The sequence below is a fragment of the Netta rufina genome (assembly GCF_964035555.1).
Source record: "Netta rufina genome assembly, chromosome: 2".
NCBI classification, from domain to species: Eukaryota; Metazoa; Chordata; class Aves; order Anseriformes; family Anatidae; genus Netta; species Netta rufina.
In genome coordinates this window covers 70,300,072-70,372,160 of record NC_140124.1, presented here as the reverse complement: position 1 = coordinate 70,372,160, position 72,089 = coordinate 70,300,072, and the positions used below count along the sequence as shown (strand labels likewise).

Below are 72,089 nucleotides of genomic sequence, written 5' to 3'. Positions count from 1 at the left end.
GCAGCAGCATTGACTCCGTCTCCCACTGGGGTTGTGTGGATGTGGTGCAGTCGGCAGGGATTTGAGTGCAGCTGGGTGTTACCTGAGCATAGTTTCAGTAGCCATTAGTGTCTTAGAAAGCCATGCATATATATATGTATATATATCTTATATATATAAGCGTATGTATATGTGTGTGTGTGTGTGTGTATGAGAGTTTTATGCACATATTTTTATTACTGGCTGTATATAGTTTGTTGGAACAAAGATTCAAGCATAAACATCTTAATGAGGGACTAATACTAGGCTGTGTGAAAAATTGCAGTTTCAAGCTACATGAAAGAGTAATTTCAACAACCTTTCAACGGGCACAATACCAGTAAGATAAACCAGGATTTCAGTCAGTAAGCTAAAATGGGAAAGAAGGGGAAAACTTGGAAAAGCTTATGGATGTGGCATATCCAGCCTAAAGCCAACAGCATGGTGTGGAACACGATTGATCAGCAGAAAACAGCAGAGCAGTGACTACTGAGATATAACTGCACTAGAGAGGAACCGAAGGGTGAGAAGTAATGTGTAAATAAGACACAGCTTTTAAGTATTTTGGTTTCTGAGAGTGGAGGAGTCCTCAGTGGAGTATGAAAACGTCTTTGAGGATTATTCCAGCAGAAATAAACCAATATGCAGGTTTTATGACATGCAAAGAGGAGGCTTTACACTTCTTACTGGATCTGAGTAACTGGCAGTAACTGGGCAACTGGGCAGATGTCACCCAAACATTGGTTAAACAAATAGGAAATCATCACAGTTTTGGTATTTGGTATTTCCCAAATTCCAGCCTAACTATGTGCATGTGCAGAATGTGGTATTTGCAAGCCAGGGCAAGGTCCCTCAAGCAGCACCGGGGCAGGCAGGCAGTTTTCAGCCTCCTGCTGGGTGCTCGCAGGAGGGTGGCCTCCACGCTTGCTCTGCAAATGTGCAGCAGCACACTTTGTGGGACTGCCTGCTGGTGCAGCCTCATGATATGAGGCACATACGTTAGTTAGCTCAGGAACAAGCTCAGGCCAAGCGTGAGCTTGACCTACAAGAGTGTGACAGAGCAGAGAGAGGATGTGGGCTGCCTAGGGAGCTGGGGCTCAGGTAATCTGGGGGCAGCTTGTGTGGGTTTACTTCAGAGATGCAAGTTCACGTTTCAGTGCGCGGATACGCTCGTCAGCAAAATCATTGCCAGACTTCTCGATGATTTGCACATTCTGAACAAAAAGGCCAAAGACAAAATACAGGGGCAGAGAGCTGAGCTTTAACCTCAGCTTGGATCACGTACACAAGCAGAAGGGCATGTTTTCTGCTGCTTGTGCAAGTTAACTCTATGGTTAAAGAGGGATCTTACATCTCAATATGCCATAACCAAGGTGTTCACGCTCAGTCAGTAGAACAAAAAGACTGTGGTGTATTTTTAGGTGCTTTTTTGTCTTTGCAACCACGAGGGGAAAATTTTCCTTGGCATTACCAAACCTTGTCACTGCTCATATCAACTTGTTAGTTTTAGCTCATCATTTTTTTTCTCTCATTCCTAGTTCAGCATCTTCGGACTTTTCCTTATTTCCTTCTGAAGGCTCCTGCTAGGTTTATTTTGTCTATTGGCGTTTTGAGAAGAAAATTGTAATCTTCATGCTGAATGTCAAGTAATGCAGTGATTAAAAAGTAGCTTAAAACAAAACTTTGTTGATGAACTGTTTTTATTTTTCATTTGCTAAGCTGAAAAGGAGAGTCAAGAAACAGAAGGAATTGGGGGGTGGTCTTTATTTAAAATCAAGAATTAACAGAATTAATTCAAGTTCACTACTTAACTTGGGCCACTTTTCGTCCTTCTAATGATTTCATAGCACCAGGATCCCAACTCTTACAGCAAAACTAGCACTGCAGCCTGCGATAGTTTGAAGCAATGACAAGTGTAAGACAATGTATTTCAAACCTAAAAATATAGCCTGATGCGTTGGAGAGACCAATTAACAGAGACACTCTATTAAGTTTAAAATTCAGCTGGACTTGAGCAACCTGATCTGATGTCTAAAATGACCCTGCCTTGGGGTTAGATAGAAGCTAGTAAGGTCCCTTCATCTTAAGGGACTTGAGACTTTTCTTTTTTTTTTTTTTTTTTTTTAGGGTTTCGGTTCAGGGCTGAGAAACTGTGCCCACCAGGGCTCTACAATGCAGATAGCTAAGCCAAAATCTGAGCTTCACAGATTCTTCTGCAGATGACAAAACCTTCATATTGTAGAGCCAACTTTAAAGTACCCTCCTACCCTTTGGGAGCCCACAGTGAGGGCAGAGCAAAAATAAGCTATTGTATATGCAGACAAAATATTTGAGTACTGCACTGCACTTTTACAATTAACTCTCTAAATACAAAAGTCTGAAACCAGCAAGCAGCTGCATACATCACGTTTCCTCCTATCCCTCTTTTCATGTGCATCATTCAGCACAATAAAAAAGCTATCCCTTCTGATAACTCCCCTTTGCAATCAAGGTAATGCAGAGTAAATACATAAATTTATGTAATAAAACAGCTTGGCCTATCTACAAATGAGAGCACATAAATCCCCTCTTAAGAAAGGATGTATTTTAAAATTGAAGCAACAGCTTTATTCATAATTCAGCAAGAACACAAGAGAAAAACAAAACAAAAATTGAAAAAAAAAAAAAAAGGAAAAAAAAAAAAAAAGCGCATTAGCTTTTAAAGAGTATACTGCCTGGGTGGAAAGCAGAGTATGTGTATGCATACAGAAAACAGAGCATGAACTTTTTAGTTTGCTCTCCAAGACAGCACTAATGTAACTCTGCTTTTATGCGCTATTACAATAAATGAAGAGTCCTTTGTAAGTTGTAATGAAACAATTAGTATGCTAGAGGCAATAAATTTACTGATTACTTAGATTAGCTGATTTTATTCACAGATCTTGCAAATGCCTCAAAATCGCAAAAGCTCCAAAAAGCTGAAGGTGCATATGCATTTTTGTAGGTGACATGAACAAGCTTTTCTAAATAAACCTAATCACTATTAAAATAACACAGTTCGAAGCACGCTTCACCTACTTTAGGTTTAATAAAAATCTACGTGCACAACTCTGTATACTATTACAAAGCAAACGCACAAGGGGGGGACTCAGCCTGTGCTTTTAAACCGAACAGCATCTCCCACCGCCACCATAAAGACGGTCAAGCTTAGACCGTGTCAAGGTTTGGTCATTCAGAGCATTGGCCTCACTGCTCTAATATTTTAGATCAGGTTTTGGTGTTGCTGCCTCTGCCTTTTTTCTTGAAGCCAAGAGCCTACAGCGGGTTTTTGGTAGGAGGCACAGGCATGGCTGGAGGACCTCAGAGCTTGCCTGCCAAGTGGGAGGGTGACGTGAGGCAGGAGGCACAAAGCTCCTTTAGAAAGATGCTGTCGGATGGGTTGTCATTCCACCAGTACCAGTGAGCTGGCAGCAGCGATCCTCCCTAGAGCTGGCTCTTCCAAGGGGGAAAAAATAGACCTTGCCTGTTGCTGACGGACATGGAGCTGGGACTGAAGCCAGTGTCTGATCCCCCAGTGCTGCTTTTATTTGTGCTGTGACGCTGGCAGCGCATCTTAACACCATGAGCAGCAGAAATCCACACTGGGGACCAAGGGCTTTATTCGGTTTGGTGGGATAGATGGAAATGCATTTTAACAGTGCTTGGGCAGCACAGCCTAGCAGCCTCCCAAGCTTTGAGAAACTCTTGTTTCGGAATCTATATTGGACAAGAAGTTTCTGGAAGTGCCCAAGGAGGAGCATGAGTGAGTGAGTGAGTATGGAGGAATGAGTGACAGAGCCTGTGTAAGTGGGGAGAGATGGCTGCTAACAAATGACTGAGATGTCTTTTTGAGGCACCACACACTTGGCATTATCCTGCAAGGACCATACGAATGGGCAGCCAGAACCGTGACTCCTTCATTCGTCATCTTCAGTGAAAAGTTCACTCACCTTTAAAGTTCCCAGGCAGCATTGCTGGCACTAGATAGAACTGAACTTCGTAGTGCTAGGAACACAAAAGACTTTGTCACACCTTTTGCAGTGTAGGAAGAAGAAAGCTTCATGCATCCTACTCTCCTCATTGTCACATATTTGAGCAGGGCCAGCCACAAGGTCACTCCAGAAAGAAACTCTAAAGCTGAGCAAAACTTACAGGGCAGAGCAGAAGATGAGAACTATTTTGTCTTCACAGCAGGGAATCATCTTGGAGGAGAGCCAGATTGAATACAAGTACCCCCTAGAAAGTATCTCAAAGGAGATGCCGTTTCAGAACAGAGGCTCAAGATGGCTTTGACCACATCGTGTGAGGTTGAAGACTGCATCAGTTGTAAAGTAATAATAACAAGGATAGCAGGTTCTCTGATCTCCAAGAGATGCTCTAAGGATAGGATTTATTGATGCTTGTGAAAAATGCTTGGATACTGCAGGGAACAGAGCCACATAAATGCCTATTAAACTGATACTTGCATGTTCTAATTGTGCCTTTGGGTTCTCTAAAATTGACTTGTTTTTGGTTTCATGGAAATACTTCAGAAATTGGGAGTGGGGAGCAGTGTCTTGAAGCAGCATCCTAAAAAAGGGCAGCACAACATCTGAAGATCTTTGCTCGGGAAAGAAGGGGAGAATGTTTGGGGGCCTCGTGTTTTCCCCACCAGACCCTAGACCCCTATTCTGTAGGACAAAGTTTTGTTCTGTTCTTGGCAGGTTTGCAACGTAGAAAGAGGCAAGAGCACTAGCTGGCCACCTTTTAGGGAATGCTGTGTTTGCACTGGGATTAAGGCCAACTTTGCATAAAGCAAAACCTTTTCCTTTTCCTTTTTTTTTTTTTTTTTTCTTTTTCATTTCCTTTTTTTTCTCATCTTCTTTTTCTTTTTTCTTTTTCATTTCATTTTTTCTCATCTTCTTTTTATTTTTTCTCTTTTTATTTTTTTCTTTCTCCTTCTCTTTCTTGTCTCTCTCTCTTTTTTTTCTTTTTCAGTTTGTTTTTATAATTTGAAGGTATATCTGAGAACTAGGCAGATGGATATTCCACCTTAGAGGTATCGCTTGCTTTTCATTTCTTTCTGAATATCTTTCTCTATCAGATTCAGATTCTTTCAGTGTCTTTCAGGATAAAGCAGTCTTTATACAAAGCAGCGTTCCTCATAGCAATCCTTGACTATTTAAACAAGTCAATTTTCCAAGGACTGTATGTGTCAAGTCAGAGCACTACTTGGAACTATAGTACAGGGATCCTAGATTTTAAAAGAAATGTTACCTCATGCATCATTTTCTGTCATGCTTACAGAATTCCAACTGATTTCTTTCAAAATAAGCATTGTTTTCTGTAAGTTGTACACCTACTAAAGCTACCAGTTTGTTTTTTTAACGGACATTTTGCTTTGCTTTAAACATGTGGGTTTTCTGTAAACTCTAAAGAAACCAATGAAGGCAAAAACTTTGTACATTTTTAAATGACTGCTATGGTCAACGGTATAAAAATACGTGTTGCATTAAAAATGAGTGCTGTTTATGTATTTAACAGAGATGTATGTTTTTGCATTGTTAAAAAGAATGTCCTATGCTTTCTTTTTGGAGGGGGGGCGGAGAGATCTGTGCTCCAATACTGTCCAATAGCTTTCATATTCTAATTACTTTAAGTAAAGTTCTAACAGTTTGCATATGATTCTGATTGCTTCTGTGTTATTAATTCTTGCAATCTAACATGGTCTAAAATACTCTTCTCATGTGGAACAAGCAAAATACACCTCCTGGTGAGAAATTAATTCAACACACAAGATGTTTTTGAATCATGAGTGTGATGCTGCCAACTGTAAGGCTTTAACTTGAAGTTAATGAAATCCAAGGGTATCCATAAAACAACGCGGGACAAGCTCTTTATTTCTACGAAGCCTCCATGACTTGCTAATATGGAATTTTCACGGTCAGGCATGGTGGTGGGGCTTTGCTCACACCTGTGGCTGAGCACCAAGGACTCTGCTGCCTCTGTTGTCCTCATGCTGGGCCACAAAACGCCCAAGTTATGTTTTATTTTCAACTTTAGGCTGCTCCGGGCAGCAGCTCTCTGTGGGGTGTGCACTGTCTCATCCACGGTGCGGTTGGGAGCGGCAGCTGTGTTTCACCAGGTCTTCGGTGTGGGGTGGTCCAGGGAGCCCTCAGAGGCCCCTGCATGGGCTGGGGACAATGTGGCTGTCCCTTCCTGCTCTCCTGCAGCTGGCTGGTGACACCCTGGCTGAAGGAAGGATCTGCTCGTATCTGTTCACATTCCTGCCCACAGCCAAGAACACTAAGCAGGGCCAAGAATATAATTAGGGCATCTAAATCAACAAAAGATAACTCCCCGAGGCACTCATTAGCTGCTGGCACCCACCACTGCCTTCTCATGGCCACTTGCAGAGGGCATGGCCTGACCTTGCCCAGCTCTCCCTGCAGAGAGGGCTGGCCTGGCAGGAGGCCATGCTAGAAATTAATTAATTAAGTAATTAATTAAAGAGGGGAGCAAAACGTTAAAATTAAGGAGAGGAGAAAGAAGGCGGAGGACCCTCAGGCAGAGCCACAGCACTTCCAGGCCCTGGTGCACCACTGGCACCAGCCTGCCCTCCTGGACAGGGCAGCACCCCACGGCTTGCAGGGACAGGGCTTAGCTGCAAAACAGGTACAGGGTCGCTGCCACCCTGCTTGCTCTAGAGATTCAGATTTCAGCAAAAAGTGAAGCAACAGGCAGTCACATGCCGCGAGTCTGACTTTTTCCAACTAAGCTTTCTGTTTTCGAGACAATTAGGCTTTATTTCTCTCCCTCTAAGCAAGAAAGGGTCAGGCTGTAAGCATGTGAAAAGCAAAATGTACAGTATGGTGTCAAACAGCGTAACTAAGTCACCTTCGTTGCTTGCTGTCTTGGAAATCTCCTCTCCTATCAGTAGATCGTCCTGTCTGCCTTCTGAGAGCTGCTCTCTGCCCTCACTGCTCCCTGACTGTTTCTGCACTGATAATGAGGACAATTTGCTGTTCCCTCAGTGTGGTAATTGTACCCAGGGTTAACCCAGGTTATTTCCCCAAAGGGCACAAACAGACCTCAGACAAGGGTCCTCAACCATGGGCAGGTGCAATATGGACCCAGAACATTTTCCACCTTCTTGCTGCATCCCTTTAGCTTCCTCACGCCTTGCTGCACCCCCCTGCAACACCACCAACCCCCTGGCAGTGCAGTGGTAGCGTGCTGGGGGCTGGCGAAGCATTCATCTCTCCAAAACCCTTCCATGTCACGGTCCGTACCATACAGCATTTGCTTCTGTGTCTCATACTCAATAATAAAAGGAGGGCAGACAGGTCAGGAGAAGGCTTCTCTGCAGAAGGTCTGTAATGTAAGTGCTGCTGAAAGAGGATCTGCTGTGCATGGAGGAATGGGAAAGGGCTCATTATCACAGACAAAAAAGTCCCAGAAATGAACAGAGGTTTGACACAAAGAGAACAACTGCAGTCATCTTTTGGCTGGGTTTGTATGAAACAGAACTGCTGAGTGATGTACTACACAACCAAGGCAAACACTCTCCTGGTCCCTGTGACATGGCAGAGGTACCAGCAGGAAGGGAATGCAAAGCCTAGAAATGGCTACAGAGGAAGGTAGTACCTTGGAGATCGTCAGGCAGTCATTAACTCCAAATAGGCTGTACTGCAGCTGAGAAAAAGTGAACCTTCTTCCTCTGTCATTTAAAAGAGGTGACATCTTACCATGTCTTATCACAGAAGAACATTTTCCCAGCAGCTGGAACCAGTGATCACAAGCCTACAATCAAAACAGATGCTTCTGTGCCAAGCCCACCTACCACTATTATTCACACATCAACCACAGTAGCATTTCTTTGGAGAACCATGAATTTCAGTGCCAAGCTTCGCCAATAGCAATGCAGTCCCTACTGTACAAGAAAACCACCTTCACAGCAACTGCTCTTAATGCCTTTTATCCTGGCTCCTCACAGAAAATTTCCTTTTGAATGTCCCATGAACATAGACTGCTGTTGCCATTCTCCATCTTCCCCTTGCAAAGGCAGATGCACTGGAATAAAGCACGTATGGGATGGGGAGATGTAGCAACACCTGGACCTTTCATTTGGATGTCTTATCATCAGATGATTTCAGAAGCCATCAGAGTTTTGCTTAAAACAGCCTTAAGCAATGCTCCAACTTAACCGTCCTTTCCTTTCCAAAATTAGGTTTCCAGCTACCTAGTACCTTTAAAAAAGCACTCAGTCATTTGGGTTAATTAAAAGAGGATTTTTGATTTCAGCATGATTTGATGAAACAAAACTCAGCATGCCTGACTGAGGGAGTAAATCAAGCAAACACCATGGAAGCACTTGACAGTCTAAAAGAAATGAGCCAGCTACTAAAAGCAAATATGCAAACACCATGTGCCAACGTCCTGCGGCAATACCTTGGGATATGCAGGAGGCCAAGTGATGTTCCACCTGGGTGTTTTCTGGGCTGGATGGAAAATGTGAATCTGAGACACACAGCAAGAGACAGTATGAGTACAGCCTGCCACTGTGCAAGGGAAGTTAACTGTTAAATCCCCCAGATATCTTTTTCCTTGTTGTTTTGGTTATTTCTTTTCCACTTTCTTACCAGCCCTGTTAGTTTAAGCAGGTCAGCAATGGCTTTAGATGAGCAATGTTTTTATTGTGCCTTCTGCCCCCCTTTTCCCTCAGCAATTTAAATTCAAAAGACATGCTCAGGTGGGAGAGCAGAAATTGCTGTTAACTCCCGCTTGCCAGCTTACTGAAAGGAACATGCTCCTCCAAAATACAAGTGCTCTCCTGATACCGTTAATTACACCCCAACACAACTTTGAACACAACTCAACTTTGACAAGAAGCAGAAAAGCTTGTGAAGTGAGCATGCTGCAGAAGTGGCAAGAAGCAGGCTCTCACCCAAAGGCTTTCTTTAAGCTCTGTACACTGCTCTTTGAACAAAACAACCAGACCTTTTGCAGTAAAACAACAGCCAAAATGTTACTCAAACTTTATTTAAAAATAACAACAACAACAACAAAAATCCACCCAAAGAAGGGGCTTTTAGCAAGAGCTTGAGTGAAACAACCACAGTTCTCTCATGGCCCATAAGTCTGCAGATTGTACACCCTCCTTGCTGTATGTAATCTGTAATTTCTTGTAACCTTTCATACTAAAATAAATAAATAAATCTTACGATGGCAAGTGCTCCACCTCTGAAGGTATAGCCAGGTATAGTTACAACCCTAAGTCTAAAGCAGTGTTCTATATTTACCACAGTCAGCTAGATTTTTTTTAATTTTTTTTTTTGTATCTGCAATTCAGGAATTAGGAACGACACAGGTAATAATAGAAGAGTGTTATCATATTTCTTTCTGCCTGGCACATATATACAGAGAAATAAGTCCCAAGTGTCAGCTGTAGGCCAGAAAGTGAGTATTTTTGGTGACTGGTCTGTGAAACAAAGACTGTGGAAATTGAGAGAGATGATGCTAGTTTTGTTACTATTAGAGCAGCTTTTCCTTTTTTATTTTTTATTTTTTAAGTAAAAGGTAGGTTGGCTCACAACATATCTAGCAAAGAAAATGCCTGAATTCTGTCCCATCCCAGAAAGTCACAAAATCTTACAGAACCATCAAATTCTAGAAAGGTGAGATCATAAAAGCACATAATAGTACCTACCACGCGCAGCCTGTGTGAAAGCATCGTCTGTGTGAAATGAGGTGTCATATTTTCATCCGAGCCTTGGGCAGACTGGTCTAGGGTGTCAGAATAAAAGCTTGGTGCTGAAGAGACTGTGCAGGGGCTACCTGACATAGCCTGATAGAGGCAGCCACTGCAGCTGTTGCCCGCTACAACAGCCTGAATGAAATACATCACTTCAGAGACCTCCTTGGCAGGTGTGTGAAAACAGAAGGAAAAAAAAAAAAAAAAGTATTTCCAAAAAGGCTGCAAAGCTGGGGAAACAATCCTCTGGAGGAGATGACTGGCAGTGACATTTGATGTTCCACTCCTCGTCAGTACGCCGCAACACTCTCTCAACTGCACTGATAAAACAGTTTTTAGGCAGTACTGCCTAGATCCTCAGTGGCTCAAAGCATTATGTGGTTCGTTGCTTTTTTAGCATCCTGTTGGCTTGAACAGAAGTCAGGAACAGAAATAAGGGTAAGCCTTCAGCACTGATGTGGACATGGGGAAAAGAGGCTAGACAATCACCTTCCTCCAAGAGGCCTCTACCATGCTAAACATTCCCCATGTCACTTTTAGCTCTGTGGTTAAAAACATTTTCTTTTCACTTATCTTGATTCTCCTCCTCAACAAATTTATAAATGGAAATGCTCTTTGCATCTGTCTGACTTAAAGCCTGTTATTCGATGTCATGGCACAATTATTCATCGAGGGGCAAGCTTCCAACACATGTTCCCTGTGGACTTCCACCACTACCAAAAAAGGGAGCATTCATAAAGCACATTTGGTCATCTTAAAACATTTTCAGTCCCGTCCTGCCAACTGGCATACTGGGGGAACAAATGTCAATCGCAGACAGGAGACAACAAAATGCAGAGCGCGCACAACTGACACAACTATTAGGGACATCGGAGCACGAACAGAGCTATGCACTTGATACACGGTGCAAGAGCTCCCTCTCCCTGCTTGCTTTAACACTTACAAAGGGTTATTTAATCACATTTGCCACTCCGGTAAGAGACAAGCGACCCCTTCCTCTCCCTCTCCTTCACTAGCACCTGGCGGTAGGGCTGTTGCTGTCCTGCAGAAACAAATCTGGCCAGGATTTTGTCAGTTCTGACTCAACAACCTGCACGAAGCTACAGTCCTGAACCGAGCACGCCTGCACCTCCCCAGGCAGCCAGCTTCTGGGGTGAGCTCCTGCAGGGCACCATCAGGCTGGTTTCAGCAGCAGCTCCTCAGAGCTGCACCAAGCCTCCGCTGTGCTGTCCTGCACACTGCAGCTCCATTTCGGTACAGCTCTGTCCACAGCCAGTGGTCCCCACGGTAAAACACAAAGCAGAGCAAACCTCAAGATCATCTGGACTGCTTCCTGCGGCACACTGACAGCACTGTATTATTTATTCCTAAAATATGCATGGAAAATATAAAGCAACTGCTTTTCTAGTGTTTGTTATCTAATTTCCTCAGGAGCAGCATAAGATGTGTAACGGCGTACACATACCTTGTGCTCGCTCCTGCAGTTCTTGGGTCAATGTTCAGGCCAACTATGTGAATTATTTACGTACATAACACCTGCAAATCCAGCTCTTAAAAAGCCTTGCGCATCATACTGCTCCAGCTGTATGACAAGGATGTGTTTGCAGAGAATGGTGCAGTTGATTAATTTTGATGTTAAAAACGTGACAATTAAAAGACACCAAGATTTAGATTATTTCAGTAATTTAAATCAGAAGTGTAACTATCTTACCAGTTTATTAAGTTAGAAAAGCTACTTTCGTTTCCCCCTTCAGTGTTACTTGGATAACAGGTTGTGGGTTTTTTTTCCTCCTCTATCCATAAGCAAGCAGCAAGCCAATAATTACTTGTAATTACATGTATCACTACGTTCTGCAGCTTTCAAAATGTAAATAATCAGAAAGAGGACTTCAAAATTAAAAATAAAGATAAAAAAGATAAAAAGCTAAGGACAAAAAAACAGGGCATGAAAGAAACAAACAAGATACTGCCAGATAAATTTATTTTGCTTTTCTTGTAGCTCCCAGAAACTTTTCTGGAACAGACCAGGCTAGTTGCTTTGCAATGCGAAGTACAACCAACACCAAATACATGACAGACCACATTAAGATGCACCTAAATAACATTTTAGAATGCAGTGGATACACATTCTCATTATCTTTCACGATAAATAAAAATTAATACATCAATTTTCAGTAGAACCAGAAGATTTTGAAGTTTTGCATATCGGTTCCTCCAGAATAGTTGAATAAAAAGCAGCTTTTGTAATCTTATCCCTTTTATATAAGACCTTCCAAAAGAAGCCAGGTGATCTGTGTACAACTGGCATTTCATCAACCTCACACTTCTAGTACGAGAATCATCTGTAGGGCATATTTCCACTTTAAGGCTAAGGTTGTATTTATTTACTTTTAGGTATGGCAGCACATGACACATTCTGTATTCTTTCAGCTGAAAGAATTTTGAACAGAAAGCAGAAACACAGAACCTCCTACCTGCTCCTCCAGCAAGCGGAGAAGTCACACCATAAGTTTACTTCCACATACAGCACTGCCTTTGTGAATTAAAACCCTTATGTCCTCCACACCAGTAAAGCTTAACATTACAGAAACAGTAACATTAACAGACACGGAAGTTAGTGGGCATGTGGTGGTCACCTCCTGTCAGCTATTGTAACTAAGGACAGAATTCTGTGTCAGTTTTGAATTCATCACCTGTTAACAAAGACGGTCTATACTGCTTTATCATCAAGTCCCACTGCCACAATCCTCTCTAGGGGCTAAAACGGAAGAGCTCTTCATTTTCAGTGCAACAAACGTCTGGCTTCTAAATGCAATATTCATGTCTGGAAAAAACTCCAAAGCATTAGGAAACTTTAAATAAGCATCTCTTTTATGGCGTGAAAACCATGGTAGATGTAAAATTCCAACTGCAAAAGAATTATACTGCTTCCTGAGACCCAAGTTTTACACAAATTGCTTCTGTGCAGCACCACAAAAATCAGTCAGGACACTGTCAGCTTATTGATGAATTTAAGCGTCTAGAAAAGTTCCTCATTACTTCAGAGAGTGGAAGTCAGCTCATCTCCTACTACAAAGCCTCACGCATCTTCTTAAAAGAAAGAAGTCTATAGCTTTTGCATTTCTATTCAGAGTACGCCCTTCAAAATGAAATAAAAATATAATAAAAAAAAAAAAACAGGTTGCAGACGTTTCCATATTTTTACCTTTTTTTTTTTTTTGGTAGCAAGCCATGCTTCCAAAATTTTTACTCATTTATTCTTAGAATGGAATCTGTTTGATATTTTAGTTCAGATGTAAACTTCTAAAACAAGGGTTTCAAGTTGTTGCAGATTTAACAACACAGATTTCATCATCATCCTGTTTCAAAACAGCACTAGAAACCTCAATAAGCACAGGTGTGTCTGCTAAAAATCTCTTCCTTATAACTTAGTTTCTTGGCACATTCTGACTGGAATATTATAGTGTCTGTCATCTTCAGTTATGAGAGTCACCACAGGCCAGTCCTCCTCTGGGTCATTGGGATAAAGTGTGATGAACTCATCTGTACTATACTTATACAGCCGATACACTTGGATGGTGTACTGCAGAGCATAGGCGAGGAGAAACATTTCCACCTACATTGGAAAAAAGCAGAAATACAGCGTGTCAAACCAAACATGGATTTACAAGATATTGCTTATAAAAAAAATACTAATACTGATTGGATATCATTTTAAAATATGAGAAATGTGAATGCCTGTATGTGAGCACCTCGAGTTCAGTATCTTGATCGTTAAAGCCATTCGTAACTTGTTGCATACATAGCTCTATGACAGTGCCTTTAACATAGAGCTCTTCAGGTGCAAAATTGTCACAGTAAGATACAAGTCCTTAGGAAACACTGGTTTATACAGAGAATCCCATTTCCCTGCTGCCGTGAGCAGGAAGGAAAGACAGTCTCTCATAGACATACACATCCCATTAAGTCACTAAAGCAGACAAGGACTGGCTTCAGGCAACAACCCTTTCCCTCTCTGTGGGTACTCTGAATTTCTAGCCAATAAACAGCAGATGGAAAGCTCTTACAAAGCCCGTAGATATCAACAGGAATTCAGAAGACTTTTCCAGCTTCTTCCTCTATCTTCTCTACTACAGTGACAAGCATACCCTGTCCTACATAACAATTTACAACAACAAATATTACAGAAATATCTAAGCTTAGTCAGCATGGAATTCCGCAACAGTACTTACAGACCAAACTGGACAGCAAAAACATCACTGCTGAAAAAGTCACCACAGTTTCATCTTTGCAAGTCATCAGCTAATTCAACAGTAGTAGCAACCTGTCTCATCTATGACAGGGTTACCAGAGTTTTAAGCCAATAAACATAAACCAAACATAATGCTCCCATGCTCTTAGTGTTTTTAAGCTACTGAATTTAATTGCTGTATCACGTGGATTTTTAAAATGGATGTTTCTACAGTCTTTAAGACTATTCATCTCATTAACTGCTAGGTTTTGTTCTGGGGTGCTTTCATGATATGCATATCACTTCTGCAACATACGAGGCATTAGTGCCATTAGTTAATCAGAACCAGCATGTCTATGTACTGCACACGGTCTTCATCACTTGAGCATTAGCTTTTATCATATTTTTAAAAAGCTAAATTAACAATTAAGAGACTAAGACAATTGCTACTATGAATAGAATATCATACTTCCAAAGAATGATGTTACCCAAGCGTCATTGTGCACAAAAGAATCAGCATTTAAAAGACTTTTACAGACTTTTTGTATGAGCAAAAAGTTCTATTATATTTTTTGTCTAATGAAAGATCAGACTAACAAAAGCTGGACAATTTCTTAAACCACTGAAAATTCCAAGCAGAAAAATAACATTGTAAAAACAATCTCTCCTTACTTGTTCGAGGCCTCCGCTGTGACCTATTTGGTTCAAGTGATTATGCATTAACTGACAAGGGTTGCTGGATGTATCCCGTGCAAACAGTAACCATGAGAAAACAGGAACTCTCCTTCCATTTTTATCATCATTGTATAACTCAATGGCTGTGTTAAGCATCAAAAACTTCAGAGCTTCATACAGACTGTACTCCTCCTCTTCATTTTTAAACAATTTATCACATGCTTCTTGTTTCTCAATAGGACCCTTGATTTCACTTATATACTTCCACTGTTAAAACAAACAAACACACAAACACAACACGTATCAATAGCCATCACTGTGCAGGAGCTGCAAAAAGCCACTTGTGAATCACATACGCTCAGTATCTGACGATTGTTACAAGGTGGCAAAATACATTGTCAAAAGAGAAAGGCAACAGGCTCTTTGTTTCCTGTCATAGATCCTGCATTTTTTCATACTCTTTACATTTCAGTTATTCAGAATGCATATTTTCGTGTTGGGTTTATGTGGCAAGGTTTTGGCCGTGGGGAGCTACAGGGGTGGCCTCTGTGGGCAGAGCCCAGCAGCTGCCCCATGTCAAATCAGAGCCAGCTCCAAAAGGGACCTGCTGCTTGCCAGAGCTGAGCCACTGAGCGACGTTGGGTGGGCCTCTGGGAGCGCAGGTTGAAAAAAGGGAAAATCCTGCTGGGCAACAGCAGCTAGGAGAGAGTGAGAAAAAGCCCTGCAGACCTCTAGGTCTATGCAGGGACACCCTGTGGTATGGAGCCGTGTGGGAGCAGTGCTTGAAGAGCTGCTGCCTGTGGGCAGCCCCCACAGGCTCAGTTGTGGAAGGATGGCATCCATGGGAGGGACCCCATGGGGAGCAGGGGCAGGGAGGGACCGTGGAGGTGACAAAGCATCAGGGACTGACCACAGCCCCCATCCCCCCTGTACCACTCAGGTTGGAAGGTTGAAGAGGTGGATAGGAATAAGGTGGTTTTAGTTCTCATTGCTCTAGTCCATTTTTAATTGTTAATTGCAATAAGTTAGTTTTCCCCATGCTGAGTCTGTTTTGCCCATGACAGCAGCTGACAAGAGATCTCCTTGTTCTTATCTCAATCCACAAGGTTTATCATGTTTTCCTCCCTGTTCTGAGAGAGGCTGTGTATTTCTTGGCTACATGTGCTTGTTAATCCAAAACTGCATTTAATTCCAACCTGCTTGGATGTAGCCTACAAAATATTCTTTAAAAGTCTCTGAAAATGAGAATATGCATAAACACTCAAATATGAATAACTGAAGAGTTTTACATAGATTCCAGAGTTTCAGAAGGCCAGGGAAAGGGGCAAAATGTGGCTAAGTAATGCACTACTATCAACACAATTATTTTTCTTATTTGCAAGTGACCACGAACAAATACTTTTCCAACCTTTTTCCTTAGTAGCATTAAATATTCTTTTATTTCATCACTTATTTCTCCCATCTTCCTGCCTAGTTTCTGTTTTAGCTGCCACTGCTTGATCCAGTCATATTTGCTCAACAAGTTCTCGGGAAGCTGGAAGTAGACAAAAGAAAAAGCAGTTTAAGTCAAAAAATCTTGAGAGAAATACCACCTTACACATGAATATATAGGTATAGATATGATACAATATATTTTTCAGCTTAAAATGATTGGTTTTATGTTTTCCTGAATAGATGTGATGCTATTACCACAACTGAACACAACTGGCTGGATAATGGTCACAATACTGGTCAACTGCTTACTGTTCCCTCATCTAACCAATACATAAGCAACAGAAAAAAAAATCACCTGAAGTTATTCAAGGTTTGTTGGTTTTTAAACTCCAACTGCAGAAAACAGTGACTGTGTCTGAAAGTTTCCCTGAACCAAGAGCAGAAGAGGTTAAAGAGATGGTAACATCCACCAGACAAACCAGAATTCTTTGTGAAGTGTGAACTACGTAGTCCAGAACATGAGAACTGTGTTTTGTTTTTTTCAGGGAACATAATTGGAACACAAAGTTTCTTGTAAGGAAGAGAACAACCTGAAGATGGCTCCCCGGGGACGTGGTCACAGCACTGAGCCTGTCAGAGTTCAAGAAGCTTTTGGACAACGCTCTTGAACACATGGTCTGATTTTTATTTATTTATTTATTTTTGGTGGTCCTTCGGGGACCCAGGAGTTGGACTTAAGGATCCTTGTAGGTCCCTTCCAACTCAGATATTCTATGATTAGTTGATGCATAAAATCATACTTTAGCCTCAGAACAACCTTTTGTACTGCTCACATGCTACACCGGCTCACCTAAGAGCTTTTACGCTCCTCTTGAAGGATACACTGGCCGTGGAAAACTTTTTACGATGTACTGCTGCAGTATGAAACATTTCACAGAAATATTTTTATCAGTAATTAAACAGATGTTTTTGTAACGATAATGATCAGAGTAAGAAATTTTAAAATGGCACAGAGTTATACAGAAAGGTGATAAGAATATTACCATTTGATCTTGAACACTGGCCTACAACCGAGTGTCAGAGGTTCATCATTTATATTTCTAGCAGCAACCTGGTAACTGGAAACTTACTCCCCTGAAGCAGGCCACTTTCATATAGGCAGCTTCTTACATATTTCTTCCGTATTCAATTAGCACCAACAGACTTTGTTGACACAAGACAATTTTTAGAATATTTTTCTTCTAGTCTTAACAAAACAAACTGGGTTTATCCATCAGTGCTCCAGAAGGACTATTCTTCATGTCAGATTGGAGTTGCTCACATACGTAAGTTAACTAACATTTAAGACACAGGTTGCACGCATTCTGAAAAGCCTGCAGCATCCTATTTGTTAACCCAATTTCTAAAGAAAACATCTATGGCACACAAAAATAGACGGCAATTTTAAAAAGATATTTTTCCAGATGTGCTTAGAATAAGTTCTCTGTAATTTTTTTTACTGCCAGGTGTTTTAGGGAAAACCTTTCACTGCCATATTATATGCACTAAGAAGAAATCAAAATAAAGACAGGCAAGTTACATTACAGTCAGCATAATAACATTCATTCATTATACCTTGGAAACTATGTTGACCTGGACTCAATTCCAGGTTGAAGCTATTGCTATAAATCTACAACACAACTGAACACTACCACTTTTTAGTTTAAGCAATATTAAGGAGTGAGCATGTAACAGGGAAATAAAACGTTAAATTTATCCAACAGGCTAGAACCAACAACCCCTACTGTCTGATCTGTTTGACACATACCTTAGTAAAATCCTCACTCTGCAGCCAGGTTGGTAGCTGAGTAGATTGACTTAGTGCCTGGAACAGAGTTGCTCTGAGAGCACAATAGTTATCACCACGTACTCTCCTTATTGATGCAAATTTCTGAGCAACTGCTTCATATCCCTAGGAAAACACAAAATCCAAATAACATGAAAGCATCAATAAAACATTTCAAGGTACCAAGATATTTCAAGGCACTGGTATCATAAAATGTATTAGAGTAGGAACATCCAAATGAAAATGATATGCTTTGAAAGTTCATATGCTTGTATATCAAACTATGCTTTGAAAAAATACTTTCATAGTTCTGCTGAATAACAAACAAGAAACCAATGAAACTGAAGTAGATAATTGGTTGTGGCATTTCTTTGACTACACTGCAGAAGCATCTTTGAGATGTGGGCAGCTAGGCTACTTAGGTTTCAAATAAAATCCAAACACACACATGAGAATGTAAACCTAAAAACACAGCATGCTTACAAGACGTTTCAGCAGTAGTTTACGCCGTTTTACCCAATGCATGTCACATGTAGCTTGCTTTTGCCTTAGGGAAAATGTGTGTTTATACTGAAATAGCTTGACATGTCTCAGCACATTTTTCCCCTCCCTGCTGTTCCCAGACATATATGTGTAACAGGGCGCAACACTGAAATGCAAATTCTGAAGTTTAATGTGTCTCTACAGCTCATTTAAGATCCAGAGCTCTACATCTCTATTCTTACTAACCTCTTGAAGATGACACATGGATATTTTGATTTACACAAAGTATTTCAGGTTAATTCATACATACCACTAAGTTCCTCGCCCAACTCCCTTTCAAACAAAGAAAAGAACACTGAAACCAGTCTTCTTTATTTTATAACATCCTAGCTCAAAATTAAAAGTGTCCAAAACTTATGGAAAAAAAAGATTAAGGAAAAATTAAAAGAAAAAGCCTGATCCTCATCAGCTCCCCATCTTAAAAACGAAGTCATTCACCTACTTCAGTTACTTTCCTTCTGCAAAAAAATTTGGCCAGCTGCTCTGCCATCTCAATAGTCCTTGTGATTACCATTTCATGTCAATAAACCAAATTTAAGTTGAAAACAGTAACGAAGAACAGTCTAGGGTTTTTATTTTAATATGAGTATCCTTGCCAAAAATACACTTTGAACAAGTATGAACCATCTTCCAGTTGTTAGCCACTTCTATGACTAGACATTGAAAAATATTGCTATTGCATTTTCTGTTTTAAATGTCTTTCGGAGAGGAAACAATCTATGGAACACAGAAATACAAACAATAAGCCCAATAAAAATAAGAAAGTATAACTTATACTTTTCTCATCCTTTTCGCTACTGGTGTATTTCCTCTCCATTCTTTTCTGCAATACTCCATGATATCCATTTCGGGTGCAACACTTGGTTTATATTCTGTCAATATAGAATATGCAAGATTACACTGAGGAGATCTGTGAAACAGAACAAGATAGAAAAAGCAATATGACTTGTACTTCTAAATACATGCTATCCCTTTAAAGTCACCTTGGTGCACAAAGAGACTGGCAGCATAACATATAACTACTACGTAGCTATTAGTATTGTAGCCAGAAAAAAAAGCCGTTTGCTCCGAGAATGACAAGTGAACAAAAATACGGACTTAGTTCAACAAAACAGAGAACACTCTGCTCCTGTCTTCCAAAAATATTAACTGACAAAGAGAGAAATTAATAAGGTACTCTTCGTTATCTTAGCAGAGAAATCAGAGAAAAAATGTTCAGCCAAAGTTTCTCCTCTTCTTTCAGAAGCTATAAGGCAGAAAGACAACAGGTCTTTCTGAACATACTGGGAAGAAAAAAATATGGTTTTCTTGGAATCCCAACAGCCTTTGCTCCAAAACAAATAGGAGTAAGGTTATCAGGGGTGCCCAGCAACAGATGCTTCTATAATATCTATAATTCAGTAATTCTTAAACACAACAGTCATAACATAGGCTGTATCAGCACTTTCCAATGGATTCACATTCTCTCGTAAAGTAACAATAGAAACAAAGAAAAAATATGCAAAGAACAACTAGATTTCCGTAAAAGTGATCTTTTTGTGAATTAAAAGTGTACAATGTAATCAGTCACAATAAGTAACTTCTATTGCACAGACATTCGTGCACAAAAATCATTGGAAATGAAGGTCTTGAATCGTTACAAATTAGTGCTAGTTAATTGTAATGCTGTAATTGAAACACCACACAAAGTTCAAACATACCTGAAGAACTTGTCTTGCAACCAAGTAGCATTTTCTCTCTCTCTATTTCTTCTGCATCGCGATACATGTCCTCCTCACTACAATAAAATTGACACGTACATCACATAACAGCACAAATCTTGCTGTAACTCACCCCTCTTTATCACCACAGGCAAACACTTACGTCTTTCTCCAAGTACTATATCAATTTCATTTGATTTCCTTCTTACACATTTGCATAAGACTCTTATTTATGACACCAACAGTAGTAACGAAACTATTGGAATTCCTCTTCTGCTGGTTCTATGGAGATGACAAGAGTGCTAAAGCCCCTTTATAATTGTACTTTTTACAAGTTAGCAAACAATAAAAGCCAAAATGCCTTATTAATCTGTATACACAAATACTGCAACCTGTGCATGCAACTAAAAACATATTATCCACAAGAGCTTTATATCTCTATTCCACAGGGGCTTGCATATTCTGCTCGTTATTAGGCATCAGAACATCACGATAAACAGCAGCCAGGTATTTTCAGCTGGTTTGAATGGTACCAACTTGAAATAAAATTCACAACCAGACAAACGTTTCTGCCATAATATAAGCTTTTGCTTTTTGGTCAAAGCATGCTGCCTTAAGAGTTAAGAGTCTCCATGTGAAACTATATGCACATATTCAGAACTCAAGTTACAACCACAAAGGAGGAAAAGATGGCCTGAAAGCACATCGTTTCTGTGCACAATCCAGTATTATCAAGAAGAGATCTCAAATCTGAGGTGTGACCATGACTGTAAGGAATAGAGGCTCATGCAGCATTCAAGAAAAAAAGACACTAAGTCACACACTCCTCTAAACTTGATTGGACAATAATAACACCTAATAAACTTTTGAAAGTAAGTTTCTTCACAGCTAAAATACTTGGAAAAAAGTATATCACCAAACATATCACTAATTCATTTAGACTTACCACTAACAGGAGAAGGTTATATTGAAAGCTTGTATTTTGGAGAAAGTACATGTGCAAAAAAAGTGTAAGATTATTATTCGATGCCCACTACTACTGGTGATTTCTAACATGTTACTCAAAACCCCAGTTTGCCTGCAAAAGACAAAAAAGAAATAAAGGCAGTGACCCTGCCTCATCTTACACAATGGAAGGAGGACAAGCAGTTAGGAAAACCACAAGGACAGGCTGTGTGTAGCCAGGTGGTAAGTTACTCTCATTAAATTTTAAATAATACATTGGTAAATCATGGCTCTGCATTTCTTTATTTCCAAATTAGCTTTCTTATGAAGGGAAAAAAAAAAGTAACATTCCTATCCCATTTGCATATATTTCCCTTGAGAACAAGACAAATGGTCAACATAAAGACAAATACAGGTTGATACCAGGAAACTGTCACCTACAGTGCAGTCCTGTGAAGGTGCAGTTTAGTTTTTATTCAAATTTCCAACCTTCAACTTTCAAACTGGGTCTCCTGGACGCTCAAATAGCTGCTTGAAATCTGATGTGTAACAATACTAAAAAACTATAACTTAAAAACAGAAACAATAGATTTAGTCCCTCATTAGAGACCATTATCTGCTGAGAAGTCTCAGAGATACATATCCAAAGTCCTTATCCTTGTAACAGTGTGGTATTGGACAAACCTTAATTTCTACACCAGATCTCATTTCTAACCAGAAATTCAGGGCCAACAATGCTTGTGAAGAGTTTCAAGAATACTTGATTACCTTGTAAATACAAATTAAAAAATAAGAACTTGTTACCCAGCAACAAGAGTGATCCCTAGCATAGCTTATATACAGGCTAAATGCAGTATGAAATATTTAAACTATAACACAGCAGCCTCATCCTCTGAGCACAAGCCTGCTTCTAGAAGGGATCCAGTGGGACTGGGGGGAGCATTGCTTTGGGATACAGCCTTGAATAGAATTTATTGAATAGAAATTTAGATTACTAAGAGAAAATAGTGGTCATCTTGGTCAACTGAGGTCAAAGAAGTTTGATGTAAAATTAGCAGTGTGATATTTCCTCCTGCAGATGTTACTGTTTTCTTTCTGGGAGTTGATAACATAACATTAGCAGTTTACTTGACAGCTAACACCCAGCATAAACAAAGCACTGCAATTTATCTGAGCTGTTGTGAAATCAAGGTAGCTAAGAGGTGCAATCCATCTGCACAGACACTTTCATTTCAGAGAAGGGCGCACATCTCCGCATCGTTCTAGCCTAGTGATTATTCAGGTAAGCAAACCTGTGGAACCAAGAACACAGGAACTAAACCCTTTCCCATTAATCATCACAATATTTGACAATAGTGAAAATAACAGATGGAAAAGAACAATTGAATGAAAAAATGAAAAAATTAGAATGAAATAAGTTTGGGATAAACATACATCTTTGACTTCAGCCTTATTTCTTGTAAGGCACCAACTCACTGGAATCTGTGAAAGTGCATTTCTTAGCAAAATTTCATAATTCCTTTTTTTTTTTTTTTAATGGCAAAAAGATTCCATATTAAAAAAATCCTCACCTGTCCAGAGATATCTCCATCGCTGAAGGATTACAATACGCAGGTAAATACATTTCACAATTTCTTGAAGCATCCTCCTCTGCTGCAAGCGATGTAGTCCTACTCATCTCCTCAGGTCCCCCAGTGCTTCTGCGTACGCATTCTCTCCTCCTTTCCCCTGCAGATCGCCCTTTCTGCTCGGCAGCTGCGTTTGCTGGGCCGGGCTCACCAGGAGGCACCGCAGCTCCCCCGCCGCGCCTCGCCACCTGCGGCTGCTCCGCCCCGGCTGCACGGCTGCGAGGCTCTGCCATCCACCCCTGGAAGCTACCCTGGCTTTGGAGAATGCGGACACACGTCAATTTCTCATCGCGGAACAAAAGCACACGTTTTAAGAAAGTTGCGATATTTGAATAGTTAACTTATGCTCTGAGCATTCAGAGATTACTTGTATTATCTCAAAGGGGCGAACAAAATCCAGAATAACGTGGTAACAGCACCCGAGCTACTTCCAAATTCCCCCTCTTCACTTAAAAGTCCTTTATCCTTCAACAAAAGACTTTATTTTAAGACTTTATTCCGCGCCCAGCTCGCAGCCCCCACACAGCCTCCCCTTCCCCGCGCCCTCACGCCCCCCCCTCACCTTCCCGGCGCCCCGGAGCCCCGCGGAGGGCAGGAGGCGGCCGCCCGCCCGCCGCTCATGGCCGCGGGGCCGGCCGCGACCCCACCGCCCGCCTACAGCGGCCGCCGCCGCCCGCCCGAGCCCCGGCCCCGCTCCGCCACCGCTCCCGCCCCGGCCGCCGCCATCTTCGGGGCGGGCGCCGCTGGAGCGGCGTCATGCGGAGCGCCCGGCCGCCAAGATGGCCGCGGCCCCGTGAGGGAGGAGGGGGCCATGCTGGGAATCCGTCCCTCACGGGCTGAGTGGGGCTTCGTCCCCTCCCAAAAAAGTGCCAAGTAAAGGCTTGCCGTCACGCGAAGTGAAAGGATTTGCGTGAACCTTCCCTTACAGCTTTTAAATACACTGGGGGAGCTGCGTTCCAGTTGTCAGATGCCCCCTGTAAAATGCCAGCACTGTGAAGGTGGTGCACAGATAACAGCCGTCATATGGAGTCTGTCAGAGGCAGGAAGCACCTCCTCCAGAACATAAATAAATAAATAAACATTGATTCAAGCCTAGACCTTGATGTCAGGGTGTGTTTTTAATGACCCTCTCTCAATACAAAGCCGTACGGTATCAGAAATCCTTGGCCTTAGCACCCTGTGGGGCAATCAAAGTTACAATACCTGTTACTCGGTTAAGTATACCCAATACTATTAAAAACAAGAAATATTCAGAACAGTAAAAAGGTAGAAAAATCATAGATTCATAGAATATCCCAAGTTGGAAAGAAACTGAAAGGATCATCAAGTCCAACTCCTGGGTCCCAAAAGGACCACCTTTGGTGGAAAAAAAGTCCATTTAAGTGAGCATTTTGGAGGGACTCCACCTTGAAATCAGGACCGGAAATGCCAAGAGAAAAAAATATTTATTTATTTATTTATTCATTCATACATTTATTTTCTTTCAGCAATTCATTTTTCCTTGCATGTATATGCATTCTCTGTGTAATGCTAAGCTATGCTAAGACTGGGGAAAAATAACCACAAGCATTCTGACAGGAGGTTAGGTAGTAAGTAAGACCTATAGAAAGACAAAATGACAATAAGCAATTTGCAATGTTAAGCATTTTTAAGTCACATAAAACTGATGGACATTTCTGTAAAAAAAAAAAATAATAATAATCCTGTTTCTTTTACTATTGAGACACAAAGAACTATCATGAATGTTTGAGAGGAGAAAAAAAAACAAACGTTACATTTTACTGCTCTTCTTTTCCCAGATTAAATCTGTGCTGGATTGCTCTTGACAATGATATCTCCTTTGAAAAATGTTTTTCTTTGAACACCTGTTTGACCTACTGCTTTGACTCATAATGCATTCTTGTTTCACATTGGGCATTTGAGAATTACTCCTCTTCCAACAGCTAGTCCACTTGAAATGTACCCATTTCCTGTGTTCCTTTAATTAAAATAATCTATATTGAGTAGCATTTAAGAGTCATTACAGTTGGCTGTCTTATAAGTCTTGAATTTATTTTGCATTTAGTATTTATCTGCTTACAGATGTGGTTTATGTCAATCACATAACTTTTTCTTTTCTTTTCATCACAAAAAGACAAAAATTAAATCCCCAGAGTAGTCATGTTCCTGATAGAACTTTGTGTTTGCATTAAGTGAAAAAAAAAATCCAAATGTAATCACTGGCTGAATAAATAAATTCAATAGAAAAGTCCACTCTCTCCACCTAATGGAAAACACAAAAACAACTGGAAAAAGTTAATAATCTTCAAACTAGGTACGTTCTGTAGTTGAATTGATAAAGGTAATTCAAGAGAATATTTGTCAATTCAGTCTTTATGTAAAATACTAAGCATAAGGTTTCTGCCTCTTGTCAACTACATATGACAAGCATAAGTAAAATTTGTTATCTTAGCAAAGGTATTTTTAGGTTTATCATAGGTAGACAGTATCTGGAAATAACTGGAATTTCCATGACATTTCACAAACATGTGGCAAAAGAGCTGTGTATTAGTCATTGCTTTCCAAGATCTAGAGATTCAAAGAATAACTTTGCCTTGCATAAAGCCCCCCCTTCTCAGGGGCTGAATACATTAGCAGTTGAAGAGGGTGGAACAATACAAAATAATTTAAAGTTGAAGGAAATAAAAACAGGTATAATGAACCTGCAGTACGAATTTGTATAGCATATGCCTAGAATACAGTATATTAAACACAGCAACACATTTTTATTTATTTATTTATTTTTTAACAAGTACCACCAAGTTCAACACCAAAAGGGCTTGAGTGCAAAGTCCTGAAGTTTTCTTCCATGCGAGACCCTTTTTGTGTGTGTGTGTGTGGTGTTTTTTGTTGTTGTTTTTTTCAGGATGCAGAGCCTCTACATTGCAGGCACAATCATTTCTGTCAGCCTGTCCAAGCAGGCATCCTCTAAACACTTTCTAACATGTATATTTATTTTTTAACTTGGTGAAAACTCAGTATCTATTATTGTTAGTGAGACCGATGCCAAGAAAAGATTCCAGTCTGCCTTAATTCATGAGTTCATTTATCCATTTAGATACCCTGTTTGTTTTCTTCACTCTAGCTCTCATTTTGTGCAGAAAGAATGCACTTTGATCTTCTTAACTTTGGACTGTTTGTTTTACTGTATTATTTTTAACCTTCTCTCTCTCCCCCCCCCCCCCCTTTTTTTTTTTGGCTTGTTATTTTCAGAATTTCAGAATTTACAGTTGCACAGAATCCTTACAGCTGCTTTTGTTTGAATTTCTGCATTATGAAACTTGTTTTTGCTCAAGGACAATTTATGTAAATAACTAGTTCCAACAGGTTATCCTAGATGATGTTCTTTCTTTGAGGCTACTTGTTTCCATTCAGTTTGGTTTGTATTCTTGGCTTTCTTTTGTTGCCAAGTCTTGCTGATCCCTTTAGCTTTGCATATTCACTTTTTATTTGAAACTCTACAAACATGCACAGTAGTTTATCTGTCCAGGCAAATACGCTCCCTGCTTCCCACGTACTTGGTACTGTCAAAATCCACTTTCCTTGTTTATTGGTTCCTAATTTTATTTTAAAATCCATATTTTTAACACTGTTAAAATGTACAACTCTGACAGTAATCAATACAGTGAAATTTACCCAGTTCTATCAGCCCAGAGTGAAATGTTACCAGATGACAGAGCTCAGAGGACATTTTATAAAGCCATCTTTTCATGGTGTACTGATATATTCCCTCTGATGAAAGTCAGAGAATAGCATATGAGAGCCTGAGAGTACTATAAATTAATTCTGTAAGTGGAACGTGTCTGGAGCACATAAACACAGTTTTGTCCAAATAAACTCTGTATCTAATAATTTGTTTCTTGATGAAACAGAACAGTGTAATTCATACACCTGAACAAAGTAACAGTGCTTCATTCAGTACATAAAATGTTGTTCCTTATCAGTGCTCTCTTTTCAGAGGTTTGCTACATCCCCTGTCATTAAGATAGTTATGACCCAACCACAAAGTCTGAAGACTTAGAACGTGTAGGATTTGAATTAATGTGCATGGCAGACAATTTGCATTTTATTGGTGTTGCTCATTACCCAGACTGAAATAACATCAAATAACTAAATACCTTACTCCAGTACAGACAACATAATTCATAAAATCTACATTTTACTCCTATATGTGGCACACACTTCTGAAGGTACCATTCCTTTTCTGCATATTCCTGCATTAGAATATATGTTCCGCACTTCCAAAGAGTTGTTGTATCTTGGTACCTCCTACACACACGTTTTCAAGTAGTTAGGAGAGAAGTCTGCATTGTTCTGCAATCAATGATTAAACATTTAGTTTATCTCCACATTTAATTTATTTCATGTTGTTACTTTGTTAGAAAAACAAACCCTATATTTAAAATTAGAATATTTATTTCATACTCCATTGTGCTCATTCTGAAGACTTGTAGTTTTGATCATTACTGAATAATTATGTTACACAGAAGCTTAATTGGTCCAAATACGTAATGCAAGAAGAAAAACATAACAAATACAGCTCTTGGTGGAAGGTATCAGTTACAACTAAAATATTTATTATATGGGAAAAAATAAATCAGTTGTGGGATTCACTATTTTTGCTCAGGCATATTATTTATATATTTATGAGTGTGTCTCTGTAGAATTTTTTTTCCTTGAAGATGATTTGTTTGTTCCAAGAGATTTATTTATTTTTTTACAGAATATTCTTTTGCGTTACTACAAATAAGTTGCACAGTTAAGACTAGAAATAATTTGCGTAGATTGTACAGTGGTCCCTGAGAAATGCTGCAAGAGCACCATGTAAATTCTATGCTGCATTAAATCTGCAGATAGAATTATAAAAAAGAAACTGAAGAGTTTTCTTCATGTGAAAAACATCATGAAATAGCTTGGAAAAAAGTAGTGTATAAGGTTCATATAATATAAGATAAAACATTTTATATATAAAGGTACATATAAAATATTTTATGTATAAATAAGATATTATATATATATATATATATATATATATATATATATATTTAGTATTCTAAACAAAAAAATTAAGAAGATGCCCATAATACCTACCAGGTAAACAGTTCATGACACAGCCTCTCAAGTGAATACTTCTTTGTAAGAGTATTATATTAATACACTTTCAGGAGTTACTTTTCTTCTCACTGAGGATGTTTAACAGAAGTAGTAATGACCAGCACAACACTAATTAAATACTTATATTTATTTTTCAGTAATACAGTATTTTCTTCTCCATAGAGGAATAAAAAGAATTGCTCATTCGAAATCACTGAAAAGCTGTCAACATATGCTGCTGTTGAATTTGTTGCTTCTTTTCAAAGACAATCTGCTTTAATATCATTCAGAAACATCTCTGCTGCCTATAGATTAACCTTTTTTCCCAAACCTAAAACATAACAGATCCAAGGCACATAAAGCTGTATTAATTTCATTAAACAGTTTTAATCCAGTACTCAGTACAGAATATACCACACCAAAAGGTATAAGAATTACTATTTGTAGAGAAAGTTTATTAAGGATAAAGGCAGATAAGGCTATTGCCAGAAGGTGAACTGCTCTGCTGGTGAAGATTATAGTTTTGATTTCCTCTGAAAGAAGCTGACAATAGCATTTAGACATTCATCAGATAACCATCTCTCCTTGAGTACTTCACACTCTTTACTGTTAACTGCATGGAGCTTCTCCTTTTCCATACTTCTTAACAGTTGCTTTGACACTGCCAAGGACTGAAGGAGAAAGAGGAAAATAATATTTGAATGCAGTGAGGAACATCAGGAAGTTATGTTCTCTATATATTCAGATTTCATAAAAAAATAGCACAATAAACACATTAGATATCAAACTGAGCTGTATTAACGTTGCACCGTCTAGCTGTTAGCCAATCTTTAAGCTGAAAGTAGACTACTACATTTAATTACTAAGAGTAATAATAAGGTGGAGGTTCATGGGGAGCAAAACAGCAGCCTACTTAGTAGGGCTCATAATCAGAGTAGGTGAGCTTAAGAAGTGAAACCTGTTCAGCTATCTGCAGTGTCAAATGTAATTGACATTATCAGGAGTTGGCATAAGTATCTCCTCTTGTCCCACGTAACGTAATACAATTGTGACTCAAGTAGTCTTGCAAAGCCTAAACTAGTGAGCAGGATGACTGAATTCAGCAAAAAGTAAAGTCAACCAGCTTCAGCTTGAGCATCCACAGCGCACAGAGTTAGTACAATAAATACTGTAGAATCAGTGGTAAACTGATTAAACATAAACTAATGCTAAAATAAAAAGCTAAGATAAGGAATCCAAACTGTACCTAGCCTGCAAATGGATTAAATTGCAAATTTTTAAAGGCTTTTCAGCCATTGAGTCTCTGTGTAAAGTGCATCGTATTAAATTCAGGCAGAGTAGAAGAGAAGTATCTGTCTCCTGGCAGCAGAGGGACAGATCCGTGCTTGAAGCAAAATACATTCAGCTTTGTTATTTCAGTTAAGGGTGACAGGATAAATTTGACAGGAGGGCTGGGAATGCTAGAAGCTTACAAGATAGAGAAAAATTTAAAGTACTAACATTTTTGGGGAGGCTCGCATAAGCTTTTAACCTTTCCCAAACTTCCTTCTGGAAGGTCCCATCGGGGAAAACTTCAGTCACAAGTCCCCAAGCACAGGCTTGAGCAGCAGTCAGCTTTTTATTGAAAAGCAACATCTCGTTTGCCTAAATAAAGAAAACAGAATGTGAGTCAACAGGACAAGACTTGAGGAATGTGACGGGAAAGATACAAGCTTCCAAGTCACATTTGTTTTAGTCTCTTGCTTATTACAGTCTGCCCTCTGAAAAGGGCAGAGAATCACAGATGAGGATCGAAGGGATCTCTAGTGGAAACCTCCTGCTCAAACAGGACACAGTCCTGGGAAGCCTATTAAGTTTTGAGCAATTCCAAGGATTAAGGCTTCACATCTCACTGAACAGACTATCCTTAATGCCTGCACATTTATGAAGCACTTGCTCTACTCCTTACAGATTAAGATCCTACTCAACAGAAACACGTTATATTAACATAAGCAAGGATATCAGGTACGTTTAAACCATCTGGATTTTAGTCTGTGGGAACAAGAAGGCCTTATTTCTATAGCAGACAGAGAAAATAAGCCTATGAAAGAAAATAAGAAGGCCCGCATATGTTACAACAGAATAGATGACATCAAAGATCTGCAAGTAAATGAATAAATCGATTGCATCACACTGATGTCTGAAGGAATGGCTGAATACACTAACTTCCCACAAGGCCATTTTGGCAGGTGCTCCCTTGCCTCATAAAGACAGCCTACCAAGATATTTCTTGTGTGCACTCCATTTTCTTTCTTTCTTTTCTTTTATTTTTTTTTTTAAGAAAAAAAAAAAAACACACATTCTTTACTTCATTTCCTCCTATAGCTGGAAGAAAGATACACCCTTTCACTGTATAGAAACAATCTCAGAAAGGTGAAGGACGCCATAAGAAAGAAAACTTCCATCGACACCACAGGAAGATTTTAGAAGTGTCTAATGTGTTAAGGTGCTTGTGCTGATACTGTCATTATATTTTTTTAATCTTTGGTTCAAAAGATGTGAACTGGAGTTCTCCTTGAGGACTCCTGCTGTGACTCCATTTGCTCTAACATTTGGAAGATACCAACACACAGAGGTCAGAAGGTCCCATGTATATTGCAGATGTCCTTACCTTGGCTAAGCCCATGATTTTTGGAAACAGGTAAGAAGAACATCCTTCTGGACTCTGTCCAAGTTGACTAAATGGAGTATGAAATGTAGCCTGGAAAAATTAAAAAAAAGAAAAAAAAAAAACAAAGCAAGGCTTATAACTTGAGCATGAGACTGAAGTGCTAGGATTTAGTTTTCATTTGAAAGCTTCTACTGTAAAAGAATTCACCAGAAATACATTTTAACCATTACCACAGTAGGTTTTAAATATCATCTGATAACACAGCTTCATCCTCTCAATGCACACAACAACTGACTTTGTCTGTATAACTCAATTCCCTTATCATTCCCATTGATGAAATTACATTATTTGAATGGAGTGCTTGGTAAAATTAGTCTGCACATGCAAAATCTTTACAGAAAGGATGCTCATACACATCTGCCCTAAAAGTTATTAAATGCGTAGCCCAAATAGCTTAAGATGTACAAAGAGTTTTGCTTTCTGAAGGCATACTAAATTTATTCTACTGCTGAAAAACTCAGGTCACTGAATCCTCTGTTAAATTTTATGGAATTTTGAAAAAAAAAAATCTGTGGCAGAAATGTGTCAATACCCTAACTGAAAGTTAAAACTTAACTACAAAAGTTCATGTTTTGACAATTCACATCAATTTTAAGCAAGGAAGACAAAAGGCGTGCCATTTTAAAATATGAACTGATACATGAAGAGCACACACTACTAATACAACTTTCACTGTAATAGAAAGTAACTATCTTGTACTGTAACGTGGATGGCTATCCTGTAGGGCAGATCAATAGGTTTCCTAACAAAAATGGGACATTGAATCATTGAATGTCTGTAAGAAAGTGTTAGACAGCCTTTGCAGGGATACAGGCTAGTGTAACTGGTCCTGCTTTGGCATGGGGTAATAAAATGGTGCTCCAGGAACTGGAGCCAAATCCAGTGCAAAAGACATTCATACCACTCCACCCCCCAGGATGTCAGGCTGGGCCATGCACTGCCCTATAAATGTGTCTGCTTTGTGAATACCTGGCTGGGAATAAAACCAGAGCCTGGACACAACAAACTTGGGCACTTCTGAAGTAGGCCATTAATGCCTAAACCAAACGAGTGGAGAATGTGAAAGTAAAATATACTTTGGACAAAGCTGACCTTACTGTATGAAGTTCACAATCCTGCAAAGGGAAGAAGATTGAACAGTCATCTTTGAGAAGACCTCAATAAAACTGTACATAGGAAAGCTTTGTGAGACCCTATGGAAATCCTCAAGCAAGAGCTGTCCCTGTGCAGATAGGAAGGTACTAACTAACAGATTTGTCCCAGCTAAGTCACAAGCTCTTCACTGACTTTAAATACAAGTACACAGGAAGTGAAGACTATGTCAAATGACCAAGGATGAGACTAATATAGGCATACAGAGATTAAACAAATAGAAATACACGGTAAAAATAAAATGCATTTATCAATGATTATGCACATGAGTAGTAAAAGGAAGTTCAAGTATGAATCTCAAACTATTCAAGATAGAATGATACTACCAAGAGGACAAAATATTTAATGATTATTTGGATTAAATTTTAATGAAATCTATGCTAATTTATGGATGCAGGAGATACTATGCTGAGTGGGAAGCGATTAAAATCAAAAATAGCCTCAATAAATCGGACAGGTAGGAAAAAGGCATTATTTACTATGGACAAGTTTGGCAAGAGTATCTCTGTATACAATATGTGATAGGAACAACTCTTTAACTGGCAACTCTACAGTAAAGAATCCAGGGGTTACAGTAGATGACAAGTACATAAATCCAGTGACATTCTGGGATGTAAGAACAGAAATGTGCAAAATGTGGAGAAGTTTTTCTGCTCTACTTTGCATCGGTAGGACACAAGCTGAAGTAATGTGTCCAGTTTCTACTATTATCATCACAGAATGGTTCGAGTTTGAAGGGACCTCAAAGCATGTGCAGTTCCAACCCACGGCCATGGGCAGGGACACCTCCCACCACACCAGGTTGCCCAAAGCCCCATCCAGCCTGGCCTTGAACACTCCAGGGATGGGGCATCCACTGCTTCTCTTGGCAACCTGCTCCAGTGCCTCAAAATACCCTCAAAGTTAAATTTCTTCCTTGTATCTGATCTAAACCTACCCTCTTCTATTTTAGAGTCATTACCTCTTGTCCTATCACTACCTGCCTGTGTAAGAAGTCACTCTTCATCTTTTTTGTTAGCTCCCTTTATGTACCGAATTTATTATGCTTAAAGAGAGACATGGAACAACTGGAAAGAGTACAGAGGAATACAATTGCAGGCCTGAGAAAGCACATGAGGAAAAACCTAAATGAACTGGGGCTGTTCGACTGAAAAAACAACAACAAAGAGATCAAGAGATATACATGTATCTAACAGCCTAAGTATACACTGAAGGTTATTGCAAAGGAGGATGAAAATAGTCTGTCAGACCCAAGAACAAGAATCAATATGTTCACCCTGCAGCAAGAAAAGATCGGATTGGAAAGGAGGAAGAGGGAGAATCCAACAACCTCCTGGTAAAAGAAGAGATCTATGGACTGGAATAGATTGAATACATTACGTACATTATGCTCGTGCATATGTCAGGAGTGACACAGCCATAGCTGTGTCCCTCTGTGCCCCTCTTTTGGGGCAAGTGGGACCTTGCAGCTCAATTTTCCTAAGTCTCATAGTGACAAAGCCAATCCAGCAGAAACTCTGAGGAAAAATCTGACTCCTGCTTCAGCACTGCGTCAAAGTACTATTCATCACAGACACTTATGCAAGCAATAGCTCACCTAAAATTAATTAACACCTTGGGTTAAGTTCTGTTTAATAACCTTACACAGACAAACAGCAGAGAGCATAAAAAATAAGCTATATAATGTAATTCTGTGCTATGCTTTAATTTATCTTTTGGTTGTATATTTGGCAAATTATCTTAGAAGGAATCTTGAGCTGGATAAACAAAGCTTTTGAATTTATTTTATAACACAGATTAGATGAAATACCAGATACTGCTCTTCCATTCCATAACAATCTTTTGTCTCTCCCTCCCACACCTGAGAAGGGCCCTACAATTACCATTTCACATCAACTACCCTTTGCTGTACCCACTGATACCATAAAGAACGCAGTAAAGACTTTCTAAACTGGAGTCAGTACCTTGATAATCATAGCAACAGCACAGAAATTCCATGCATGTTAAGCACTCGTTGATGTACGATGATGTACGATGCTATGCTGGTAATAAAGGAAGGGGGATGGGGCTGAGGCTAGGATTGTTGGAGCTGTGCCAGGGGGAACAATGGCAAGGCCGAAGGATAAGGCAATGGCCCAGCTGAAGTGCATCTACACCAATGCACGCAGCATGGGTAACAAACAGGAGGAGCTGGAAGCCATCGTGCAGCAGGCAGGCTACGACTTGGTTGCCATCACGGAGACGTGGTGGGACCAGTCTCATGACTGGAGTGCTGCAATGCCTGGCTATAAGCTCTTCAGAAGGGACAGGCAGCACAGAAGGGGTGGTGGTGTGGCTCTCTATATTAGAGAGTCTTTCGAGGTTGTAGAACTCGAGGCTGGGAACGACAAGGTCGAGTCCCTTTGGGTTAGGATCGGCAGGGACAACAAGGCTAGTGTCCTGGTCGGGGTCTGCTATAGACCGCCGAACCAGGATGAGGAGACGGATGAGGAGTTCTACAGGCAGCTGACAGAAGTTGCGAAATCTTCAGAGCTTGTTCTTGTGGGGGACTTCAACTTCCCTGACATATCCTGGAAGCACAACACAGCCCTGAGAAAGCAGTCTAGGAGGTTTCTGGAGAGCGTGGAAGATAGCTTCCTGACGCAGCTGGTTAGTGAACCTACCAGGGGTGGTGCCCCGCTAGACCTTCTCTTCACAAACAGAGAAGGACTGGTGGAGGACGTGATCGTCGGGAGCTGTCTTGGGCAGAGTGACCACGCAATGGTGGAGTTCACTATTCTTGGCGAGGCCAGGAAGGGGACCAGTAAAACCGCTGTATTGGACTTTCGAAGGGCTGACTTTGAGCTGCTCAGGACACTGGTTGGTGGAGTCCCTTGGGAGGTGGTTCTGAAGGGCAGAGGGGTCCAGGAAGGCTGGGCGCTCTTCAAGAGGGAAGTCTTAATGGCGCAGGAACGGTCTGTCCCCACGTGCCCAAAGACGAGCTGGCGGGGAAGAAGACCGGCCTGGCTCAACAGAGAATTGTGGCTTGATCTTAGGAGGAAAAAGAGGGTTTATAAGCTTTGGAAAAGTGGGCAGGCCACTGAGGAGGACTTTAAAGAAGTAGCGAGGCTGTGCAGGGACAAAATTAGGAAGGCCAAAGCTCATCTGGAGCTCAATCTGGCTACTGCCGTTAAAGATAACAAAAAACGTTTCTATAAATACATCAACACAAAAAGGAGGACTAAGGAGAATCTCCATCCTTTACTGGATGCGGGGGGAAACTTAGTTACAAGAGATGAGGAAAAGGCGGAGGTGCTCAATGTCTTCTTTGCCTCAGTCTTTAGTGGCAATACCGGTTGTTCTCTGGATACTCAGTACCCTGAGCTGGTGGAAGGGGATGGGGAGCAGGATGTGGCCCTCATTATCCATGAAGAACTGGTTGGTGACCTGCTACGGCACTTAGATGTGCACAAGTCGATGGGGCCGGATGGGATCCACCCAAGGGTACTGAGGGAACTGGCAGAGGAGCTGGCCAAGCCACTGTCCACCATTTATCAGCAGTCCTGGCTATCGGGGGAGGTCCCAATCGACTGGCGGCTAGCAAATGTGATGCCCATCTACAAGAAGGGCCGGAGGGCAGACCCGGGAAACTACAGGCCTGTCAGTTTGACCTCAGTGCCAGGAAAGCTCATGGAGCAGATCCTCCTGAGAGTCATCACGCAGCACTTGCAGGGGAAGCAGGCGATCAGGCCCAGTCAGCATGGGTTTATGAAAGGCAGGTCATGCCTGACGAACCTGATCTCCTTCTATGACAAAGTGACGCGCTGGGTGGACGAGGGAAAGGCTGTGGATGTGGTCTACCTTGACTTCAGCAAGGCTTTTGACACCGTCTCCCACAGCATTCTCCTCAAGAAACTGGCTGCTCTTGGCTTGGACTGGCGCACGCTTCGTTGGGTTAGAAACTGGCTGGATAGCCGGGCCCAAAGAGTCGTGGTGAATGGAGTCAAGTCCAGTTGGAGGCCGGTCACTAGTGGTGTCCCCCAGGGCTCGGTGCTGGGGCCGGTCCTCTTTAATATCTTCATCGATGATCTGGACGAGGGCATTGAGTGCACCCTCAGTAAGTTCGCAGATGACACCAAGTTAGGTGCGTGTGTCGATCTGCTTGAGGGTAGGAAAGCTCTGCAGGAGGATCTGGATAGGCTGCACCGATGGGCTGAGGTCAACTGCATGAAGTTCAACAAGGCCAAGTGCCGGGTCCTGCACCTGGGGCGCAATAACCCCAAGCAGAGCTACAGGCTGGGAGAGGAATGGTTGGAGAGCTGCCAGGCAGAGAAGGACCTGGGAGTGATGGTGGATAGTCGGCTGAATATGAGCCAGCAGTGTGCTCAGGTGGCCAAGAAGGCCAACGGCATCCTGGCTTGTATCAGGAACAGTGTGACCAGCAGGGCTAGGGAGGTGATCGTCCCCCTGTACTCGGCTCTGGTGAGGCCGCACCTCGAGTACTGTGTTCAGTTTTGGGCCCCTCGCTACAAGAAGGACATGGAGGTGCTTGAGCGGGTGCAGAGAAGGGCGACGAAGCTGGTGAGGGGCCTGGAGAACAAGTCCTACGAGGAGCGGCTGAGGGAGCTGGGCTTGTTCAGCCTGGAGAAGAGGAGGCTCAGGGGCGACCTTATCGCTCTCTATGGGTACCTCAAGGGAGGCTGTAGCGAGGTGGGGGTTGGTCTGTTCTCCCACGTGCCTGGTGACAGGACGAGGGGGAATGGGCTTAAGTTGAGCCAGGGGAGTTTTAGGTTAGATGTTAGGAAGAACTTCTTCACTGAAAGGGTTGTGAGGCACTGGAACAGGCTGCCCAGGGAAGTGGTGGAGTCACCATCCCTGGAAGTCTTCAAAAGACGTTTAGATGTAGAGCTTAGGGATATGGTTTAGTGGGGACTGTTAGCGTTAGGTCAGAGGTTGGACTCGATGACCTTGAGGTCTCTTCCAACCTAGAAAATTCTGTGATTCTGTAATTAATAAAGGTGTCCCTCAATGTGATAGAAAAAGCATTTACACCTGTGTGCTCTTTTCTGTCAGACTACCCTGCAACAAATAACATTTGCTACAGAAGGAGCCCTAAATACTTTTCTTGGGATCAGGACTGTAAAGTACTCACCCTGTCAGAAGCGTAGACAATGTCACACAATCCAAGGAGCGTTACAGAGATACCAATAGCTGGGCCATTCACCACAGCAATCAGTGGTTTAGGAAAATCAATAAAAGAACTCACGAACTCCCTATGAAGAAGAAGAATCAGAATGTAACAGTAAGATACATCCTAGTCTCTTTCATAAACCAGAAACTAAGACTGTTTTGAAACAGTCTTAGATACTGCAAAAAAAAAAAAACAAAAACAACATAAGCTACAAAAAATACTACATAACACATATAAAGAATACTACAAAAACCATAAGCTCTATCCTATGCAGCACGTTGTATACCCTGTCCCAAATGAATACTAAGAAGGAAAATAAGAACTATTTCAAATACCCGTGTCTCGTTTCCAATAGAGAATCAAACACATACATGTACAGTAACTTCTCAGTTACTGCAGTCAAGTTCTTAAAATGCCATTTTCTTTAGTGTTACTGAATGCAGCTCACAAACTAAGCAGTCTTTGGCTTGATCTATCCACCTGCCTACATATTCATTCCAATTCTACTCTTGCAATAGCCTTTACTTCACAGATTCTATTCTACACTGAAGCTCCAGCAGGTACAAAAGTTGTGATGCTAATATAACAAAGAATTCCCCAGTGCTGTTCTGAAGAGGTTTGAGAAACATTGCTTTGTTTCTTCTGACAGCTACTACTTCTTCCAAGAAGTGCAAAATATATTCTCAAAAATATAATCTTTTGATAAAGTGAACATTGTTGTAAAGACTTCGCTTCTCTGGCATCTCTGTGCATCCGTTGTGCTTGTGTAATATTAACAGCTTAAAATATACAGTCTTCTCACAAAATCTAGATGAAAGATCATGAAATGCACGCAAGACTATGCATCATATTAAATACCCTACAGATCACTGCACACTGGAACACTTGCCAGATCCTGCTAACTACTGTTTTTGCAATAGATTCGGAATCCATCATTATCACTTTGTAACAGGCAACTGTGATCCACAGCCAGCTTGCCTAAGAAAAGCCACAAAACTGAGTACTTCACTTGCAGTTCATATTTGAATTATAAATCTTAAATATTATTTGCCTTTCTGTGTATTTCAGATTTTACATCAATTGCAAGTGCTTGAGAAAGCAATCCAACCTGTAAATATTCAGATGTAATAATCACATACAGAAGTAAAAAAGATGAAATCTACTTAAATAGAAAAGGAAAAAGTTATGAAATACACAGTCAAAAGCATGTCTTTGTCAATGTATCTGCATGTACTTTGGGAGTTAAAATCTAGTCTATAGCATCACTGTACTTAAAAAGATTACTTTACAAGATTTCTAAAACACATCACATTTCTTCATTTATTTCAGGTGAAGAATGCTACTTTTCCCACTCTTTTTTGTTTATATACGTGGTGAGCTTTTAGACACAGTCATCTAATTGGACATATCGTAGCGTAAGTGGGGCCCCGCTGTCATGTTTTCTAACAATGCCTGCAAATTATATTTTACCCATCACAGTAATTTATGTGTGTATGAAACCAAGAGATTCTCGAGTAATTCTGCTCCAATTACTTGAGTAATTCTGCTCCATCTTTTGCCATCTTCTCCATTTCATTAGGTTTGACATTAGCAAAATTATTCAGGTCATTTCCACTAGTATAGTACTCTCCATTTCCTGCAGAGAACAGATGTAAATAAATGCACCAATGGTTTCTGAGTAGGTAACAGAAGAAAATCTTTCATTTTCTACATTTACAGAAGAATTTAATTCAATGCATCTAATGCTATTAAGTAATTAGAGAGAGTGTCTCAAAGTATAAACAGTACCTTAAAGGACATATACAGTATAAAATGTGTTGACTAATGTTTCATTGAAAAACAAAGGGTTAAAAAATGTTAAATTAAAAAGATTTTAGAGGAAAAAAATCTATTTTCTGTAACATTGTCAGTTGAGAAATACACATCTTTTCTTTCCCTGCATACCTGCTCAGTGTTGTTTTTTTTTTTTCTGAGCAATCAATTCACAATCATTCACATAGTAACAAATTAGAAACTTCTCTTTTTAAACATGAAAATGGAAATGTAAGTTTGCACATCTTCCTTCATTCCCCTTCAAACTGGGAAAGGACTCAATATAACCCTTTTAGTATGTTGTGCAAGTTTCACTTTCATTATGACACTAAGAAAACGGCGAAGCATTCTAAGGATAAGAATGACATCACTGCATTGAAATCACGGCACTGAAAGATGTGTTTTTTAATAAGAAACAGATATCCTACTAGGGAAAGTATAAGAGAGTTTGAGGCACCATGAAAACGCAAAGAGTATTTAAAAGCTAGACTACATGATTTAATTGTCCAAATAATCCTAGGTTCCGTAAGGACATTCATAAGATGGGACTTCTCATTGTTTAGCACATCCACTACTTTATGCTGCAGTGCTCTTAACGATTACTTGAAATGGGATAGAAATGTTGGGCGTAGGGGCGTGTGCAGTTTACTCCTAGCTACATACTTGCTAGATAGGTAGTTCACACAACTAGAATTTTTCATTCTGTAATGGCTGTTGTGCCTAGCCATCACTACTGAAGGAAATTCAGCATCCTGGAAATACAAGGGTATTGGTAAAGACAACAGCGGATAAGAATACAGATGCTGTTACCTCAAAAGTAATTGAAGTAAGAGGTCTTAAGCCAAAATTCAGCTCTTGTCTCAACTACTTAGGTAGAACTTCCTAAATACACACCTATCTGCAATGAGGATGGGCCAGACAGGCAGCGCTTGCCTCCACCATTCTGTCCCTCCTGCCTTCCCACCATGTCATGCAGTCAGCATCAGACAGACAGACTAAAGGGTTCTCTACAGAATTCAAAGGCTATGTTCCCAGAGCTGCTACACTTCACAGCTGACATGAATTTGGGCTTCCCTTTCACATTATAGCAGCAGTCATCTGGCTGTACACATCACACATCTGGTGACTGGAATACGTGTATCAGCTGGGCCAGGTTGCAGCTTCTGTGGTAAATCCATTCCTATGGCTGTCACAGAAGAATCAAAGTGAAGCATCAGTTTTTCTGATAAATATGTAAATAGGTAAATATGCAGCGTAAGCTTTCTCTTGGGCTTGCCAGAGCAGGATTTGAGGGTCTTCCTTTTAATATGTTCCAATGTATCACAGAAGTAGAGAAAATTGACTAAACCCATAGGAATGAGCTCCAAAAGCAGTAGCGAAGATGCTGCGGAGCAGATGTATTGGCTACTCAAAAGTAATAAAGTCCTCATGAGCATCCCATGTCTATCTTCTGATCTCAGAAAGATGTTTTGATGCAACAGCAAGCTTGCTAAAGTATCTTAAAACACCATCTTGAAAGAATTTTGCCAAAACACTTTCAAAAAAAATCTTTTGTCTACACTAGAGGAAAGAATTTCCCCCCTTAAGTAATTCCGTCTTAGTCTAAACATAAGATAAATAGTTCGTGTCAGTAATGTACTTTTGCATACAACAAATCTAAGAAAGGCATATTAAGTACTGTACCCGTAATAACTGCTATGGTAGAATCATCTTTGCCAGCTTCGTGAAGCGCTTTGATAATTTCTCTGTACATCTGCATAAAAGGTAAATCAACAAATTAAAACTGTGATGCTGTAAAAGACCATAAAAAGAAGATTCACACTGACAACAAGGAACCTGAGTGACAGTTTAACTATGGTCCATTTAAGTATGAAGAAAATTTCCATACACAGAAAGTTAAGTATTGCATTTGAGGTATTATTTCTGACCATAAAGACATGCACTTACTATTCTCAGACTTCAAATGCAAATCTCAAGGTCAAAATAAGGTCCCTTGGAAAATACACATTCACATTAAACAGTTAATTTTAAGACCTGAGAAGTAGTCTAAATGGGTAAAATAATCAATTAAAGAATTAGCTGCAGTGGGGTGAAATCCCTTTTCTGGTATCTTTGCGGTTCTGAAATAGGATGATCGTGTTATTTCCAACAGGATAAATTTCCTCATGGAGATAGCCATGAGAACAGGACTATTATCTAGACCTACATACGACACTGCTTAGGCAAAGTAGGCTGCATATATGCTGTGTTATAAGCAAGGCTGCAGTCAAATGTTGTCTCCATGAAAGAAGCTAGCCTTCTTGTAGTTTGCCATTTTAATTTAGCACAGACCATAATGTGCACTAATTTGGGAAGGGGGGAAGGAAAGATTTAAAAAAGACACAGAAAAGCCCAATTTGTAAAATATTAGCAGAGTAGTTTGATTTTGTACTGGATCTTCATTCATAGGAGTCACAGGAGTTAACACACTAAGCTCTCATAAAATTCAGACCATCAGCCTTCAGTCAGTTCTGCTAAACCTGTAGCAATGGCTCTTGAAAAACTTAAGTAACTTAACCAGGAAAGAGAAAACAAAAAAAATCAATAAGTCTCCCAAATTCATTTCTTTACCTGATGATTGATAGCGTTTTTCCTTTCAGGTCGGTTAAACATTATCTTTGTGATATTGTTTTCAGTGCTAACAATTATGGTTTCATAGCCACCATGTCTGCTCTCTTTCGGAGAAGCATCTTTTGTCTGGCCAGCAGATTCTGCAGAGATCAGACTTGAGACAAGTTCAGTATATTTCTGTCTAGCATTATCCTGTAATAAAACAAAACAAATAAAATAACAATACACAGTTATCAAATGCTGGAATCTGAACCACTTTGTTATGCAATTCGTGAAATGGGTACCTACAACAACAAAAGGGGGAAGAGTGCTCTTCAGGGCAAAACAAAAAGAAAATCTCCAACAGAAAATACACTAATTGAGAAGGGGAGAACATGCTGTATTTAAACACTGCAGACCGTGCTTAAGACCACCTGGAAAGCAGCAGTAGCAACAGATCTGCAAAATGAAAGATGCCGGGATAATTATGATATTTTTGTTGGAGACCTGTGTCCATCCATCCCGAAGATTACCTGAAAGACGTTTGTCCCTTTGTCATAATTCTCATAGTTACATGCTTCTGGGGGTCTTTTGTTTCTGCTTTCCAGTTGGACATTACTCCAACAAAATCAAAGATTATTATTTTTTTTAATTTTAGAACACGTGTTGCTGAAATGGGTACATGACATTTTTAAATTGAAGATACTAATTATGATTTAACCTTAGCATGACGTACAAAAGTTTAAAGTATTCTGCCTCCTTATTTCTACAGTAAGCAGTGATTTAAAGGAACTTGTTTTTTCAACCTATTTTCTTGAAAAGTTAATATACTTTGAACACCTCTATAATCTTCAGCATATTAAATTTATTCCCTCTCTACAACAACTTTAAGAATAAGTTCTTTTCCTTAGGTGTTTATTGGCTATTACTAAAAGAAAACCAAACCAAATAAAATGAAAATACTAAACACACCATCACAGAATCACAGAACTGTAGGGGTTGAAAGGGACCTCCAGAGATCATTGGGTCCAACCCCCCTGCCAAAGCAGGTTCCTTAGAGCAGGTTGCCCAGGTAGGTATCCAGATGGGCCTTGAATATCTCCAGAGAAGGAGACTCCACAACCTCCCTGGGCAGCCTGTGCCAGTGCTCCGTCACCTTCGTTGTGAAGTTCTTTTGCATGTTGGTGCGGATCTTCCTGTGCTCTATCTTGTGGCCATTGCCCCTTGTCCTGTCCCCACAAACCACTGAAAAGAGGTTGGTCAAATCCCTCTGTCTCCCACACTTAATGTATTTGTAAATACCCCCAGAACAACTTTTGTAAATACCCCAAAAAGCCCTCATAAATTTATTTTATTTTATTTTAAACTCCTACTCTTTCTCAGAAACCCTCCCCGGTGATAGCCTGGACTCCCTGAATTCCTCCCATACAAGGATGTTATGCTCATGAAATTATGCAAGCTCATTTAAAACAAACAAATGAACAAACAAACTACACACACACAAAATAAAAAGATCACAAAAAAAACAATCCTGTATTAAGTAATATCTTTGACTGACCAGAGTCAGTCAAACTATTCCTGAACAGCAGACCTAATGCAGTAACAACAGAGACATGTTATAAACCTTGTTTCCTTCATTTACTACTAGATGAAGAAACTGTGGTAGCTATGTGCAACGTCAGAATTATGCGAGTCTGCATAGAAAGAGAACAGCTACATTTCTTTGTATTTATGTTCTTCCTGCTTGCTTCACTTGAAAAATACTTTTCTAAAGGTATTAAGGTATGCAAGGTATTAAGAAAGTCAGGATATACTGATCAAGCATAAAAAGGAGCTCTCAATACATCATTTTTACAGCCACTTTTTTTCTAGTCTTAGTCAGCAGTATAAGAGACCAACTTCTTAAAATGACAACATTTTCAAAATCATACTGGATTCACAGATTTGTTCTTTGTTGTAAGGAGTCGTAAGAAGTGAGAGACTCAATCCATTTTTCTTAAAGGGAACAGCAGAATACAACATAGTATGAATTTTTTTTTTTTTTATTAAAGTCACCTTATATATAAGACCTTTTATACTGACACAAGCTGTTATTGATAATTTAAATTTTGCAGTAAAAACACCTCAAAACTCTTTAGTATTGAAATGGCTGTAGAATACAGTGCAAATCGTTGTGGTGTCTGAAGCAGTCATTCAACTAACAGGGTATGTTTAGACATCAGCCATTCATTCACAGATTAGGCACTTCAAGACAGAGTTCAGCCAAGTGAAATTACAGGTATTGTCACCTGAGACAAATTGCCAAGAGAATTCCATGCATCCCATTTGGCTTTCTTGACAAAGTCCAGCATACCTGGCTTTGGAGAATTGCAGGGACCCTCAGTAGCCTGAAAAGAGAGTGAAACAAATATTTAAACCTCTGGTTATGTTTCAGGTACCTTGGTAGAAAAAGATGATGACTGTTAGGACTGTTACGTGCTCACAATACAGAATTCATCTCTGAGACAGAAGGAATTCCTAGTGGCCAGGCAATATTCAGACAGTTCATATGCCATGAAACATCCACTGTCTGCTATTTCCTAACACCTGGTATTAGGCCTTCAGATGTATCTAACCAATATGAAACATTCGTTTCCAAGATGCCCACACCTGTAAGTTCTCAGCACCTTATTTCAAAATTGTGGATTTTTTATATTTAAAAACAGAGTTATAAACTTGTAAGTTGTGTGAACTAAGAAACCACTGGATAAGATCTATGAAGTTGGATCTCACTTCAAAGTTAACCTTAGTATGAGCAAGAGCATTGGAGCAGTTGACCTGCAAAGATTCCAGAATTCCTGAAGTATTTTACGACCAGTTTTCCTGAAGTAAAAGTACAGTATCAGAGAGGTATTTAGAATGGAAGATGAGAAAGGACACGTTTATGAGCTCATTATTATTAATTAGTGAAATTACCTGGAACGGTCTACTGTCTTTAAGTTTTTATTTTAAGGAGCAATTGATTGTCTTCTTCAGCGTAAGAAGCCACAGCATGTATTAACCCTGATCCACAAATGCTTCCCCAGATACCAGTACAAATACCCTTAAGAGCAACTACTTCTACATAGGTCTGCTTCCATGGGTAGTAAAGAACAACCTTCACTCAGGATCAACGTGGGACAACAGCTTCTTGAATTAAAAACAAAACAAACAGACAAAAAAGCTTGCCACAACAACCAAAAGCGACCTTCAAATATTTACATCACTGTAGTATAGGACCAGTTGACTGACAATAGATGAAAAATTCAAGAGGAAGCATGTGGCATTTTCTTTTTTTTTTTTTTTTTTTTTTTCCAGGCACAAGCAGTTTTCCTGTGTCATTGCATCAATGTATGCTACATTATATGGAAGGCATCACAAACTGGATGTAATTTGGCTCTATTTCTTTGAATGACAGTTTATATTCAAATCATGGTTTATAAGATGTAATAGTTCTGGCCACATGTAGAATTCAGGCAGAGCCTGAGGGACTAGCATTTCAAGAATATAATTTGAAATTATATTTTTTATTGTTATATTGTTATATTTATATAACAACTGTTATATAAATAACAATTTGTTATATTTATATAACAATTTGAAGAATTTGTTAAGACAATACGTTTGAACAACTTGTATTTTAATCATATATTTTACAGGTCCATCCCCTCAGCTTACAAATGCCTCTTACAAAAAACGGAACTTAAGCCTACCTGTTTAAACAAAGCATAGAGTTTCAACTTAGTTTCATTCCCTGGATCCTTTTTCAAAAGCTTCAGCTGTTCTTGAGCCTTTTCAAAGTCTTTCTGGCTGACTTGCATGGTGGCTGTAGTCATGTGCAGGTGAACTGCTGGAATACAAACAGCTTGCGTTTGCCTGTCAATAAGTGGGAAAAAATATCATTACTTGTTTTTTGTTTAAGACTAGGAGAGAAACAAATATGCTGTTTTTTAAGGCAGTTAAAATAAATGCAGAACAGCAAATATTTTACCTGCACCGATCAAAACAACAACAAGAAAGCTAGGTATTAGAAATTACAAGAAAGTTGCTTTAGTTCAGCTGCAACATAATTAACCTTTGGAGATCACCACAGCTCACACCAGCTCTCTCTGGTATGAAAAGTGCTAGAGTCAATGCTGCCAGATGACAACAAACAAACCATGCAGCAATACAGCAGATGATCGTATACTGCCACTAAATGGCAGCAGCAATAAACTAATACTTTGCTGTTTCTAAAATAAATCAGAGTCCTACAGGTTATGTCCATGACAAATGAATACAGAAGTAAATATATATTTAAATCTCTGTACACAACTGTAACAGCTTTACATGTCTACGAATCACAGACTATGCAGCTTGTCTGGTTTTGTTTCTTTTTTTTTGCCATGTTTTTGTCATGTTTTCAAATTCGTGTGCTTTTATCTCCAAGTACTGTAATCTAAAGGCCTGGTTCTCCAATGAGGACAACAAAAATGAAGACTAATTTCAAAGTGTACTTTAGAAAAGGACTGGTTATAAAACATCCCATAGACATATGAAATAAATAGGCCTAAATATTCTGGAAGACCTTTCCATCAGGAAAATGGTAATTTCACCATAAAAAATACAAATTATAAAAAAATCAAAAACAAAGTAGTCTAAGAATTTTGACTTGTTTCAGTATGGCAAAAGCATGCTGTCTCAGCCTTCTTTGGTTAATTTACAACATATGTAAATATATTTACTGTTTTAAAATTGTGAGCATTGTATGTATCAACCTTTCTTCTCTAAGTTAGTAAAAACAAAAATCTTTTCCCATTCTATTTTATGGACATAGCCACCATGATAGAACATCATACAAGATAGATGTCATAGTCACATTCGAAAAAGTAATGATTATCTAAAATGCAGACTTACGAAATGCTTAATTCATTAGCATTTCAGTTACAAACCTGAACTTTAAAATCATACCTATCATGAAAATTCTGCCATTTCATAAGCACATAATGAGAATTTTAGAGAAATTTAAAAGTGCTACCTATTTGTCAATGAGGATGCCAAAAGCATTGTCATTGCTCTTATAAATACAATTTATTTTCTGTTGCAAGACAAAAAGTGCAGGCAAGAAATGTGAAGAAGGCCCACTACGTGCAATTAATTTTGTTATTCTTCCATTTTACAAAGATACAAGATTTTGTAAAAATGTTTGGAAGATCTACTGGTTTTGTTACCTATTAGAGCCCTTCTGTATGAAGGAATCCCTAGGTTCCCACTGTTTACCTATCTGGGGCTGCTGATTTTGAATGACAAAAAAAGGAAAGAATATTTTCTGTTATATACAGAAAACAGCAATAGAAACCTACACCTTCAATGATTAAAAAGAAAGAATTCTAGTAACTCCTTCAAAGTCTTATGCTATTAAAAATAAATATATCTGAATAACACAAAATGGAATTGACTACCAAAAAAAAAAAAAAAAAAAGGGCGGTGGGCACAGAAAGTCTGTTTACTTCAGTTGATCAGACTTTATTAAAACAGCCCAGACAAATGTGGTTTCACCATCTGCCAGTTCAGCTGGCATTCAGGCACACTGGTGTGCTCAAAGACAGTGGCAGGATTTAAAAATTTACCCCTCACCCGGCGGAGAAGCTATTCCATCAGCCTGTGGACTTCACGTTCAGCATCAGTACCAGCACTTTCACAGGAACAAGTGTGTCCACGTGGATACAGACACAAGTTTCTGAATACTAAGCTTCTTTGTGTGGTCTGTCCTGAAGTCACAGAACATGATGTTCACTTTCAGATCCTACCCCCAAGTGTGTTTTTAAAATCATGTTTACAGGAAGAACAAAATGAGAGTGCAGAAAGACAATTTTTATTTTATTTTTAAGCCATGTTGGGAATTACTTGAATGCTACTGCTCCCAAGATCATCTGTGTATGCAGCACAATTCTTTGATTTAGTTTTACACCATGTATGATAGTCCTGACTTCACTATAGCTTGAGTCCAGTCACATAATACTTTAGATATTATACATGTAGATAAGCTTTAAGAATCTATTTAATATACAATCTGACAGTGACCATGTTTTTGTGACCATAAATGAACGCAAGTTGAGGATAGGAGGAGAGGGCAAAGGCACAGCTACCAGTCTGAAAGTACATACATATGTATATGTTCAAGGTTAAGGGAATATTGGATTTGGCTTCTTTATTAAGGACACAAAGCAGACAAGTTAGAAGAGGAGAAGCAACCAACTGGGAGAACAAAAAAAAAAACTGGCTGGGGAGAAGTGGAACAATCTTTCAGTGAGTCTGGACACGGAGCTACACTCCTTTGCTTTGTTAGTTATATCCAGTTTTACTTCTCGGCAACAATATTTTTTGGGGGTAAAATAAATAATCTATCCATCTCAAAAACTATCTTTTGGTGTTATTTTTCTCTTCCTTACCCACTGGTTTGCCATAGGAGATCGTGCAACTTAGCTGTTTATTAAAGTATGGCTATAAAAAAGCCCTCTTCTTTCTATCTCTTCCCTGCTGCTTGTAGCTCAGTTCTCTGCAGGGTATCTATGATTCATTCCTTTCTCTATGCCTTCTGATCTCAGAGCGCGCTCACCACGTATCAGTGACAATCACCAGTTTCCAAGATGTTAAGGCTAAGCTGACTGCTACTGTTTCTCTATTAAAATAACAAAGGATGAAAACACAACAGAAAAATTAAGTTATCTCACACTTCACTCATCTTGGGCAGGCCCTCGTTCTTCAGAGGGCCACACAGATGGCAGGAACAGAGCTCCTGGGCTCCACGCAGATGATGTGAAGAGTGGGGAGATGACTGGACCCCCTGCCAGCACCCAGCAGCACGGCCACCACTGGGACCACACAGCAACAACCACAGGGACAGAGGAGCAAGAGGCTGCTCAAGCACACCACACACAAACTGCCTGCCTCCATCCACCGCTCCCCTGCTGGGGCACCGAATCCTTCCTACTCCCTCAGCGAGCAAATCCGTGACTCCTTTTAGTGGCCTCACTCAAACGGTACAAGACTTTGCTGAAACAACTCAAGGCAGGTGGAGAGGGCCAGAGAGAGAGAAACGAGGACTCACAACTTGGCAGAGCAGCCACACAGTCCACTACAAACGCCTCCGTGCTCCTGCAAGATGATTCAATTGATACTTCGCAAGCTGCATATTCTGAAAGAAGAAATAAATCCTGAGTAACACTGCCTGAACCTGCAACATCCAGGCTGACAATCACAGCAAACTTATTTCCATGCCTCGAATATCTGCTTGTTCCTATCTCACAGTCCTGCCATTCATGCTGTTCTCTGTATTTTTCATGTAAGTGTCCCTTACCCTAACAAACATTTGGACATGAGCTCTTAATTAAGACCTTATACTTCAATTACACTGAAAGTCATTTCTCACTGTTTAAGTGATTAGCCAAAACTGCAAAGCCTGTTAAAGAAAGAGCCTCTCATTTCAGTATAGTTTTGTTACTTGTATAAGGTCTTCTACAAGTTAAAAATGCCAACTTCTTGTAAAACACTGCCCACTTGTTTCCTAACTTTTAAAGGAACTTAGCAGTTTACTCATTAAAACACTAAAAATAGAAGCTCGAAGACCTTTTTGCATAGGAAACATCAGATATGCTCAGCACAACAAATGAACGGATATACGATATACCTGAACTCCATCTTGCCTTTCCTTAATAAAGGTTTTCTTTTAAATGGTAGTAGTTCCTGGGGAAATAAAGCACAGGCAAAAGCAGTTAAAAATCCTATTAGGATTATAAGCAGCGGGTGGTGCTAGAATCTCATGGATTTTAAGCTCCTGACAGAACTAGAAAATGTTCATTTCACATTTCTGTAACTAGCTTTAGGGAGAGCAAGAAGAAAAATAATATGACGTGTTATCAGACAGCAGTAAGTGGTACATTACGCTGTCACTGGGATGAATCCTAGAACATATGTTTAATGTAAAATACGGCTCTCCCCTCTATATTATGTGTAGTACTTCAGATAATATATGACATCTCTTCTTTGTCATGATTGTTATCACAAGGAGGTGCTGCAATCCTTTGCAACATCCTTTCCACACATCTAGCACGCAGCACAGCGCCCACCTCTTGCCATTTCACCCACACCTAGTGTTACCCCATCAGAAAATGGCAATGTTTCTGCCAGTGTTCTTCCCAGGCAGAGAGGAAACGAAATAAAAATACTGTTGAAACAAAATACCTCTGCTGCTGCTGCCACTACAGATAGAGTTGTGTGGGTCTTGTTTTTCCAGATGAACAAACAAAACCACCAACAAAAAACTGAAGCAAGGATACAAAACAACCCGGTCCAACATTAGTTCGTTTACACGAAGGGAAGCAAGAGCAGAGCTGGTGGGAAAGGTTGCAGTTGGAAAGAACTGCAGCAGCTGTTAGAAGTGAGGTTCATGAAGGGAACAGAAACCAGTATTTAAACTTAAATCTGAGAAAATCAGTGGCCCATGGAGGAAAAGAAATTCAGCCTGAGACACTGACTGCTCTCATTCTTGACATGCACTCCTCCGCCCCAAGATTTCATTTCAGCATCTTGGAAGGAAAGGTTCAGAAAATCACATAACTTCAGCTCTTAATTTTAGTCTTGCCCTTCCAAGTTTCTTCTCTAATACTGGGAAACGTGGAATAATCGAATCTGACACATAAACACCTTCCTTCACACCTTCTGACATCTTGAAAGAGCCTTCCCCTGCTTCCACAACTAACTTGTGTAAAAACTTCTACTTCCCCTCATGTGTATTCATCTCTTTCAGGAGCCTCTGTATTGAAACAGAAAACAATTCAGAGCACAGCCCCATGGAATTCAGCCTCCATTCCGACCGTGGAGAAACAGAGACTGCCTCAAACAACATTGCCTACTCAAATCTCAGTAACTGGGACATTTTCCAGCATCTAGCAACTACAAAAGAAGGAAATGCAGTTAACTGAGTTGCTGGTTCAGCCCTGCACTGCTTACACCTGCTAGCATGCACCCTGACAGCAGGTTTGCAGCACTTGAAGTTAGTAGGTTGCAGCAGGTCAGCAGGCAGAGCTGTTCTGTTTCTTCCTGCAGCAAGAAGCAAGGTGCAGCTGACCAGGCTCCTGCAGAGACAGATCAGAACAAACTCATCACCTTTTGGACCAAAACCCAGTAGCCTAAAAAGTCTTATCACTACCAAAAAAAAAAAAAACACAAAATCAACACATTTGACTTACTTGATGAAATACATTTTGTTAACCATCGTGATAATACAAAGGTGTTGATGACTCAGTAGACAGAACTCAAGTTCAGTTTTCCTAAAACTCATTTAAAAACCCCCTACTCTCCCTGTTCTGCCATCACAGTCCTTGGTAATCCTCCGTTATTACACTGTGGCTAATGTGGAATTAGTAAAATGCATTACTATCAGATTATAAGAAAACTTCTAATGCTCTGGTATTTCCAGTATATCTAGTTATCAGGAAAGATTGGTGCAAATACTCTACAATCAATTCACTCACTGTTGTTTTAATAAACAGAAAGAAATGGAAGTCAAATTATTTCCTCCTTTACATTAGAACAACTATTGAAATGTTCTAAACACAAGTTTGGTGTACAAATCCTTATCAGCTTTTAATATTTTACCCTCCTACACTATTTTGACATACAAAAGCTAGAAGATAATGATGTGTCTGCTGGCAAATTGAAGTGCTGAATCACTGTTGTTGAGTGTAAGTGGCTCAGCTGCACTCAATAGGATTTTTTTCAATCTTAAAGAATAGCTGAGAATCAAAGATCTAGATTACCATTCACTGAGGCCTGAAATGGGCTGTTCTTTGCGCTCTGTACAGGCACAGTTAATATTCTCTCATCGCAGCTGCTGGGAGGGAAGCTGGGATCATCTCCTGAAATCTCTGTAAGAGCTCTTTTTCTCTCCAGCAGACTTTACGTTAACTGAACGTGGTGGCTGACAAACACCAGAGGATTTCCTGTACATCCTCAGTCCACGTAAAACATCTCTCCCAGCAGGAAGGTTTTCAGATAGATGTCCTCTGAAACACATTTGGAAGTCATAAACATGGATGTTAGCAGAAAAATACAAAGCTGCGATACCCATCTGTGTGACATTCGGTGAGAATCAAAGTTTACTGCGGTATTTGGAGACCAACAAACTCAACACGTTCTTTGTACATCCAAGGTGACCCTCTCACAAAACAAACACTCAGTTTTGCTGCTAATGGAGAGAGGAAAAAGCCATTTTTTATTTGGCTTCTGGGGATGAACCTTGCTGACTGCGTGGAAAGCAAGAAAGTGTGCTCATTGGTGTTAATACCTTTTGGCCAAGGCAGCTAGGTTTCTGACGAGGCCACAGCCAGCTACTGAAGCCTGCCCTGCATTAGAAAATCCACCAACACTACTGCTAGCTCCGCTGAACCACTGTATGAAGACAAACTGTTTGTCTGAAGCTTACTTTCCCACGTGAATCCCTGACACCTAGGTACAATAAGGACAGGCACAAGCAATACTGAACAAGCTACGTGACAATAACAGAGCAGGATTTGTCAACAGCTTATGTTGGACAAACCCAGGATTCTTGCAGAAAACTAAACATATTACATCTGAACACGAGGTAGTACACTGCTTTTGGTTCTGGCACTATTTCTGGAGCTCAAAACCAGACAAACTTACAGGTGTCCTCCTGGCAGCTACCCGTGGGGATGCAACGTGCCGAGTCGCATCGGCTTGTGCTATCCTTATGGGGATTGAGGAAAACTGTAGGTCTGGGAAAGCAGCTGACAACAAAGGTGTGTTTCATCAGACATCCTACTGACAGTTAAGAAAAACAACACGAAAAACACCCAAAAGATTCTTCTGTTTCAGGAACAGGGTTGGTATACTGATGTGTTGACGCAGGAAGCCTCTTACAAGTAATATTTATCATTGTATAGAACGGCACCATATTTAAAATAAAAATGTTTTTGAATGTATTCATTTCCATTTCAATAATACACAGTGAACCTAATCCTCAAGAAATCTTTTTTAATCCCAAAGAAGAACTGAATCTCCTCTGCTCAGCGCTGGTGAGGCCATACCTGGAGCACTGCGTCCTGTCCTTAGTACAAGAGATGGAGCTGACGGAGAGCACAGCGGTGGGCCATGAGGCTGACAAAGGGACAACTGCAGAGTTTCCTTCTCCAGCCTCACTGTTTTCTGCACTGGAATAAGATCATTAGGGGGAAAAAAGGAGGGGTGGAGGAGAAAGTGGAAAAGTGAGAAAAAAAATTGGGGGCAAAAAAGAGAAGAGAAAAATGCTTTCCGTCTGGCGAGTCAGATGGCAATAGATGTCACTTTTGTGAGCAGTTTAAAAGGACACAACCATATTCAGAAAAGAGAAATGTGTGTTTGGTTTTGTTTGTGTTTGTTTTGTTTTTGGCAGTGGCTGGAGGGGTTGGAGGTTGTTTGCTTGATTGATTTTAAATCCAGCATTGCACCACCACCATCAAAAAGCTACCATGAACTATACAGTCAGACAGCACTGAGGGCAAAGTTGTGTTTGTTTCTAAACCAACACGGTGATAATCTCTATTTAATCTCTGATTAAAAGAAACTTTAGCCATTGACTGGATCACAGAAATTTCTACCTGGAGTACTCCGTGTTACCAGTTAGAGGTAGTTTTATACATATAAGAAAATAACAACATGACTAAACTTTACACATGTTCTTTGGATTTCAGCACAAGTGCAATCCATCTATCTACTGAATTTACTGCTGTCTAGTATTATACTTTTTGTACATTTTTATGAAAGTCAGCACCTTATGAACAAAGTGATAAAGTTATTCATTCTGTAATAACACTTATGATCTCCTTTCCACGGTTGGAAACTACTACGACTGGTCATATGAAAACCATAAACTGATTAAATACTGTTCTGATTATTGTAAGAATTATTTTTTCTTTGATATCATTGCTTTCAGAGAGAAAAAACTACCGCCAGGGTATTTTACTAACCAGGATGCTGGCATATTATCAAGTTGTTTCACTTTGCTTTTACATGTTAATCACCGCCAGACATCCCCAAAGCTAAACAAATAGCACTACTTATTCAGTGACTTAAAGCCTGAATTTTGATGGAAAAAAGAAGCCTTCCAGAACCCACTCCGAGAGAGCTTTTCTTTCCTCTTTCTGGTGGAGCATATAATACCGAATTACTTGGCAATGATTTCTGTTCCTTTGTGAAATAAAGGATGGCTTAACAAGACCTTTAAAGTCTCAGCTCACAGATCTTGCTGAAGTTTACTGATTACAGTCTAAATTTTATTATAATGAACTTCCAGAGAACCTGAACAATGTTCACTGTAATCAGTGTGCGAGTCACAACAGAAAGGCTTCATCATTTACTACATCAGAATAATGAAGAAATATCTGATCTGAAGTGAATATCAATATATTTGATATTTGGGCGGATTACTTCACACCGATCATCATTTACATTTTGTTTGTTTGTTTGTAATAGAACAGTCAGAAAAAGGGGAAAAAAAAAACAAATATTCATATAGTGAATACAGTAATAAAGTGGAAAAGAGAATAGAGTGACATAACCAGTTCAATCTTCCACGTGTATTTATTTACTCTAACAGTGAAACATCTGGGTTTTACTTCGGAGTTATTGTAAATGGAGGGGTAGCTGCAAACAAGGCTCATTACAGTGAATTAAGTCTGCATATCGAGCCCAGGTAGAACAACGTATTTTGCACTACGAAGCCTGAATTCCCAACATTCACGTATTTTTCATTCCTTACTATTTGCAATGTTCCAGAGATTTAGTTAGAAATAAACAGACCAACTTCCAGACACCTTGGCTTGATATCGACTGTGAACTCTCGGATCCGGCTCGGTTCCACGCCGTTAGCAGACCCAAGTTTGTTGCGGTTCTTTTCTGGAGAACCGCAGGTGAGGCCAAACATGGGGTCAAAAGTTGCAGGCACAAAAGCAATTTCTACTGCCAGTAACAGAGAATCCTGCAACAGATCCAAAGAAGACTAAGGCACGTTAGCAAACCGGGGTTTTGAGGATATATTCTGATATATTGCCGAGGGCAACAGCACAAAATTCCAGTTCTCCTCGTACGAGTGGAGAGGCTGCACCAGGGAGTGAGAGAGGGCAGTAGGGAAGCAAGTGACAGCAGCTGCTGCCACACAGAAACAGTGTCTGCCAGCACGAAAGAGGCGATATTATCCGAACAAAGCTCTCAAACTGTGTGTGGCCGTATCCAACTACAGCTCTGAGTAGGACCGGCAGGCAGGACGAGACACTGCCACTGCAGCGACACAAGGCAGTCTGCCTCTGAGCTCCCTGTGGCCAAACCTGGGAGACCGAAATGGGACAGAACAAGAGATGCCACCACACTTACAGGTCACCTCCTGGATGGTAACATGCTTCAAATGGGTTTTCCAAAAGGTGAGGCTTGGACGTGCGCTGGGTGTGCTGGCACCTGCAGTTAGCCCCAAATTAGCTCTCCAGCCGCCTCACTGGAGAAGTTTCCTCACAGCACACGCAGTCCCAGGGTAAAGACAAAGCCCCTGGACCTCTTCCCAGAGCTTTAAGTCTGTCTGGCTTAGTTAACACAGTAGGAAGGAGGGCAGAAAACAGCCATGAGGATTGCAGGAAGAGAAAAGGAAGAGATGGCACCTAAGTCACTGGTGAATGGACAGCTTTCAAGGGTTTTAACATCCTGCTTTGCCATAAATATATCAAAAGGACATTGATATCATGATCAAAGAACACAACTGTGCTACCAAGTAAAGGACAAGCAATCCAGAAGGCAGGTTCAGCTCGTTCCCAGGCAGAAGTAGAAGAAGGTTGCAGAGACTGCATACGGACGTTGCTATTGTGCTGGGACTGTGAGTACTGTGCTGCGCTCCTGCCGTGCGGGTGGGCTGTAAGCCTGCAGATGCTGGGTCAGAAGATGATGCTGGCAAGCAGTGGAGAGATTTGGGACACTGTTCAAGAGCCAAGATGGAAGTGAACTCTAGCCCTTAGACTGCTGCCTCCCAAGCCGAAGAGCAGATATTGTAGTAAAGGCGGATTTACTGGAAGGATAAAGTATTCCAGGCATCTGCAGAGATCAATAAGGCCACATAAGCAAGAAAAAGCCAACAGCTTAAGGGTGAGTTAACTGTTTTTCAATCCACATTATTTGAAACACTAGAGCTTAATTGCACTCCTTTGAAAAAGGCTCTTCAGTATTGCTGAGAAATGAAAGTAGTTTGTAGAAAGCTCAGTCTCTGATAGACCCTGACCTCCTCTGAAACTGCTGAGAGAACCATACCAAGGAACAGGGCATGTTGTTGGGGTGTGTCTACACTGCCGTCTTAGTTTGGATCAGGAGGCTCTTCTCGGAGTAAATCTCTACCTTGTTTCCAATGCCATTCCCCTGGTTTGTGTTGCAGAGCTGTCTCACGCATACGTGACAGATTGCTTCCAGATTAAATGATCTCAGATGTCCTCCAGCTGCTAACAGGCACTCAGGGCTAGGATTGTAATACAACTAGCATGAAGTGAACCCTCAAAACAAGGCTAGCACAGATGCAGGTTTCCCACCAACAAATGTTCTGCTCCTACCAGCCTACCCAGCAGTGACTGCAGATACAGCCTGTCTCACAGAGCAAGTTGTGGGGCCTCTGATCTTAAACAGCTGGATGTGAAGCCTGCTGGATGTGTGCAGCCTCATGTTCTGAGCATGTCTGTGCCAGCTTCCCCTGTTAGACAGATTCAAATTGGAACAATTACATATCGTGATGGAGAAGGACAAGAAGTGGGCAAATGGGAGATCTTGCCTACTGAACACACAACTCTGAATCTGGAACAATTAAGAATGCCCTAGTTAGAATAAAGAAATAAGAATTTAAGAAAAAAATCTTGCATTTTGTCCTTATATTTGTATGACTGTTCATCTCCCAGTGCTCCAAGGATATGCCTTGTTTTTATAGAATCACTAAAGGATTGCAAAAAGGGTTTCCTAGATTCACTGGCATGGCAAGGCTGTAAATGTCTTTGATATAATTCTTCCAGTATGCCCATCTGGTGTTTGTGATATACTGCACCTTTTCTCTGTATTACCAAAAGCATTAAATCATTATTAATATTTAATTATATGACATTATTTCACACACAGAATCTTGCTACTTCAAATACTAGCCTAAAAACATCCAGTAGTCCATATTTTTGTTTTACAATTTAGAATTTCTTTCCCTCTCTCTCACTGTAACAACTCAGCTATATTAACATTATTTGTCTGTAGAAAAAAATGCCTAAAGAGTTGATTTTTATTTTTATTTTTTTTTTAATGAAAGTGAAGTCATGTCGCTTGCACAATTTGCATTCTCTTTGTTTCTCCCTGTATCTTAAGATGTTCATGTACATACTTCAAAGAATTTCCCACAAAGATCTGGGGAGAAAAATATCACAACTCAATGGCCAGACTGCATAAACGACTAGTTTCCTGGTCAAGATGCACTCATTCATAATTGAGATGCCTAGGTGAAAGGATACCTAGGTAAAAACGAGTAAAAGCATTCCACTCATGAAAACATGCATTATAAAAGTTGAATTTATACGTTGCAGCAAACAGTGCATTGCTGGTATTTAACCTACTGTTATGATCACATTACTTCAGTCTCTTACTTCTGAACTCTCTTACCCAGTATACTTAACATACCAAATGCATACTTCTCTTTAACCGGGTATTTATTAAGCCATTTTTAATAGGAAGACAAAATTCTACAAATTAACTTAGTTTGCGATTCTTATTCATATACAGCAATTTAACAGTGGGATTTCCCATTTAACCATTTTCAGTAAAATGAAAGTGTCAATTGTGAAACTTTAAGTCTACTTGCAAGTCAAGCCAAGTTCTGCTTCACACAGGCCAACTAGCACCAGAGATGCACAGCTGCCGCAATGCATACTACTGCATGTGACACTTTATTTGGAAACAAGTAAAAGAGATAAGTAATAAAGGCACACAGCAGGCAACATTACATCAGTATTTGAAAAGCTGTGCTAAGCTGGAGTGTTCTCAGCAGGGAGCCTTAATTAGTTGGACACACAATTGTGCTCGTTTTTAATAAAAAACAGAATCGTTCATTATTCTGCATATTACAATACAGTTTCAGATGTCTTACCACCAGCCTAACTGGCAGTTTCTTTGGTGGTTGAACACTTGCCACAGGAGACAGAAAAACGAGGGCAAAGACTCTTAAAGAGAAATGCATCAAATGTAGGTATTCCACTTCCACTGGGTTCAAACACCTAACCCAGAAGCACTCGCCTTTTTAAAGGAAAGCGATCTCCCTGGACTTACGATGAAAGAAACATCTCATCTTGTGTGTTAACCATGTACATACAAGACAAAGAGAGAACTACTCAAGTTCATTAAGCAGCACAGTTTAACGGGACCAAATACCTGACCTTGGCAGGTGAGAGATGAGACTGCCCAGAACTGAGGAAATGGCAGGCATTGGAAGATGAAGAACTTCACCAAGCTTTTAAGCAATGATGGGAGACACCCAGAGTTCAGACTTCCACGTATAGGCAGCAGTTTCATAGGGGCGTCTAGATCTCAGTTTTGTATTTAAACCAGATCTGTGAAATGTATCTTCCAGACTGTCTACAGATTCTAAAAGTGGCAGTTCACAATATGTGAGGACTCTGACATGAAAATTCAAAAGCAGTTTTGCTTATCTGGCCTCATCTTATTCCGACAACCTAACTACATAAAGCACGTACACTTGCACCAAAATCATCACTGAATTTTTCAAACAAAAATCCTCTGCTGTTGGCGAAAGTGCACCTGAGCTTCCCAGCCCAGAAACCTACACAGAGACATAGAATCATTAAGGTTGGAAAAGCCCTCCAAGATCATCCGGTCCAACCATCCCCCTACCACCAGTATCACCCACTAAATCGGGTCCCTAAACACCACATCCAACTTTTCCTTAACGGCCCTCAGCAATGGTGTCTCCACCACCTCCCTGGGTAACCCACTGCAATGCCTGACTACTCTGAGAAGAAATGTCTCCTAATTTCTAACCTAAATCTCCCCTGGTGCAACTTCAGGCCATTTCCTCTAGTCCTATCGCTAGTTATCTGCGAGAAGAGGCCAATCCCCAGCTCCCCACTGGGGAGAGCAGTAAGATCTCTTCCCCCAAAGCCAACTGGTTTACAATGGTTTTGCAGCCCATACATCAAAGTGAGGGAAGTGTTGTGAATGACAGAGATATCATATCTGAAAGAGCTCCTAAATAGTCCTGAACAAGCAAAGGGCAAAGGACTGAGGGGCCCTTCCCTAGGGGTCCTTGCAGTTACTCCAACCCTTTTCTTCCTCCCACATCAGGGCAGCACCATCAATACCTTACACACTGAGCAATATGGGTGTGGTGTAGGGGTCATTTCTCCTATGGACAGGCCCATGGACCTACCTGCAACCTGCACCTGTGGGTCTGTATGTACACACACACACACAGGGACCACAAACCCTATGGAGAGGAGCACCAGCTGTACACAAACCCAACCACAGTCTCTCGATACACCCTTTTTGCCCCTCACATATTTTCTCCAAACTTTTCCCTCAGGATTTTCCTAGCGAGGCCCAGAGCCTCAGGCTCAGCCCTGACCATAAAGGAGGTTGGCCCACTAGAGGAGCCCCACCATCTTCCGGCCTCAGAAAGCCACATGCTCCTGAGGTGACCTCAGAGCAGAGAGAGCTTCAAGATGAGATGAGGTTACCAGGGCTCCTGCCTAGCCAAGCTAAATAATCCTGAGAGAAAAAGTTCCACAGCCTGTCTGGCACTATGATAATCTATTTGCTGGGAAATAGTCCAAAATCTTTTAGAAGGACACTTAGAATCAAGCCACCTCCACTTATGTGCAGGTTTTAAGGTGTTTACAGGAATAACTAAACCAACAAAGACTTCTTCTGGAGTTGTGGTGAGAGTCTCTGCCACCCACCTTGTAGGGGGCTTACACAAGCACTGCTCAGTGGCACTGCCTGCACCAGAGCCTCTGCACTTCCTCACTGCATGGCTCCTTTCTTTTCTGAAAGCAAGGCCGCCAAGGCACAGCTGCTCAGTACTTGCAAGTATTGTTCTGGTTTTCAACTAACACACCTGAAAGATGCCACTGAAATGGACAAGAGGGCACTTTTTAAAGGACAAAGTGGAAGCAGACAAATTAAGATCACTGTTCAGAGCACTAGATGTACAGTGAAACTTTAACAACTGTTTTAATGAAGTATTTCTTAAGTTGATTCAAGGTTTTTCAATATAGTAAGAAGATGCAGTGCTGTTTTTGAGTTTAGCGTTTGCACATTTGACATCTGCAACAACAAAAAAAAACAAACAGGCATTGGGGTGAGTAAAGGAGGTAACAGTAAAAAAATACAGCAAAAGTTAACTTTTGTATTTTGATACATGCACAGTTTCTCATAGAAGGAAAGCTATTAATTATACATATATATATGAAAAGAAGCAAAGAAAAATCAGCCACTGAAATGGTGAATAACTTCCCTCAGAATTTCCAGCTGCAGCGTCTCCTATGTCAAGAAATTCAAAGGATAAGTTTGCCTCATTTCTGAGAGCTTCATGGCCAACCTGAACACAGAGACAGAATTCTAGAAACAGGCAGGATGGATTAAAAACTAGAAATCCAATTGACTTCTGCATAACCTATAAGTTAGGAATATCATAATAAACATTGCTGGGAAAGACCTAGGTGTGCTCTGATTATTTGTGACCGAAGAAAACACATCACAAGCAAGTGTTTTAACCACTTCTCCATCTTCTTGCAAGATCCAGCAAAGGTGAGTTCGGACCCCGTCCCACTACTGGAGCTGTGGTGCTCTGTAAGTATGCTAATCACTGTTTTATTACCAGGAACTGTATTTTGTAATGCTGATGAATTGTGCCAAAGGTTACAAACAGCTGAACTGCACTCCTTCTGACAAGCTGCTGCAACTGCAACAGTACCATCATTTGGTGTTAAAACAGTGCTTTATTTTAAAAAAGGGGGGAAATCTGCAAGAACCACAGACAGATTTTTACGTGAATATTCAGCAAAGCCTTTCACATCATAAGCGTGTCTAAGAATATAAAATCTCGGTAACTTCCAGATCATCTGCCAGGCATACCAGTAAAAGAAATGATCAAAGCAGCACAAACTTTAACCCTGCTTTCACTCTTCCTAGTCACACCTGGTATCTGTCCAAAGGAAGACTAAAGGAACTTTCCAAGAGATTTTTGCACAGATACGGGTCAAGGAAGTCAAGTCCAAGGCTGTGCCTCTACTTATTTTTAACGCGGTGCTACTATTCAGTACACGAGCAACACCGGTAAGTAGTCTTTTTTTTGTCACAGCACACTAACAGCAGTATTGTTCTGCAAGCCTATCTACAGCATACTCTGGAGGAAAGGCCGGGGAAGGAGCGGCGGGGGCTCACCTCGCTTCGCAGAGAGACCGCCAGCACAGCCGCCGGAGGAAGGTCAGGGCCGGGGCCGCCATGACATGTGGGCGGGCGGGCGGGAGGAGCCGGCAACTGCGGGCAAATGGCGGCCAGCGCCGCCTTACCAGCTCCCGCCCTGCCCACGCACGGCACCGCCTCCAGCGCGGAGGGGTGGCCGTCAGGGAGATGGGATGAGAAGGGAGAAAGGGGAAGGGAGGAGGTTGAGAGGTGTCTCGACGCCATAAAAACCGAATCGAGCCGGTCCCCGGCTGGGGCTGGTAGTCCTGTGGGAGGAGGTGGTGCCCCGCCGAGCCCCCAGAGCCTTTTAGCGTTCTGTGGCACTCTGAAGCGATGCCTGCAGTAGCTGTAAAAAACGCACTTTTGGTAAAAGCAAACATACAACCAAATAAACACAAAACAAATAAACACAAAACACAAAACGCCAGGCTGTGGTGAAAAAGTGATGTGCTAAGAGACCGAAGCTGAGCAGTGTGGTAACTGGTGCGCGTCCTGTCAGCCATCTCACTCCTAATGCTGCAACACAAATCACAGGAGCGGTTTATGAAAAATTATGAATGTGAAAGCAGAATTACTCAACAGGCAAAAGTCATGGGCTCAAATCAGCCTGAAAAATCACCTTGTTACACTTATGTGGCCTAATCTGACCCCAGTGCCTCAGGAATAGCTGGTGTGGTGCAAAGGTGGGATAAATGCTAGTGTCACCCTGACTAACTTCAAGGCAAGAGACAGAAGTATTTATTGTCAAGGTTTTGTTCTTTCAGCCTCAGCTCCTGACAGTACATTTAACGTTTCCTCAATAACGTATCTGCTCAGTGAAAGATGTTTCTGTGTTCTGTCAGGTGCTGGAAAGATCTTCCCAATTTGGAGACAGCTCTGTCAATCTCCTTTCATAACACATCCATTGAAATCATCTTTTAGTCTTGCTATTTTTTTCTCCCCCAAAGTAAATGCATTTAAGAGTTTGAGTTTTCCCTCAAAGATGAACATTTCAAAACCATTAATTAACTGTGGGGTTCTCATTTCTTAAGTGTTTGATTACAGTTTTCCAAAAGCATACGTAACCATTCGGCAACTGTCTGCTACCCAGGACTGTAAGGTGAAATTAATTCATGTTTGCAGAAGACATTGAAAGCATCCTCCAGAAGGTGGTGTGATACATGCTATCGATGCTAAATCCTTACTTAGCCATAATCAAGAAAAAACTCATGGTTTTTAAGTGTGTACCTCATTTGACAGAGAAAGGGTTTTGAATTCATAAAACCAAAACTATGGGTTAATTTTTTTGCTCAAAGATATAGGAATGAGGCTTTCTGTGAATAAGAAAAATAAGAATTTGACTCTAAAATACCAGCATTTGCTTTGTCAAATAATAACACTTTTCTCCTTCTATGACATTTTTGATCTTGTAGTTTGAAAAGGCCAGAAAAGTCATTACGGAAATGTAATATAATGAACTTCAGTTCAAAGTTTACTGTAATAGTATTGTTAGCACCAATGTAATGAAGCTAGAAAGGACTCCCTAGAGAACTCATTTGGTAAGTTGCATCAGATTTATTATTTGACAAACAAGTCCCTAATGACAGTGCCTTCTCTAGTATTGTATTGTTAATGGTAAGAAGAAGGGTTTTTCCTAGCTGCACTTTTATCCTGGTATAAATTTGAATACTCTTTTCTTTAGTTCAAAATAGTGCAGCTTCACATTTTATTCTGCTGTCTAGAAGCTACATGAGAAAAAAAAAAAATCATATTTTTTCTGAAGTCTCTTGCTTCTAAATTATTACCCCGTTAAAAGCGTAAGAGACTTTTATATATTTGTTAAGTTAGAGATAACTAACAGTAGCAAAAAAGACCCATTAGCCTCAGTTCACTCATTTAATTGTCTCTTGTGATATGTATTCCACTGCCTCCGTGCAGGCAAATAGAAAGCACAGCAGCTGCACTTTATTTGGGATGTTTCTTCTCACCCAATACTACTTACTTGCAGAAAGCTTTTGCTGTTAAATATCAGAGATAAATATCTTAGTTTTTATTTTTATTATTTTCATTCTATTGAATATGTGTGTGTTTAAATAGATTTGCCTTTGTAATAAAGTCACATTGATACTTTTGAAATTGAAAGAGCATTTTCAAGTTTAACCTGAAAACAGCAAAAAGGCATCACTGGTTTCAGTCAAAGATGGAATGTATGCTATAGGAATGAAATAAAGACATTGGTACTATTCAGTCCTTACCACAGAGGAGCACAGAGAGACAGTAACCCTGGTGACATCTTTGTCTTATCACCACTCTCAGATACATGTCATTATCCATATGTTGTGTCTACAAGAGTGCAATTGCTGTATGTGTCTTTTTAGAAGCCTACACCTTCAGTTGTCTTCCTTCATTTTTTCTTTTCTCTCTCAGTCTTTCTTTCTGCTGCTTAGCATTCATCTGTCCACTTAGGTGATCTAAAATATTAAAACAGCATTTTGTGAATTGCGTGTTACAAAGATATCTTCCTATTCTACTGGTGTTGTTACCTTTTCCTCACATATGTGTTATTACTTATATTCTTAGCATGCTTTTGATTTTTTTTTGTCTGTTTGTTTTTTGTTTTGTTTGTTTTGTTTGTTTGTTTGTTGATGTATTGTTTTGTTTTTGCTTGGTTGGTTGGTTTGATATGTCTTTTTTTTGCCATGTATTCTTACTCTGGGAAGCGGCACCTTGGAGGAGCTAAGTCACACACCTGTTAAAATGGGATTTAAATGTGACTTAATATTGCACACCTTTTTTCCTGGCCCTCTGTATATGTGCCTAAGTGCAATTTACCATATATGTCATGTCATAATAACTATAAACTAGGTGTATGCCAGAGAAGCTGTTGCATGCTTATTATGAAACATTTAATTGTATCAAAGGCAAAATCATTTGGTAAGTTTTCAAACCACTGGATCTTGATGTTTTGATTGCAGAATCAGTGTTTTGGCTAATGAAATCTATACCTATGTGCTGCGTATTTCAGTATAATTGCAGGTTCTTTGACATGCTGATACAAGCCTGAACAAAAAGTGTTTTGTGTACCTTCTTGTTGGAGAGGGAATGGTGCTATTATCACAGAATCACAGAATCATCTAGGTTGGAAGAGACCTCAAGATCACCAAGTCCAACCTCTGACCTAACACCAACAAGTCCTCCACTAAACCATATCACTAAACTCTACATCTAAACATCTTTTAAAGACCTCCAGGGATGGTGACTCAACCACTTCCCTGGGCAGCCCATTCCAAAGCATAACAACCCTCTCAGTAAAGAAGTTCTTCCTAATATCCAACCTAAACCACCCCTGGCGCAACTTTAGCCCATTCCCCCTCGTCCTGTCACCAGGCACGTGGGAGAACAGACCAACCCCCACCTCGCTACAGCCTCCTTTAAGGGACCTGTAGAGTGCGATAAGGTTGCCTCTGAGCCTTCTCTTCTCCAGGCTGAACAAGCCCAGCTCCCTCAGCCGCTCCTCGTAAGACTTGTTCTCCAGATCCCTCACCAGCTTTGTTGCCCTTCTCTGGACATGGGTGATGGTTATTGTGGTGATGGTTATGATACATCAAGGTGATCAGTGCATCGTCAGCTACATCACCACCAGTTTCTTCAAAATTGCAAAGTATCTCACAATCTGATCAGCACCATCGTCTTCTTAGCTCTAATGGTAATTCCTGCACTTTTGCAATAATTTCTGCAGTCTTTATGTCATGTATTTGCCATTTTCCCCATAGATTATCTGCAATATATTTCCTGTAATGTGAACTGAACTAAACTCAGGATTAAGGAGCTGAATATTTGTCATCCTTTACCATGACAAGGCAGCTGGTCTCTCTTTGATAGAAATTGTTTATCCAGGAAGCAGATGTGTTGGGTACTTTATTATTCAGAATTTGATTTCCATGGCAAATAGTTTGGCATTATCACTACAGAGAATTTTAATACATATTTAACAGAAAGTTATCCTGATGATTTATTCACCTTCCCCTTGAAAACCAGTCCAATGAATCCTGAAGGACTTAGTTGTGTGATGATATTACTATGTTTTGTGGTTGTGGTTTTTTTTGTTTGTTTGTTTGTTTGCTTGTTTTTTGTTTGGTTGTTTTTTGGCATAGATGATGACAAGCAATTTTGACCACGTGAGATAGATTTTCATAGTTTTGCTTCTACAGTGTAGAGAACTAGTGTTGTTTTACCATTAGTAAAAGACATTAATCACTGGTGTCTTTGTAAGCCTGGTTTTGGAACCCCCTGTTTATGTGAACCATCTTCTTACCTCAGCATGAAAGGCATATGCAGCTCCCAACACCCAAGAAGAAATTAAACTTCAACCCATTTATTTAAGCAGAGATTTTTATTGAGAGAGAAACATTAGCGTGAGCTCTGAATTGGCAGCTAACTAATCACACAGTGCTTTGCTCCACTTTTCTTGGCTGGATTGTTTGTTTATTCTCAGGCAATCAGTAATTCTGGAGGAATCACTCATTTGCAGCATTGTCCTTAGTCAGAATCTAACATACCAAATTCTAAGTCCACAGCTTTCAGTAGTCACCACCACTGACCAACTAACTGGTGCATGCTCTGTCTTCTCACAGTGCAATAACGTGGCAACCAGAAACATTCTTGTTACTCCAAATCATTGCAATTCTTTTCCCATTAATGCAAATTAATTTACCCCATCTAGCTACAGATTATCCTCATCTAATAAACACGTCATCTGTTCTACCTTGATTTATGAATCTTTCCAAATCTCTCAGCATTCACTACAGTTGGACAACATACATCGTTTTTATGAAGATCATATGTGCTGAGCTACATGTTTAGGCTTACCTCCCTAAAATATTTTCACAAATGAGGATGTGAAGGGCTAAGCTTATGCCTAGAAAATACTCTATTTAGGCACTGTGCCACTATTGAAGGCCTTGCCTCAAGTGTGCCGTAAAGTTAGCTGACGTGTTCTTATTGCTTAGTCCTCCTCCCTGTGTCCTATGATGTCTCTCACTATTTTCTCTGGGAATTTCACTGTTCAGTCTTTCTGATCCTTCAGAGTACGGCTGCAGGACATGCCTGTGTTGCACAGGCTCTAATACAATTTTCCTTAGGTAGATCATGGGCAGATTCCTATTTGCTTCTGTCATTCACCATTACCTTCCAGTGCTCAAAGGCAGGGGAAGGCTATACTATGTAGTCATGATAACTTGTGTGCTTCTTATTAGCAGCACTTAGCTGCTCTTAAAAGTTACTCCTGCATGTTTAAATAAATGATTTGGTAGTCTCGTTTTGGGTCTTCTCAGTGTAACTGGGGTGTTGGTGGTCAGAAATTACTAAATTTTCCTCAGCAAGCTGTTCAAAAGTATTGACTGAAAAATTAAACTGCACAGGAATATTATTCTTAGTGTTTAATCAGAATAGAAACAAAAGTTCAATAACAAATAATATATATATTTTTTTTAAGGAAATAACATGCAAAATAACTTCAGAGAGTTTTTGTAGATATTTAGTTGGTAACCAGTAAATCTATATGTTTAGCTTTTAAAAGACCTGTACGTTTCCAAATATGTTTTGGATTTGCAACTCCTACCAACAATCTATGGAAGTGGTACATGCTCAGCATGCTTTTTGAAGGGCTACTATTATTTGTGTAAGGTTACATATCATATCCTCCTTTCCAGGACAGGTAAGATACCCACTTAAATATAATCTGCCAAATGCAGGAAATGAGAAAGTAAAGTACTCTTTGAATGCATCTAGAGTGGTACATTACGTTGCATTGTTTTTTTCACAGCAAGAGCACCTGGGAAAGAAACATTGCTGGCACAAGTTCAATCAGGAGATGTGGTTACAGGAGTCTTACTTTACGTATGAATCAACTAACAACAGAATTGTTGTTAATTAAAGGAACTGAAATCTTCCTAAATTGGAGTTCTTTGTAGATTCCTGAACCATTTAATGATGCAGGTGCTGGCTGTGGACTTTTCAAGCATTTTTGCCAAGCAACTATCAGTCCTGCTCTTTGTTGTTCTTTCACTTTTTGGGGAAAAAAAAAAAAAAAAAAAAGTATTTGGGGGGATCATTTCACAGTTTAAACTTTAAACCAGTGTGTGCAAATGCTGCTACTGAAAGGAGCAGTCTGTCTATTTTCCCCAGGCTTTCCCTGTTCACTCCCATGCTTTCTTTTCTGCTGGCACAGATATTTTCACAGTCAAGCACTGAATCAGCTCAGGGAATTGATCTAAGTTACAATTAACCAGGCAAAAGCAAGCACATAAATGAATAAAGGTTAACTGTGACCCAGGTCAAATCTCTGATCCTTTGCATCACACAACTCAATGCACACTTCTGTCGGTGCAAGGGATAGAGACGTAAGGGAGTCTGACAAGCAGTAGGATTGCTTCGTTCAGCAGCAGTGCTTTCTTGCCTCAGTTTATGACATTAAAGCATTAAAGTATAGCCTCTGAGGGATTTGTTTCACTTTCTATCTTGGTCTAATTATATTGCTAAAATGTTTTACTCTCATATCACAGAAAGCATCTGTGTAAGTAGGTATAAATGGGGCTGTTAACTTGCTCCTCTAAGAAGTGAGTTATAAAGCTATAGTAATGTGCATCTGTTAGTCTGTTAAAACCAGAGCCGACAGAGGAAGATAGTAGGTCCTTACAATTATATATATATTTTTTTGGTCTTACAGAGGAAAATGAAACTGTTAATGGTTCCACTAAGCAAAAGACCACACCACGAGCTTCACCCTCCATCTAACAACTGTCCTACTAAACATTTTTCTCATGCGTGGGATTTTCTTGGCCTTGATGTTTCTCAAGTGTCAGCAATCTCTGCTTCTGCTTGTGCTGACCCTTGCCATAACCCTTTGTGTTGTGCTGACATCCACATTTGTGTGGGCATTCAGAGAAGCAGGTGAGACCAACTGATCCAGTTAAAAAGTAACCCACTCTCGGAGACCCATCAGCTGGACCAGTTTGCTGGTTTGATTTACACTGTTCGCAAAAACAATGGAGCTGGCACAGCTCAGAGCATAGTGACTGTTTAAGATGGCATTATTGTTGAAACATTTATCTTTAGACTACACCCCTATGTCTAGCCAGACAAAGCTGCTTCACTAGGCTATATCTCGCTTTGCATATATTTGTGATCAAAGCCTACCTGGGGTAAATCACTGCCTGGCTTTATTAACATGATCATCTGTGGAAAAGTTACCAGTTATCTAAGGACTCCAAACAAGTTGCTCAATTCAGGGCAGCATAAACTTAGAGGAGTTAAACCTTTTAAGACCTGGAATTACCAGAGTTGAAGTGCACCTCCTACAACTCCAGCACTTCATCAGGCTTGGTTTGTGTGGCCCAGCAAGCATCTTGACTGCAGGGTGTACTTGTTGCCTTTTGGCAGCTCAGTGTGTACGGTAATTTGCTTCGCAGGCTGCCTGTTGTGCAAGACTAGTTTACTTTCTAAGGGCACAGTTTTTTTGGAGAATTTATATTGCTAAGGAATTCAACATAGTTTTTGTCTACATGTTCCCCAAATACTTCAGCATGTACTTAACACATCCCTTTGCTAAGGGAGAATATCTGGTCCAATTTTCTTCATGTAGGGTAATTTTGTTCCAGTAAAGTCAAAATTCACCCCAAAACTTCCCATTTGGATCTCTTTAAGATAGTAACCTCATTCTCTGAATTTGAGGGAGGGCAGATCCCTTTCGATCTCTCTCTGTATTAGCTTTTAATGGGTCATGGCTAACTTCATTTTCTCCTATTAAAGTTTAACTGTTGGTGTTCTTTCAAGCTGTAAATTTGCAATCCAGCAAAATGTGTTTGTCTTGCTTTGGCCTGTAGTCTGTTCTACTCTGCTCTTTTCTCCCCACAAATCGGGTAGGCAGTAGCTCATGTAGATCTTTTACTGTGTGTTCTGCAATTTCTCACATTTCGTGCCATAAGATAATACATTTAGAGAGATAATCTACAGAGGGAAAGCAAAAATTTAAATAAACCATACAATAGTGTCACTTCAGTAAATAGGTTTCATACAGGGCTCTGATGATTACTCCCTGATACCTACCGTGCATCTCCACAAGCCTTAGCACGTCTCTGCTTTTGTGTAGATAACACCTACCGTTCCTCTTCCTTGATAGCATCTCTCCTGCTTTCATGTAGAAATGTTTTTGGTTAAACCAAGGAGCCAAAGTAACCACAAACAATGTCTGTGAAAAATACTTATTTGTGTGAGTTATTCTGGATTTTTTTTCAGAAGGAATATCTTCTAGATTAATCTTCCACAGTGCAGCTTACTGGAATCCAGCCAGTTTGGTACTTACTGCTTAGCAATAGCCTTGAATGGTAGTGAAGTTCTGATTCAGCATTTATTATTATTATTATTATTTTATTTTTTAATGAGGACTGGCATTTCTAGATGATTATACCCATACTTTCTTCATTCCTTAGGATTTGGGTAATTTTTACTTAGTCCTTGATTTATTCAGGGTCATGCCTAAATTGTCCCTTTTTATAATTTTTTTTAGCCTCGAGGTATTTTACACTGAGAACTGGAACAATTCTGAGGCGTGCTGGTCATGGCGCTAGGAAAGGCTAGTAGAATTATGGTTTTGAAGAAGTAGCGGTGGATATGCACATGAACTCTCACAAATTTTTAACCAAATTAAAAAAAAAAATTAAAAAATCCAGGCCCTGATCTGCTAAAGCACTCCTGGTGGAGAAGCATCCATAACCACAGTCACATTGGCAAAGGGGTTTGTATCTGTTGATATAATCAGCATCCCAAAATGGCATATAACTTGGCTGCATTTTATTTAAGAGATCTAGACGTAAAAAGGGTTGAATTGCCTCCTACAGGTGCCCAACTTTTAATTCATAATGTCCACATACAAGAGAGAAGGACCTTGGTATGATGCTGGCTGCGCTGGCTGGAGGCCACGGCAACAAGGTGTGAGGCATTAAGAGATCTGGCTTGTGATGCAAACCTGAAAGAAGGCAACTGTTCCTTGTTGTCCTTCCAGGTAAGGGTTTTTATGTTCTTGAGGAAATAAAAAGTGCCAGGAGATCTTAGTTAAGCCTTTTTCACTCGAAGACACCTTTTGATTATCATCTTGTTGTGTAACTCTTCATTTCCAATTGATTCATTTCCCTGTCATCAATGTTGTAAGGTGCAGAACTGTAATGTGCTTTCTATTGTTGCTGATCTCAGTGGGACTGTTCAGCTGAACAAAATAAAACAGGTGTGTGCTGGCAGCATAGCAACTTTGGTATAGGCTTATTTAAGTGTTGTTTTGCAGTCATGTTCTTTCACAGAAAATAGTCATCTTAATATAAAAGACATGTTTATCAAAAAGTACACGAATCACTTTATCGTGGGTCTTCCTGTGGCTGCAGTCACATATAAGTATCTTCATAGCTAGAAGACAGGTATCGGCAATCTAAGGAAAGAAGAAATTTAAGAAGCAGACCTTCACAAGTAAAATATATATATATAATATATAAATATATAAAATATATAAATATAAATAATATATAAATATATATTATATATATATATAAAGAATATATCATATTTTCCTAAAGAGTCATAGAAGTGTTAAGTTTGGAAGGGATATCTGGAGATTGTTTAGTCCAAGTGCCCTGCTCAAAGCAGGGTGAATTTAGAGTAGATTGCTCAGGGCCATGTACAGTTGAGTGCTGAGTATCTCCAGGGATGGAGACTCCACAGCCTTTCTGGGCAACATGTTCCACTGTTTGACTACCCTCACAATAAAAAAGCTTTTCTTCTGTTTAAATGGAATTTCCTGTATTTTGATGTGTGTCCGATACCACTTGTCCTCTCACTGGGCACCACAGTGATAAGTCTTAAGTCTTAACACTCTCCATCAGGTGTCCATGGACCTTTATCAGATCCCCCTGAGCCTTCTCTTCTCCAGAATCTTCCAGCCTCTCCTTGGATGTCCGATGCCCTGATCCCATAATCGTCGTAGGAGGCGGACCCTCTCCAGCGTGTCCATGTTTCTGTTCTCTTGGAGAGTCCAGAACTGGACACAAAACACCTAATGTTTCTCTTTTTTTGCTGAGCAGAGGTGAGGAACCTGCTTCAATCTGCTGGCAACACTTTTCCTAATGCAGCCAAGGATGCTGTTGATTTTCCTTGCCACAAGAGCACATCTCTTCCAACCTAGAAATTCTGTGATTCTGTGATTCTGTGTGATCACTGGCTCATGGGCAATTTTTAGTCCAACAGGACCCCTGTGTGCTTTTCCGCAATGCTGCCTCCCAGCCAGTTAGCCCCCAGCAAGTACTGGTGTGTGGTCCCAGGTGCAGGATCTTGGGCTTCTCTTTGTCAAACTTGGTGAGATTCGTCTCTTCCCATTGTCCCAGCCTGTCCAGGTCTGACTGGCAGCTCTATCACTTGCTGTACCAGCCATTCCCCCACATTTTGTATCATCTACAGACCTGCTGGGAGTATTCTCAGTCTCGTGACCCAGGTTAAGTGGTATCAATCTTACTGGTGTAGCTCTCATGCCTGCAGCTGATTGCAACCATTTGAGCCTGGCAGTTCAGCCGATTTTCAGTCCACCTCACCATCTACTTGTCTAGCCTCTACTTCATCAGTTCATGTATCAGGATATTAGAGGAAACAACGCCAAAAAACATAGGTAGGAATGGCCAACATAGGTCAACACAGGTAGGAATTAACACAGGTAGGAATTAATGAATGGTTTTCTAGGTAGAAGGTTATTACAGGAATTAGACAGGGATCAGGAGTTCGGACAAGATGTCCTCCCAATGTCTCTAATAACCTGAACTATCCTGTAATTTTAGTTGAAGTCTATGCTCCATAACGTATCCCTAAGTGACCGCAATGAGGGGATTAATGTGCAAACAGATTTTTTTTTTTTTTTTTGACATTACGGGGTTACTCACAGTAGAAAGGATGAGGGCCAACAGCAAAGATGTGCAGAAAGACCTCCTGATATTGAGTGAATAGAAAATAAAAAGTCAGATGAATGCATCCAGATAAATGTTAAGCAACATACATGTAAGGAAGAAAATAGTTATTTTGAATATTTGAATAGAGATGCTAAAGTGTAGATTTCTACTCAGGGTTGAAATTTGAATCATAATAGATAGTTAGAGTTATAATAGATAGTTCCATGGTAACATCGGTTCCGCGCTGAATGGCAATTAAAGCAGAGAGCTGACTCTCTGCATCTT

General features: G+C 40.2%; 2 protein-coding genes across 4 annotated transcripts; both read right to left on the bottom strand.

Moving 5' to 3' along the window:
- Positions 1-11,713: 11,713 nt before the first annotated feature.
- On the bottom strand, positions 11,714-23,488 carry OTULIN (OTU deubiquitinase with linear linkage specificity). Its single transcript, XM_084307020.1, has 8 exons — positions 23,313-23,488; positions 22,694-23,005; positions 20,178-20,254; positions 19,255-19,349; positions 17,917-18,060; positions 16,084-16,209; positions 14,673-14,942; positions 11,714-13,385 (listed from the first exon to the last, which is right to left on the bottom strand). The coding sequence occupies exons 1-8, from the start codon at positions 23,369-23,371 to the stop codon at positions 13,191-13,193; spliced, it is 1,278 nt and encodes a 425-aa protein (XP_084163146.1). The 5' UTR covers positions 23,372-23,488; the 3' UTR covers positions 11,714-13,190.
- A 4,525-nt stretch (positions 23,489-28,013) lies between these two features.
- ECI2 (enoyl-CoA delta isomerase 2) lies at positions 28,014-60,906 on the bottom strand. Of its 3 annotated transcripts, XM_084283227.1 has the most exons (12): positions 60,826-60,899; positions 49,004-49,059; positions 48,425-48,511; positions 45,048-45,210; positions 43,605-43,703; positions 41,338-41,529; positions 40,411-40,480; positions 38,449-38,551; positions 36,877-36,997; positions 30,534-30,623; positions 29,384-29,527; positions 28,014-28,554 (listed from the first exon to the last, which is right to left on the bottom strand). In XM_084283227.1, the coding sequence occupies exons 4-12, from the start codon at positions 45,168-45,170 to the stop codon at positions 28,399-28,401; spliced, it is 1,098 nt and encodes a 365-aa protein (XP_084139353.1). In that variant the 5' UTR covers positions 45,171-45,210; positions 48,425-48,511; positions 49,004-49,059; positions 60,826-60,899; the 3' UTR covers positions 28,014-28,398. The 3 variants fall into 3 exon arrangements, with proteins under 3 accessions (XP_084139353.1, XP_084139354.1, XP_084139352.1); XM_084283228.1 differs by lacking the exon at positions 49,004-49,059 and having other exon boundaries at positions 60,826-60,888; XM_084283226.1 differs by lacking the exons at positions 48,425-48,511; positions 49,004-49,059 and having other exon boundaries at positions 60,826-60,906.
- Between the last annotated feature and the right edge of the window lie 11,183 nt (positions 60,907-72,089).

Coding starts and splice junctions, on each gene's coding strand:
- OTULIN (XM_084307020.1), bottom strand. CDS start 23,371: ATGAGCGGCGGGCGGGCGGCCGCCTCCTGCCCTCCGCGGGGCTCCGGG. Junction 23,006..23,312: donor GGCTCCGGGGCGCCGGGAAG/GTGAGGGGGGGG, acceptor CATTCTCCAAAG/CCAGGGTAGCTTCCAGGGGT. Junction 14,943..16,083: donor TAATGCTACTAAGGAAAAAG/GTTGGAAAAGTA, acceptor TTGTTTTAACAG/TGGAAGTATATAAGTGAAAT.
- ECI2 (XM_084283226.1), bottom strand. CDS start 60,887: ATGGCGGCCCCGGCCCTGACCTTCCTCCGGCGGCTGTGCTGGCGGTCT. Junction 45,211..60,825: donor CGGTCTCTCTGCGAAGCGAG/GTGAGCCCCCGC, acceptor ACTTATTGACAG/GCAAACGCAAGCTGTTTGTA. Junction 29,528..30,533: donor AAATCATGGGCTTAGCCAAG/GTAAGGACATCT, acceptor TTCTTTATTTAG/GCAAACGAGATGTTGCTTTT.